The following is a 72,089-nucleotide window of genomic DNA, read 5'->3' as shown; positions in this document are numbered from 1 at the left end:
CAATGCTAAAGGCTGCGGAGGTAGAAATCAAGAAGGAGCATCTAGTGTTGATGGTTAACAAGACCACTAGTTTCAAAAAAAGGGGCAAATGGAAGAAGTAGAACTTTAAGAAGAATAGAAAGCAAGTTGCTACTCAAGGGAAGAATCCCAAGTCTGGACCTAAGCATGAAACTGAGTGCTTCTACTGCAAAGGGACTAATAACTGGAAGCGGAACTGCCCCAAGTATTTGGCAGATAAGAAGGATGGCAAAGTGAAAGGTATATTTGATATACATGTTATTTATGTGTACCTTACTAATGCTCGTAGTAGCGCCTGGGTATTTGATATTGGTTCTATTGCTCATATTTGCAACTCGAAACAGGGGCTACGGATTAAACGAAGATTGGTTAAGGACGAGGTGACGATGTGCGTTGGAAATGGTTCCAAGGTTGATGTAATTTCTGTCGGCACGCTACCTCTACATCTACCTTCGGGATTAGTTTTAGACCTGAGTAATTGTTATTTTGTGCCAGCGTTGAGCATGAACATTATATCTGGATCTTTTTTGATGCGAGACGGTTATTCATTTAAATCAGAGAATAATGGTTGTTCTATTTATATGAGTAATATCTTTCATGGTCATGCACCCTTAATGAGTGGTCAATTTTTGTTGAATCTCGATCGTAGTGATACACATATTCATAATATTGAAGCCAAAAGATGCAAAGTTAATAATGATAGTGCAACTTATTTGTGGCACTGATGTTTAGGTCATATTGGTGTAAAGTGCATGAAGAAACTCCATGCAAATGGGCTTTTGGAATCACTTGATGCTTGCGAACCATGCCTCATGGGCAAGATGACTAAAAGCATAATTGGTTTGATGCCAAAAGTTGGCATGCCAAATTTTGGCAAGTGCCAAATATTGGCTAGAGATTGGTTGCTTGCCAATTTTCATTGTCAATCTCACAAAAGGTTGCCAAATGTTGGCAACTTCTGATTTTGCCAAATGTTGGATTGCCAAATATTGGCATCGCCAAATTTTCGTAGCAAACCAATTATTCTCTAAGACTCCGTTCTCCGGAACAATGGAGTGAGCAACTGGCTTATTGGAAATAATATATACTGATGTATGCGGTCCGATGAGTGTTGAGGCTCGCGGTGGGTATCATTATTTTCTGACTTTCACATATGATTTGAGCAGATATGGGTATATCTACTTAATGAAACATAAGTCTGAAACGTTTGAAAAGTTCAAAGAATTTTAGAGTGAAGTGGAAAATCATTGTAACAAGAAAATAAAGTTTCTACGATCTGACCATGGAGGTGAATATTTGAGTTATGAGTGGTCTTCATTTGAAACAATATGGAATAGTTTTGCAACTCATGCCACCTAACACCACAGCGTAATGGTGTGTCCGAGCGTCATAATCGTACTTTATTAGATATGGTGCAATCTATGATGTCTCTTACCGATTTACCACTATCATTTTGGGGTTATGCTTTAGAGATGGTTGCATTCATGTTAAATAGGGCACCATCTAAATCCGTTGAGACGACACCGTATGAACTGTGGTTTGGCAAGAAACCTAAGCTATCGTTTCTTAAAGTTTGGGGTTGCGATGCTTATGTGAAAAGGTTTCATCCTGATAAGCTCAAACCCAAATCGGAGAAATGTGTCTTCATAGGATACCCAAAGGAGACTGTAGAGAATAGAGCATAAATGGATCTTCAAGAAGAAGACTGACGCTGATGGTAATGTTACCGTCTACAAAGCTCGACTTGTTGCAAAAGGTTTTCGATAAGTTCAAGGAGTTGTTATGATGAGACTTCCTCACCCGTAGCGATGCTTAAGTCTGTCTGGATCATGTTAGCAATTGATGCATTTTATGATCATGATATCTGGCAAATGGACGTCAAAACTGCATTCCTTAATGGATTTCTTAAAGAAGAGTTGTATATGATGCAACCAGAAGGTTTTGTCGATCCTATAGGTGCTAACAAAGTGTGCAAGCTCTAGCTATCTATTTATGGACTGGTGCAAGCATCTCAGAGTTGGAATATACACTTTGATGAGGTGATCAAAGCATATGGTTTTATACAGACTTTTGGAGAAGCCTGTATTTACCAGAAAGTTAGTAGGAGCTCTATAGCATTTCTAATATTATATGTGGATGGCATATTGTTGATTGAAAATGATATAGAATTTCTGGATAGCATAAAAGGATACTTGAATAAGAGTTTTTCAATGAAAGACCTCGGTGAAGTTGCTTATATATTGGGCATCAAGATCTATAGAGATAGATCAAGGCGCTTAATTGGACTTTCACAAAGCACATACCTTGATAAGATTTTGAAGAAGTTCAAAATGGATTAGTCAAAGAAAGGGTTCTTGCCTGTGTTACAAGGTGTGAAGTTGAGTCAGACTCAATGCCCGACAACTACAGAAGATAGAGAGAAAATGAAAGTCATTCCCTATGCCTCAGCCATAGGTTCTATCATGTATGTTATGCTGTGTACCAAACCTGGTGTGTGCCTTGCTATAAGGTTAGTAGGGAGGTACCAAAGTAATCCAGGAGTGGATCACTGGACAGCGGTCAAGAACATCCTGAAATACCTGAAAAGGACTAAGGATATGTTTCTCGTTTATGGAGGTGACAAATAGCTCATCGTAAATGGTTACGTCGATGCTAGCTTTGACACAGATCTAGATGACTCTAATTCATAGACCGGATACGTATTTATATTGAATGGTGGAGCTGTCAGTTGGTGCAGTTCCAAGAAAAGCGTCGTGGCAGGATCTACGTGTGAAGCAGAGTACATAGCTGCTTCGGAAGCAGCAAATGAAGGAGTCTGGATGAAGGAGTTCATATCCGATCTAGGTGTAATACCTAGTGCATCAGGTCCAATGAAAATCTTTTGTGACTATACTTGAGCAATTGCCTTGGTGAAGGAATCCAGATTTCACAAAAGAACCAAGCACATCAAGAGACCCTTCAACTCCATCCGTTGACTAAGCCTCTTCCATGAGCAAAACATGATCAGCACCAAGACTCCATGGGTGTTAGAATCATTACTATGTAATCTAGATATTGACTCTAGTGCAAGCGGGAGACTGAAGGAAATATACCCTGGAGGCAATAATAAAGTTGTTACTTATATTCCCTTATATCATGATAAATGTTTATTATTCATGCTAGAATTGTATTAACCGAAAACTTGATACATGTGTGGATACATAGACAAAACATCGTGTCCCTAGTAAGCCTTGCTACCTCTTGAGTATGCGTTGGTTTTCCCTTAAAGAGGAAAGGGTGATGCAGCAAAGCAGCGTAAGTATTTCCCTCAGTTTTTGAGAACTAAGGTATCAATCCAGTAGGAGACTACACGCGGGTCACCTCGTACCTACACAAATAAATAAGAACCTTGCAACCAACGCGATAAAGGGGTTGTTAATCCCTTCACGGCCACTTGCAAAAGTGAGATCTGATAGAGATAATAAATATTTTTGGTATTTTTATGATATAGATTGAAAGTAAATATTGCAAAGTAAAATAGATTGGAAAATTATATGATGAAAGATAGACCCGGGGGGCATAGGTTTCACTAGCTAGTGGCTTTTATCAAGATAGCATAAGTATTACGGTGGGTGAACAAATTACTGTCGAGAAATTGATAGAAAAGTGCATAGTTATGAGAATGTCTAGGCATGATCATGTATATAGGCATCACGTCCGCGACAAGTAGACCGAAATGATTCTGCATCTACTACTATTACTCCACACATCGACCGACTCCTGCCTGCATCTAGAGTATTAAGTTCATGAGAACAGAGTAACGCATTAAACAAGATGACATGATGTAGAGGGATAAACTCAAGCAATATGATATAAACCCCATCTTTTTATCCTCGATGGCAACAATACAATATGTGCCTTGCTGCCCCTACTATCACTGCGAAAGGACACCGCAAGATTGAACCCAAAGCTAAGAACTTCTCCCATTGCAAGAAAGATCAATCTAGTAGGCCAAACCAAACTGGTAATTCGAAGAGACTTGCAAAGATAACAAATCATACATAAAAGATTTCAGAGAAGAATCAAATATTGTTCATAGATAATCTTGATCATAAACCCACAATTCATCAGATCTCGACAAACACACCACAAAAAAGAATTACATCGAATAGATCTCCAAGAAGATCGAGGAGAACTTTGTATTGAGATCCAAAGAGAGAGAGAAGAAGCCATCTAGCTAATAACTATGGACCCAAAGGTCTGTGGTAAACTACTCACACATCATCGGAGAGGCTATGGTGTTGATGTAGAAGCCCTCCGTGATCGGTTCCCCCTCCGGCGGAGCTCCGGAAAAGGCCTCAAGATGGGATCTCTTGGGTACAGAAGGTTGCAGTAGTGGAAATAGGGTTTCGTGGTGCTCCTGGATGTTTTCGGGGTATATGGGTATATATAGGAGGAAGAAGTAGGTCGGTGTAGCTGTGAGAGGACCACGAGGGTGGGGGGCACGCCTAGGGGGGCAGGCGCGCCTCCCTGCCTCGTGGCCTCCTCGCTTGTTGCTTGACGTCCACTCCAAGTCCCCTGGATCATGTTTGTTCCAAAAATAACTCTCCTGAAGGTTTCATTCCGTTTGGATTCCGTTTGATATTCCTTTTCTATGAAACACTGGAATAGGAAAAAAACAGCAATTTGGACTGGGCCTTGGGTTAGTAGGTTAGTCCCAAAAATAATATAAAAGTGTATAATAAAGCCCATTAAACATCCAAAACATATAATATAGTTGCATGGAACAATCAAAAATTATAGATACGTTGGAGAAGTATCAAGCCTCTACTAGACTAGCTCGTCGATCAAAGATGGTTAACTTTCCTAACAATAGACATGTGTTGTCATTTGATTAATGGGATCACATCATTAGGAGAATGGTGTGATGGACAGGACCCATCTGTTAGCTTAGCATAATGATCATTAAGTTTTATTGCTACTGCTTTCTTCATGACTTGTACATATTCCTTTGACTATGAGATTATGCAACTCCCAGATACAGGAGGAATACCTTGTGTGCTATTAAATGTCACAACATAACTAGGTGATTATTGATAACCCACAAGTATAGGGGATCAATTGTATCCTCTTTTGATAAGTAAGAGTGTCGAAACCAACGAGGAGCTAAAGGTAGAACAAATATTCCCTCAAGTTTTATCGACCACTGATACAACTCTACGCACGCTTGACGTTCGCTTTACCTAGAACAAGTATAAAACTAGAAGTACTTTGTAGGTGTTGTTGGATAGGTTTGCAAGAATAAAAAGAGCACGTAAATAAAACTAGGGGCTGTTTTAAGTAAAGAAGCAATAAAGTTAGTATAGTGAGTGTGGAAAAGTGGTGGTAGGAGTTGCGAAATTGTCCCTAAGCAATTGACTACTTTACTAGACTTGGAATTCTATGCACTTATGTGAGAGAGGTCACTGCTAGCATGTCATCCCTGACTTGGAATTCTATGCCCTTATGATTGGAACTATTAGCAAGCATCCACAACTACTAATGTTCATTAAGGTAAAACCCAACCATAGCATTAAGATATATTGGTCCCCCTTCAATCCCGTACGCATCAATTTATATGCTAGGTTGAAGCTTCTGTCACTCTTGCCCTCCAATACATAGTCCAATCAACATACAACTAACCCTATGGTGTAATCCACGCACGCGCTCATATGATGGGCACCAAAGGACATCAACATAACCACAAGCAAATTAAATCAATCATAGCAATTCACCAATTACCGATAGGACAACGAAAATCTACTCAGGCATCATAGGATGGCAACACATCATTGGATAATAATATGAAGCATAAAACACCATGTTCAAGTAGAGGGTACAGCGGGTTGCGGGAGAGTGGCCCGTTGTAGATAGATGGGGGAAGGTGATGAAGATGTTGTTGAAGATGACGGAGGTGTTGGTGTAGATCGACGTCACACGATGATGGCCCCGGCGGCGTTCCGGCGCCACCGGGAGAGAGAGGGAGAGGGCCCCCCTCCTTCTTCTTCTTCCTTGACCTTCCCCCTAGATGGGAGAAGGGTTTATCCCCTGGTCCATGGCTTCCATGGCGGCGGAGGGGCGAGAGCCCCTCCGAGATTGGATCTGTCTCTCTGTTTCTACATTCCAGATTCTGGCCTTTCACCGTTTCTTATATTCCCGGAGATCCGTAACTCCGATTGGGCTGAAATTTTAACATGATTTCTATCCAGATATTGGCTTTCTTGCGGCGAAATAAGGGCACCAACAGCCTTACGGTGTGGCCACGAGGGTCAGGGGCGGGCCCCCTACCTCCTGGCCCCCTCGGGCATCGTCTCACGTTGATTCTTCTTCCCAAAAATCAAATATATTCCAAAAAAATCTCTGTCAGTTTTTATCCCGTTTGGGCTCCGTTTGATATGGATTTTCTGTGAAACAAAAAACATGCAACAAACAGGAACTGGCACTGGGCACTGGATCAATATGTTAGTCCCCAAAAATAGTATAGAAAGTTGCCAAAAGTATGTAAAAGTTGTAGAATATTGGCATGGAACAATCAAAAATTATAGATACGACGGAGACGTATCAATTATAAAGAAGCCCTACAGGTATCTTCGAAGGTGTTTGTTGGGTTGGCATAGATCGAGATTAGGATTTGTCACTCCGAGTATCGGAGAGGTATCTCTGGGCCCTCTCGGTAATGCACATCATAATAAGCCTTGCAAGCAATGTGACTAATGAGTTAGTTGCGGGATGATGCATTACGTAACGAGTAAAGAGACTTGTCGGTAATGAGATTGAACTAGGTATGGAGATACCAACGATCGAATCTCGGGCAAGTAACATACTGATGACAAAGGAAATAATGTATGTTGTCATAATTGTCTGATCGATAAAGATCTTCATAGAATATGTGGGAGCCAATATGAGCATCCAGGTTTCGCTAATGGTTATTGACCGGAGAGGTGTCTCGGCCATGTATACATAGTTTTCGAACCCGTAGGGTCCGCACGCTTAACGTTCGATGACGATTTGTATTATATGAGTTATGTGATTTGGTGACTGAATATTGTTCGGAGTCCCGGACGATATCACGGACATGACGAGGAGTATCGAAATGGTCGAGAGGTAAAGATTCATGTATAGGACGATAGTATTTGGACATCGGAAGTGTTCCGGGGGTACTGGGTATGTATCGGGTCACAGGAAGGGGTTCCGGGCTACCCCCGGCAAACTATATGGGCCTATTGGACCAAGAGGGGAAATGCAGCAGCCAGCATGGGCTGCTGCACCCCCTTTGCTGGCCAAATAGGAAGGGGAAGGTAAAGGGGGAAGAGAGAAGGAAGGGGAGGCAATTCGGCCTCCCCCTTCCTTCCCTCCTCTCCCATTTCCTTCATTCTCCCGAAAACATGGTAAGGGGGGCGAATTGGACAAGGCCCCCAAGTAGGATTCCTCCTACTTGGGGCGCCCCATGGCTGTCCCCCTCCCCCTCCCACCTATATATATGTGGGGAGGGGGCGCCTACAACACACAACAAACATTGTTAGCCGTGTGCGGCGCCCCCCTCCACAGTTTACGCCTCCGGTCATATTCACGTAGTGCTTAGGCGAAGCCCTGCGCGGATCACTTCACCATCACCGTCACCACGCCGTCGTGTTGACGAAACTCTCCCTCGACACTTTGCTGGATCAAGAGTTCGAGGGACGTCATTGAGCTGAACATGTGCAGAACTCGGAGGTGACGTATGTTCGGTGCCTGATCAGTCGGAACGAGAAGAAGTTCGACTACATCAACCACGTTGTCAAATGCTTCCGCTTTCAGCCTACGAGGGTACGTGGACACACTCTCCCCCTCTCGTTGCTATATCTCCTAGATAGATCTTGCGTGAGCATAGGAAAGTTTTTGAAATTGCATGCTACGTTTCCCAACACACGCTTCATCGGAAGAGCAATAGAGTTGATGTAGAAGCCCTCCGTGACCAAATCCCCCTCCAGCGGGATGCCGGAAAAGGCCCCTAGATGGGATCTAATGGGTACAGAATGTTGCGGTGGTGGAAAAGTGTTTTCGTGGATACTTCTGGTGGTTTGGCATATATGTGAATATATAGGCGAAAGAATTTGCTCAGGGGAGTCACGAGGGGCCAATAAGGCAGGGGCGCGCCCTCCACCCTTGTGGCCTCCTCGTGGCTCTTCTGACTTGCACTACAAGCCTCCTGGGTGTCTTCTGGTCCAAGAAAAATCATCGCGAAGGTTTTATTCCGTTTGGACGGATCCGTTTGGTATTCCATTTCTGCGAAACTCTAAAAGAAGGGGAAATAGAAACTGGCACTTGGCTCTAGGTTAATAGGTTAGTCCCAAAAATAATATAAAGTAGCATATTAATGCATAAAACATCCAAAACATATAATATAATAGCATGGAACAATCAAAAATTATAGATACGTAGGGGACGTATTAGTCCTTTCCCCCCTCTCCCCCTATCCCCCACTCCTCTATCGCTGCCGTTGATCGCCCTGCCCGAGCACGCCCTCGACACCGGCCGTCACCCGAGCCCGCCCTCGACCTCACCACCGCCGCCCTTGACCTCATCACCGCCGCCCGAGCTCAAGCCTGCCCTCGCCGCCGACCGTAAGCCTCTCCCTGTGCTCTCCCCTACCCTCCTCTCTCTCTCTCTCTGTCGCTCTCTCTCTCTCTCTCTGCTAGGGCAAATTTCATATGTCGCTGTTGTGATGATGTTCATATGACCCCTAGGTGTTCATATGAACCCTAGATTTGTTTAGGACAGTTGGAATTTTTTTAGGAAAAAATTAGCAATTTTTTTAGGAAATTAGCTAGGGCAATTTTTTATGAAAATGCCTAAATAGTAATTCCATTTAGTTTTAAATTAACAGAGTGTCGAACCCCTCAAGTTCTATCGACCACCGATACAACTCTACGCACGCTTAACGTTCACTTTATCTAGAACAAGTATGAAACTAGAAGTACTTTGTAGGTGTTTTTGGATAGGTTTGCGAGATAAGAAAGAGCACATGAATGAAAAGTAGGGGCTGTTTAGATGAAGACACAACTAAATTAGTTTTAGTAAAGAGATTTTTGTTACGAGAAAGTTATTTGTCCCTAGGCAAACGATAACTAGACCGGTAATCATTATTGCAATTTTATTGTAGCGACCCGACCCGAATGGATCAAGTCTCTGTGCTTAAGTGTCATCCCTGGATCGGTATGCTGACACACACAGTACTCGAAGGATTTATAACAGAGGTAAATCACATGTATAAAGTAACGTAAATACTATTACCTCAATCCAAATAGCGGAAGCAACAAGGTTGTGGATTCCCATCAACACCAACGGCAAAGTTGAGTGTAGAAACGTAACCCTAACGTATCACTTACTCGTCGTAAGAAACCTGCAACATGAGACGTTGCAGCCCGAAACGGGTCAGTACATTGAATGTACTGGCAAATTCACACCATAGAGAATGATGAACAATGGCTATCACTACATGCATATTTGGTTGGTGGAAAAGCTGTATGGTTATAAGGTTTTTGCGTAAAGCCAATTTTTCCCTACTGCAAAGGAATAAATTTTATTTAACTATCATGGTGGTTGTTGAACATTGAGAATGGTTGACAGCATTCTCAACCCCAATTAAGTAACATCATTAAACCAACAATATTCATTTAAAGTAACGTGATGAGATCAACAGAATAATCCAAGAACTAGATACTCAAGATGTCCATAACCGGGGACACAGCTAATCATGATTAGTTTATACACTCTGCAGAGGTTTGCGCACTTTTCCCCACATGACTCGATCGCCTCCATTTGTTTTCTCGCACTACATGGTGTTTGAGAAACGGATGACCGAGACACAGTCTTTCAGAAGCGCTAGCACCTTACATGTGGGGTAGACCGTACCACCTACAACCCCTACATCTGCTAGTCCACCCCGTAAGAGTTTGCACAACTTAGTCAACTATGCCAGAGCCCATAGTAGCATGTGGCTGCACACGGAAGTTTCTAGCATGAATTATCTTATGATCCCTTTGAGCCTGGGTGGCGGTCCAAAATAAAACAGGCAAGTCCTGATAGACATCAGGTGCCTCAATCCACCCAGATGTGTGTTTAAGTTGCCACCTTAGATAAACCATTAAAATTAACAAACTCACATCTGTCATGGATATCACTCACCCAATCCACGTCTACTAGCATAGCATGGCATAATAAGCAAACGTAGAAGTAAATCCCAAGGGTTTCATAATAAATAGGTAATAGGTACTACCTCATCTACTTCCCATCCCACAATTTAATTAGATCCTAATCATGCAATGTGAGAGGATTGATCTAATGCAATAAAAACTGGGTATGAAAGAGGATATGATCAAAGTGTGAACTTGCCTGCAATATTGATGAAGATGATTCGCACTCAAAACTCTTGATAGCTCTACTTGTCACACTCCGGTCAATCTATCGTAAGCAAGCAATAGTAACCACACATAAGCAATCACTCAAAAGATCGGGAAGAACGAAGAAAGACGATTCAGAAACATCAAAACCAAGCAAATAACTCTTGCAACATAAAACAATTTCTAACAGTACCAAAATTATGTGAATTTGGCCTTATTAGAATTTTTAGGTCAAGAGCTTCGATTTGCAAAAAGAATCAACTCAAACGGAGCTACGAAACTCAAGTTATGATCAAACGAAGTTTGAATTCAAATCTGAGCTAATTCAAATTTTAAACTTTTCAAAAACATGTGTGAGTTAGATTAATGGATAGAGGGGTTCATAACGAAGACGTGGGCGTTGGTTTCGTTGGATTTGGACTAACGAGTAAAAAGTAGTGATAGATTGAAGTATAGGGACTAATCTGTGAATAAAGTATTCACAAACGGGTCCCTGGCCGAAAACTGAAATAAAAGAAAAGGCTAAATAGCGAACGTTCACTGCGGAAGCCTATAAGACGAAAACCGTTCGCTACTGAACCCTAAATAGCGAACGCCCGCTGGATAACCAACCGATCGATTTTTTTTATTTTTTTTTAACATTTTCGTTCCAAAAGAATAAAAGCAAAAGAACTAAAAATATTATATAGGCATATAATATATCAAAAATTTCAGAAAAAGATTTTCTACGACATGAACATTTTTATAACTTCAAATAAAATCCACACAAATTCAGATGAATCAAAGAGTGCCACTGGTCTATTAAAATCCAACAAAAAATCATTTTTAAAATACCAAAATGATTCCAAATTATTTTTTTTCCAATTTTCTATTGTAGGGAATCATGTTACCCTAATTTCCATATATTTTATTTTTAGAGAAAAATAATTTGAATAAAAGTCAAATAAATCCAAATTGGAAATTAATTCCAAAAGGACTTGAAATCGATCCTTTGAAACTCCCAACTCATATTTCATATAATTTGAAGAAGTCATTTTATCTTCGCTCGTGAAAATCATTGAGTTGCATAAAGTTCCAGAATCGGAAATATTATCAAATGAAATTCAAATATTTTCAACACCCCTTGTCATTTAAATAAATGGAAGAAGTCATGTCATCTTCTCTCCGGGGTTTTGTGTTTGAAAAGAATTTGAATTCATGGAGATCAGAAAGCAAAAATGAAAGTTTGGGAAAGTCCTTTTATTCCCTCTCATTTAACTTTCAAAAAGTTTCGAATTCACTCACTTTCAGACAATCAATCAAACAATCAGTCAAATCTATCTATTTATTATAACATTCCAAAATTTAGAATTTGGGATGTTACATTTATTTGAGGGAGAGGCATAAGCTAACATACTTTCTCTTCTTGGATCATATGCACTTATGATTGGAACTCTAGCAAGCATCCTCAACTACTAAAGATCATTAAGGTAAAACCCAACCATAGCATTAAAGCATCAAGTCCTCTTTAACCCATACACAAACAACCTACTTACTCGGGTCTGTGCTTCTATCACTCACGCCACCCACCATAAGCAAATCATGAGCATATTGCAAACCCTACAGCGGGGATCCCTCATGCTTGCGCGACACGGAGAGCACCATAGGACAGCACCAATAATAAAACATGCAACTCAAACCAATCACGATCACCAATTAATCCATAGGACAAAACGGATCTACTCCAACATCATAGGATAGCCATACATCATTGTGAAATAATATATAGCATTGAGCACCATGTTTAATGTCGTGGAATTGTCACGGCAGATGTCCTAGCGAAAGGACTTAGTCGTGGAGCCATCGCAACTAGGAAGCAAGAAGGGGTTAATCGGGACAAAGGACACGGGGTTTATACTGGTTCGGCCCCTTACGGTGAAGGTAAAAGCCTACGATCCAGTTTTGAGTGGGATTGCTTATGTCTCGATAACCAGGGCTTGACCTAGCTCTCGATTTGATGTTACTTGTCCTAAGCCGCCACCAGGTCGTCCCCTTATATACACTGGTTGACACCCTGCGGCCTACAGAGTCCCGGTCGGCTCATACAACGTGTCCGGCTCGGTGACGTATCTTACATGCCTTACATTACAAGTCTATTCATACATGGCGGTTTATACTTACGGGCCTTAAGCCGCCTCTCGGCTTGGGCCTATTATAAGCCTAACTGTGAACGATCATCTTGTATACTCTTGGGCTTTATTTAGGTAAACCGCCATTGTGGTTGACCCGGCCCCTCCTGGGCGGGTCATATCTGGTAGTCATATCCCCAATATTAGGCCCCAGGTTGATTTGAACTTTGTTCATGTCAATCTCCAACACTTAGAAAAAATCCATCTACCACTGTTGTGAAAGTCTTGTAACCCTCCATGACATCATCTCCAGAAATTTTGGAAACCCACTACGACGTCAACTTAACAGATCTTTATCTTAAATTCCTTCCGAAAATTGAGGCGTCCAATTAGCTGGATAATCATCATTTTGGCCTCCTCGTCTTTCGCGCCTTCCTATCGCCCCTTTCCTTATAAATAGGATCGGAAAGCCATCTTACATTTTTCTCCTTCTTCTTTCTCTCGCGACCCTACTGCTGCTCGAGCTCTGCCGCCGCCGCAGCGCACTTCGTCTTCCTCGACCCCGGCCGCTGCATCAACCTGAGCTTGTCCAGAGAACGGCAGCGACCCTCCGTAGTAGATCTACATCCGTAAGTCTTTGTTTTTCCGCACCTTAGATCCACATTAGAGTTTGCGAGTTCTTCTGTGTTCACGGTTCCTCATGGATTCTTCGTAGCTTCTCCATCGCATCCTCTTTTGATCTAAAAGAAGTATGAAACTCATGCGGTAGCTGTTTCGCATCCATCTCAGATGCTAGTAGATCGCCTTTTCTTGTACAAAGGCCTCTTTAGAACTTATGAACTCCTCTGTACTGATTTTTTTAGGCCTAGAATATTTTCCTTTTCTGAGCATCCGTTGATCCAAAATAATGATTGCAATCTGTGAAACCTGTTTTTGTGACACTTAGTTAACGTCTGTGTTTTGATTGATCCTCCTAGCCCTGGTGGCTCATACCACCGGCTTTTAATTATGATGCTCAATAGATAACCTCAACCACACATGGCGGCTCAAATAACCTAACTGCTCATGGCGGCTTAAAGAATCTGACATAATTAGCCATATACCATTAGCCCTTATTTAAGCCGCCATTACACATCTGTATTGCAATCATTAACCTGTGATTCCACCAATTAACTTGAACCGGCAATTTACTTCCTTTTTAGCTTGTTTTTTCGCCATGCCGCCGAAGACGATGAAAGTTTGCAACTGGGTCCCTTCCACAGTTACTAAGGACAATCAGAATGATTTTGTCACCATTGGGTATTTACCGGAGAAGAGTGTCATGTCCTACTGTGCCCCTGACCTAGCCAAAGAAAAGCCTCAGCCAAAAGATGGTGAAATTATCGTCTTTACTGATCATATGAACCGGGGCTTTTCACCGCCCGGCTCAAAATTCTTCAGAGAGGTCCTGCATTTTTTCAAGCTTCATCCACAAGACATTGGACCCAATTCCATATCAAACATCTGCAACTTCCAAGTTCTCTGCGAGGTTTATCTTCAAGAAGAACCTACTGTTGAACTCTTCAGAGAGTATTTCTATTTGAACCGCCAGAATGAATACACCAACAGCCCCAGCTTGGAACTTGGTGGAATTTCGATTCAGCGCAGACGGGATGTTGTCTTTCCTTTAGTAGTCTTGCCAAGCCATCCCAAGGACTGGAACCAAACTTGGTTTTATTGCAAAGACACGTCGCCAGCTGATGAAAAACCAATGCCGGGTTATCGCGCTGAGCGTCTTGACGCTAAGTATTCACTCCCTGATAAGCTTTCTGCCGCTGAATGTAAGAAACTCATCCCAACCATCAAAAGGGTTCAAGCCTTGCTAGGAAACGGCTTAACTGGGGTTGACTTGATCCGCTGTTGGATCACATGGCGGATCATCCCTCTGAGCCGCCGATCTGACTTGATGTACAACTACACCGGAAGAGCAGACAATCCGTTATGCCATAGCTCTCTTCGTCTGACTGAAGAAGCCATCGTTGAAATGTCAACCACCCTCGTAAACAGCAAATATGAAGACTGTAGTAAAGTAGGATTGAATCTGTTCTGCAAACTTAACCCTGCACCAGAGGTAAATCCCCTTGACTCATTTTTCTTCAGTAGTTAAGTTTTTGCATGAGTTTCAACATGTTATTTTCCTACAGGCTAAATCTGGGTTTTGGAAGGCCAAATATGATCATGAGGCTGCCAAAAAAGCTAGGGCCGCCGCAATAACCACCAAGTAGACAACCAAAAAATCTAAGAAGAAAACAACTACTTATGACATGTTCAAGTTGGATGACGTCTCTGAGTCGGAGGTAGCCCTTGAATCTCTTGGCCTGGTTTTTAACAACTTTATTGACACTGACTATTACCAGGATGATACGGGGGCCAGCAAGGCAGCGGAAGAAGAGGTAAGTATTATTTCCTCTGAGTCAGAACCTTTGACAAGGCAGAAACCTCGGCGGGTAACCCATAAAGTAAGGTTTTCACACCCCTTGGATTATTTAGATCCTCATTTTCTTTTGAAAAAGCAGCAACATGAGAGCCGCCGTCAGACCCGGACCAGTGGACATGATGAGTTACCCTCCGGCTTACCAAAAACTCCTCGAGAACGCCAGAATGAGGTTCTTTAACCTATTAACCTTGATGAATGAGTCATTTTTACAAATCACTCAACCATAATTCCATTCTTTGCAGGAGATTGCTCGTTCCTCCTCTGGTGATTCCTCCCAAACTCAGCTGCCGGCTTTTAAGACCGCCCCCGGGTAAAGATAATTATCCTTTTTTGCACCTCTATGCATGTATAGTTTATACTGATTCTTTAAATTCTTCTTAGTGGTCAAGCAAACCCCAAGAAAACCAAGGTGACCAAACCGGCTGAAGACCCGAAAGTCGCTGAACTGGCGCAGCCGACTCTTGCCTCAGAACAAACTAAAGCACCAGAAGATCCTCCTCTCAATGCTCAACCTGAAATGCATGAGCTGTTTGTTGACGAAACCACTATTGATCCATCAAGTATTGAACCGTCAATCTCAACTAACCCACCGGAGATTCATGTTGATGATGTTGTAATTACTGGCACCGGATTTACTGAGCCGGGGAATCCAACGATACTAGCAAGACATTCATCCAAACAAGAAGCCATGGAAAGACAAAAAGTAAGGTTTGACGTCTCCCACTATGCTCATTTGAGTACTAGTGATGTATTATCCGGCTATGTCAGTCAAGTGCATTCCAGCCGTGACCTGGAGATTGAAATAGTTAAGCAACTTCACCAGAAGTATGAGGTATGTCCTCCAGTTTTATATATACATCCTTCCAGCCCCTAAGTCTTCTGATTATGAGACACTGGAATAATTTGTAGACTTGAAATATTTACAAGCTTCTGTCCTAGACTCCCTTCAAGTCCGGCTATACACCGGATTCAAATGATAGCATAACCATGCGTTGGTAGTCCCCAAGGGCCGGTTTAATCAGTAGGAATAAGCGGGTCCTATTAATTATTGTATAAAGGAACAGAACTTGACTGTATAACCTTCATGAGTTAGCTGGGATTGTTTAATAGCACACTCGGTTTATCTTTAGAAAGAAAACACGCAATGTGCATTAGCCCCCAAGTGCCAAGTGTTGTTGCTTGCAAAGCACTTGGGACTTTAGAAAGAGCCGATTCGTCTAGAAGATTGTGTTGATAGACATTAGCCCCCAAGTGTCAAGTGGTTTTGCTTGCAAAGCACTTGGGACTTCTGAAAAAATCTAATTTCTTTGACAATAAGTTTGCGCTGACAGACATTAGCCCCCAAGTACCAAGTGTTATTGCTTGCAAAAGCACTTGGGACTTACCTTTATAATCCGCCATGAAACTAACAACATTATTCTGTGTACAGGCTGTAACCGCAGAACTGGAATCCCAATTGACTGAGGCCAAGACCCGGTTGTCGACTCAGGAGATTGAAACAAAGAAAATTGAATCCAAACTCCAGTTGAGCATGTCTGAAGTAGAGAAACTGAAGACCGGTTTTAATTCAGAGAAAAATTCTTGGGCTGATGAGAAGACTGCCCTGACACAGCGTGCTGAAACTGCTAAGGCGGCTCTCAAGGAAGTTACCGTTGAAATCACTGGTTTAAAGAACCGTGTCACTCAGATGGTCTCTACAATTTTCGGTGAGTCGCCTTATTATTTACTTAAAGTCTATTTTTGTCACCATAATATGAGCCGCCTGCTTAACCTATTGGAAATACCTCACAGGTCCCCGGAGCAGCAACCTGAGTCAAAATAGCTTGATAAAGCTCAAGGCAGTTTACACCCTTGTGGAGCAACTGTATACTGGAGCTCAACGGGCTCTTGCCATTATCTCCCCAACTAACCAAGGACCAAATTTATTGAGTGATGTCTTGAGGAAGCTATCCGTCTTACCCGCTAGGTTTCAAGAAGTCAGGCGCTCCTGTGCGAGAGCCGAAGCCGTAACGGCCTTAAGCCGCTCCAAGGCGTGGGTGCCGGAGCTAGACCCAACGGACGTAGCCAAGGGGTATCCCAGTTTTAAGGAAGATGGGAGTCCCTTCGACCAGGAAGACTTTGTTGCTTGTGTAAAAGAGATTCGTCCTCTTGCCACCATCATTGCCGAAGAAACCAACCTTACCAAGTGTCAGCCGGGTTTTGATGCTGAGAATAAAAAGATGGCGACTCCTTCGTATAAAGTGATGGATCTAATCCCGCAGGTTCGCCAGCACACCTTTGCCCCGGAAATTGACCCATCTGGTCTAATTGATGATGAGGCTGAGTTCGTCGCTCTTCACGGCTTTGATTGGTCCAAGCCCAATTTCCAAATGGTGCAAGAGGATGAACCGGCAAGGGATGAGTCATAACCATCCAAATAACCTGGCCAGGATTGATGAACCGGCTTTAGTTTATCATCTGCTTATGAGAAAAAACAGTATTATCCTTTTGGGCTCCAAGCGCCTTGTAATAGGCTAGCTTAAAACTTCATGTTTTGCTTATGCCATCGTGCACATTGTGCTGCGTACAACACCTTTATCCGTCATGTCAACATATGCCTTACATCCTTTATAATATCAGTAGTGTTTGAATCTGTTCCTGTATGTAAAACATGAAAACTGTCCTGGCGGTTTATCGTCGGACGGGTCAAAAACGCCCAGTACACAACCATGGAAACTAACATAACTGTATAATCAAGGCTGGATGTAAGGATAATTAAGGCTGGAAAGCCTCTGATTGAAGAAAACACAGATAAGCCTGTTATGAATTTTAACGACAATATCATACCGGTGATCTTGAATCTGGACTGTCGGCTTTATGTGACCCGAACAGTAAGGGTGATAACCCAATCTTTAGAAGCCAATACTTACATATGTATGATGATTGTCATACACTAGCGATTCATCGTCAAAAAAACCAAGCCTGTTTAAATTGAAACCATACTTATACTTAGATTTAGACAACGAAACCGAAAAAAAGATTGTTTTTCAAACAATGTAAGTCAAACACCAAGAAAAATTTGGAGGCTTCTGATTCGAATACGATCAGTGAACCGGACCAAAGGGGTTAAGCTAGGATTCGAATACGATCATGTAGCCCCCAGTGGCTTTGGCGTTGCGCCGATCAAGAGGGTACCGACAGCTATGTTCTCTTTGGTTCGAATACGACCTACGACCTATGTTTGAACAGGAAGCCCCCAAATGACCTTGAGAGGTTTTTAACGACCCTGATTAGAATACAATCCAAGTCGGACCCAAAAGGGGTTAAGCTATGATTCGAATACAATCAAGAAGCCCCCTAGTGAGTTTGGCATTGCGCCGATCAAGAGGGTACCGACAGCTATGTTCTCTTTGGTTCGAATACGACCTATGTTTGAATAGGAAGCCCCCTAGTGATCATAAGGTTTAACAGCTAGATTCGAATATGATCATGAGCCGGACCAAAGGGTTAAGCTAGATTTGAACACAGTCAGCCCCTAATTGGTCATTTTGAAAGTATAATGATAAAGGCATGTGATTATTGAGAAATGAAAAAGGACAGAGGTCCTGCTTTATTACTTATCATAATATATACAACGTCAAAGTATGTACACTATGAGAGCCGATGGCTCAAGTATAGTAAGGCTGAAGATGAGCGATATTCCACGGCCGGCGAGTCTCTTCCTCCGACTTACGTGAGTCTTTGTGCTCTTGAACATCGATGAGGTAGTATGACCCATTGTTCAAGTTCCTGCTGACCACAAAGGGTCCTTCCCAAGATGGGGATAATTTTTGTGCATCAGTTTGGTCCTGGATGAGCTGGAGCACCAAGTCACCTTCCTGAAAGGTTCTGGACTTAACCCGACGGCTATGATAACGACGCAGGTCCTGTTGGTAAATCGTCGAGCGGGTTGCTGCTAAGTCACGCTCTTCATCTAATAGGTCAAGTGCATCCTGATGACTTGTTCGTTATCAGCTTCAACGTAAGCCGCCACGCGAGGTGAGTCATGAAGGATGTCACTAGGCAGGACTGCCTCTGCTCCATAAACCATGAAGAAAGGCGTATAACCCGTAGACCTGTTAGGGGTAGTATTGATGCTCCATATCACATAGGGTAACTCCTCCACCCAACAACCCGGCGTCCGTTGCAAAGGAACCATAAGCCGGGGCCTGATGCCTTTCAAGATTTCCTGATTGGCTCTTTTAGCTTGCCCATTGGATTGGGGGTGAGCTACTGATGAAACATCAAGCCGGATATGCTCACGTTGACAGAACTCCTCCATGGCACCCTTAGACAGATTAGTACCATTGTCTGTTATAATGATGTGCGGAAAACCAAAGCGAAAGATCGCCTTTTTCATGAATTGAACCGTCGTGGCTGCATCACACTTACTGACTGGCTCTGCCTCAACCCACTTTGTGAATTTGTCAACCGCCACCAAGAGATGGGTCTTTTTATCTTTGGACCTTTTGAAAGGCCCAACCATGTCAAGTCCCCAGACTACAAACGGCCAAGTAATTGGAATCATCCTCAATTCTTGAGCCGGTACGTGAACCCGTCGTGAGAATTTCTGACAACCGTCACATATACTGACCAGGTCTTCCGCGTCACCATGAGCCGTCAGCCAATAAAATCCATGACGAAAAACCTTGGCCACAAGGGATTTTGAACCGGCATGATGGCCGCAATCTCCTTCATGAATCTCACGAAGAATTTTTTTGACCCTCCTCGGGAGAGACACAATGTTGAAACGCCCCACTGACACTACGATGATGTAACTCCCCATTGGCAATCGTCATTGACTTAGGCCACCGGGTTATCTGCCTAGCTAAGGTTTCGTCCTCAGGCAACTCGCCCCGGGTCATGCAAGCCAAATATGGCACTATCCAATCTGGGATGACGTGAAGAGCCGCCACCAATTGTGCTTTCAGGTCAGGAACAGCCAAGTCTTCCTCTGTAGGCAACTTGACAGAAGGGTTATGCAGAACATCCAAAAAGGTGTTAGGTGGCACCGGCTTACGCTGAGACCCCAGCCGGCTTAAAGCATCGGCTGCCTCGTTCTTTCTGCGATCAATGTGTTCCACCTGGTAACCCTTGAAGTGTCCAGCAATGGCATCAACTTCACGACGAACGGAGTAATGAAAGCCGTCTTCTCCTAGTCCTTAACTGCCATCTTGATCTGATGATAACCAGAGTAAGCATCCAAAAAGCTCACACGCTCACAACCCACTGTAGCATCAATGATTTGATCAATACGAGGGAGAGCGAAAGGATCAAGCGGGCAAGCTTTGTTTAAATCTGTGTAATCTACACACATACGCCAGGTGCCATTCTTTTTAAGTACAAGCACCGGGTTAGCCAACCACTCTGGGTGAAAAACTTCAACAATGAACCCGGCTGCCAAGAGCCGGGCCACCTCCTCACCAATAGCCTTACGCCTCTCCTCATTAACCCGCCGAAGAAACTGCCTGACCGGCTTAAATTTGGGATCAATATTAAGAGTGTGCTCAGCGAGTTCTCTCGGTACACCCGGCATGTTAGAAGGTTTCCATGCAAAGATGTCCCGGTTCTCATGGATGAACTCGATGAGTGCGCTTTCCTATTTGGGATCCAGATTGGCACTGATACTGAACTACTTAGATGAGTCGCCTGGAACAAAATCAACAAGCTTGGTGTCATCGGTCGACTTAAACTTCATCACCGGCTCGTGTTCCGTGGTTGGTTTCTTCAAAGACGTCATGTCCGCCGGGTCAACATTGTCCTTATAGAACTTCAACTCATCTGTTGCACACACAGATTCAGCGTAAGAAGCATCGCCTTCCTCACATTCCAAGGCTATCTTCCGACTCCCATGTACTATGATAGTGCCCTTATAACCCGGCATATTGAGCTGCAAGTAAACATAACACGGTCGCGCCATGAACTTGGCATAAGCTGGCCGTCCAAATAGGGCATGATATGGGCTCTTAATCTGGACCACTTCAAAGGTTAACTTCTCAGCCCTAGAACCATGCTCATCTCCAAAGGCTACCTCCAGTTCAATCTTACCCACTTGGTATGCCGATTTACCAGGCACCACTCCATGGAAAATGGTGTTGGATGTCTTAAGATTCTTATCAGTCAACCCCATACGACAGAAAGTCTCATAATAAAGGATGTTGATGCTACTGCCTCCGTCCATGAGCACTTTAGTGAATTTATATCCACCGACCTGAGGAGCCACCACTAAGGCCAAGTGACCCGGATTGTCAACCTGGGGAGGGTGATCCTCCCTACTCCACAAAATAGGCTGCTCAGACCATCTCAGATAACGAGGAACTGCTGGTTCAACAGCGTTCACAGCCCTCTTATGAAGTTTCTGGTCCCTTTTGCATAAACTGGTGGTAAACACATGATACTGCCCACTATTCAGCTGCTTTGGGTTACTCTGATACCCGGATTGTTGCTGCTGCTGACCTCCTTGGCCATATTGCTAATTATAACCACCTTGGTTACCTTGAGGGCCCTAAGAGTTGGAATTTGAACCGCCACCCGGGCCATGAAAACCGCCGCCGCCTGAACCGCCGCCGGGTCCATGATTGTCGTCGAACATGTTAGAATTCTTGAAAGCCCTCATGATCGTACAATATTTTCATAGGTGAGTGGCTGGCTTCTCCCGAGTACCATGCCTTGGACAGGGCTCATTTAGCAACTGCTCAAGGGTGGGACCTGACCCGCCAGACCGAGGAGGTGACCTCCCCTTACGTCGTTGATTGTTGCCCTGCACATTAGCCACAAACTCCGAGCTACCATCAGCCTTACGCTTATTATTGCCTCCTTGATTTGTCGGGTCATGCTAAAGACCCTTAGCATTGTTGTTCTTCTTTCCCTTCCCTGTCTTCTCTTCATCAGACGCGGGATCCTTGGTACTATCAGAGTCAGCGTATTTGACTAGAGCCGCCATCAGCTGGCCCATGTCATTACAATCGTGCTTGAGCCGCCCCAGCTTCTGTTTCAGAGGTTCAAAATGGAAATTTTTCTCCAACATTAAGACCGCAGAGCGGGCATCCATTTTATCAAATGAATGTATTATGGCCTTCACCCGGCGCAACCAATGGGTCGTGGACTCACCTTCCTATTGCTTGCAATTAGGTCCACAATCGACATGGGCTGCTTGCATGTGTCTTTGAAGTTCTGAATAAACCGGGCCTTTAACTCGGCCCAGGAACCAATGGAATTAGGTGGCAGTCCCTTTAACCAAGTGCGGGCCGTTCCATCCAGCATCATAGTGAAGTACTTGGCCATTGCCGCGTCACTGACCTCCAGTAATTCCATGGCCATCTCATAACTTTCAATCCATGCCCCGGGCTGTAAGTCGGCCGTGTAACTAGGCACCTTCCGAGGCCCCTTAAAATCCTTGGGCAAACGCTCATTACGCAGTGCTGGTACTAAGAAAGGGACACCTCCCGTTCTCGTGGTCGCACCTGCCTCAATAGAAGTCGTCGGATAAACCGAAAAAGACTGGTAAGCCGCCCGCTGAGCCACCTGCTCAATCTCCTGCTGAGCCGCCTGCTCAGCCTCTTGGCGTATCATGTCCTGATCAACCAAGCTAGGGGCCCCATCACGCGCCGGGTCATGCCCACGCGGCTGGTCACGGCGCCGGGCATTGCTTGAAACGGCTGATGAATCTATGTGCCTGATATAACTCGGGCTCCGACTTGGGCGAGGGGTCCAATGAATTATGTCCCGACTATAAGAATAAGCCTCCTGTTGCGCCAGAGCCGTCTGAAGAAGTTCTCTGACCTTTTGAGTTTCAATCGCTGTTGGAGAGTCACCATCCGTTGGGAGAGCCACCAATCGCGCCGCCGCAGCGATCATGTTCTCCAAAGGGTTAGAGTAATGACCCGGTGGTGTTGGTACATAATGAGGTGTAGCAGTATTCACACGAGGGGGTTCCATTGCTCGTGGCTGAACCGGCGCCCCAGCCCCGAGCGTTGTGACCCGATTCACCTCTGGCGGGTTACTGGGTCCTGTGCCGGGTGTGTGGAAGAGATTTCTGGGATCGTAAGTCAGATGCAGACGTGACTGAGTCTTTTGGTGTCTTCTCCTCATGACCTCGTTTGACGCGTTCAAATCCATCGTGAGCTGAAAAGCCTCTGATTGAAGCTGCTGAGCTCGAGCATCCAAAACCGCCCGCTCTGCAGCCATCCTAACGTCCTCCGCTGCTAGGTTTTCATTGGCTTGTACTACCTCCTCACGTAACTGTGCCACTTCTGCATCGTGCTGAGCCTGATCCGCCGGGTCAACCACGGCAGTCAACAGGGTTGTCAGCCTATCCATGAGATCTATCAGCACCTGAGCAGGCGGGCGCACAGGGCCTCCTGCCCCGGCTGCCGCTGACCCGGAGGTTATCGCTGTCGCAGCCGTAGAATTTTGACCGGGTTGCATGCCAGCCATGAAGATCCCTACTCTGCTCGGCGGCTCAAAGGGGTCCAGAATACTGTTGCCATCGGAACAGCCCCCAAGCCCGCTGTCTTATAGTTGATACAACAAATCCGTCTCTCCCATGGACGACTCACCGTCAGAATAGATGGCCGTCTCACCGCCAGACACGGATCCTTCAGGAAATTCCCCTTCATGGATGCATCCCACGAAGGCATGCTTCATGGTGGGCAGAGCCCGGGCGGGTCTCGCACGCTGAGCCGTCTCAACGATGTCGGTGCAGATGTCCGGTGTCGGTGTCAAAACCGGCGGATCTCGGGTAGGAGGTCCCGAACTGTGCGTCTAGGCCGGATGGTAACAGGAGGCAGGGGACACGAAGTTTTACCCAGGTTCAGGCCCTCTTGATGGAGGTAAAACCCTACGTCCTGCTTGATTAATATTGATGATATGGGTAGTACAAGAGTAGATCTACCACGAGATCAGAGAGGCTAAACCCTAGAAGGTAGCCTATGGTATGATTGTATGTTATGATTGTTGTCCTACGGACTAAAACCCTTCGGTTTATATAGACACCGGAGAGGGTTAGGGTTACACAAGGTCGGTTACAAAGGAGGAGATATCCATATACGTATTGCCTAGCTTGCCTTCCACGCCAAGTAGAGTCCCATCCGGACACGAGACGAAGTCTTCAATCTTGTATCTTCATAGTCTAACAGTCCGGCCAATGGAGATAGTCCGGCTGTCCGGAGACCCCCTAATCCAGGACTCCCTCAGTAGCCCCTGAACCAGGCTTCAATGACGATGAGTCCGGCGTGCAGTATTGTCTTCGGCATTGCAAGGCGGGTTCCTTCTCCGAATACATCACGGAATAATTTGAATACGAAAATAGTGTCTGAACCTGCAAAATAAGTTCCACATTCCACCGCAGGGAGAATAATATTTTCGCAGATCTAATTTGCTGGCTTGTTTTGGCAGCATGACGTTGCATCATGGCCCGGTGATTATTCGAACCGTTTCTTTTAACCAGCCCTGCACATAACGCGAGGCAGTTTTTCGACACGTCTTGTCAAAGCAGAGATCGTGTCCCCTTATTATGGGATTCTCATCAATACGGGCGTGGGTAACCCAACCGCGCCATCAATTGCGGCGCTTGGGGGATAAGCGAGTTTTACCAGGAAAGTGAGGATGCTTAGTTTCGTCCACCCATATAAAGGGATAAGGATTTACCTTTCTATCCACGCCTCCTTCCTCCTTTGCTCATCCGTTCCCGCACACTCGAGCTCCAACGCCCAAGTCCGCACTTCCCACCTCGACCATCTCCAACCATGTCCGGAGCGGGAGGCAAGTGGATGGTCTCCTCTATCATGGAGGGAGACATCAAGAAACTAAGGAGAGTCGGATACCTGCCCGACGACATCGCGCACCGGCTCCCAGATGAGGGGCAGCTCATCCCCACCCCCAGGCCCCATGAGAGGGTAGTACTCCTCCCCAATTTCCTCCATGGACTGGGATTCCCTCTCCATCCATTCGTCCGGGTGCTCATGTTCTATTACGGCCTGGATTTCCACGATCTGGCCCCGAACTTCGTCCTCAACATCTCGGTGTTTATCGTCGTGTGCGAGGCCTTCCTCCGCATCAACCCCCACTTCGGCTTATGGCTGAAGACCTTCAATGTCAAGCCGAAGGTGGTGGGCGGCCGCCAGGCGGAGTGCGGAGGCGCCATGGTGGGCAAGATGCCCAACATAACATGGCTCGAGGGCTCCTTTGTAGAAACCATAAAGGGGTGGCAATCGGGGTGGTTCTATTTCACCGAGCCGCGCGACCCCGCATGGGTAGAGGCCCCCGAGTTTTGATCTAGCATCCGCATGCGGCTCACCTCCTGGAAAGAGAAGGTCATGTCCTGGGGTAGTTCGAAAGAGCTGACCGGACTCCAAACATGTATTCAAAACATGGTGGACAAGAAGCTCAAGCTTGTCAACATAGTCCAGGTTATGCTCATCCGCCGGATACTCCCGTGCCAACAACGGGAGTTCACCTTGTGGGAGTTCAATCCGGCGCAGCACCGAACTCTGAACAGGCTCTTCGACACGACTCATGAAGACGCCTGGAGGGTGCTGTTCAAAAGTGCCGAGGTCCCTCCCCCTATTACTGAGGATCGCGGATTCAGCGCGAAGCGCCAAGCCAGTGCGGTAAGCTGCTTTACCCTTCATAGGATACTTATTTTCTATATAGATTGACTATATGCGGGATCTAAACTCCCGTACCTTTGACAGGACTGGCAGAAGATGGCCGGACAGATCGACTGTCCGGCTCCTTTGCACGAAGGCCCCGTAGACGCTCTTCTGGCGAAGATGTTGACTCCGGCCCCTTATAAGGTGCCGGAGAAGACCAAGAAGTCCAAGGGAGCTCGAAAGAGTTCCCGACGCCAGGCGTCGTCGGACTCACCATCCGATGACTCTGCGGTGCACTCTTCCCCCGAAGACGAGGAAGAAGAAGAAGAAGATGCTCCCCCACCGACTGGGGGAGACAGAAAAAGGAAGGCCGCCCCAACTGGGGAGGTCGGAGGGTCCAAGAAGGGAAAGACTCTCCTTCCGGACAGTTCCACCGCCGCCGACGAAGGCGAAGGCGAGTGGTTGCCCAGGGTCAAGCCCCCGGGGAGATCGTAAGTATTCGGATACCAAAGTAACCCATAGGATTCCTTTGTCGCACTGCTTTCCCTGATCGCCGAACATAATTATGCAGGCCGCCACGAGCCAATATTGAGGTATCATCGGACGGCTCCCTGGGCTCGTCGGACATGGATAGCGATCCAGTCCCGACCGCCACCTCCCCTCATCCTGCCGATGACACCGAGGTGTTGTCTCAAGAGGCACCGGATCGAGGGGAGACAGTCCTGGAGGCGCCTCAAGGCGACCTTCCGGACTCCGGGAGCCGAGGGGACGGGGCCCCCGAGAGCTCCGAGTTCGGTCCTCAGCCGAACACCGCGCCGGACCCTCCAGCGGTTCCGGGCTCGGGCAGGCGGCCTCCTTCTAAGAGGGGCAAAACGCCTGTGCCGGTGACCTCTGTCCATCCAGAGGCGCCGGACAACTTGCTGGAAGCGCTTCGCAGCGCTTCCATCGACGAGGAGCACCGCACCGTCATGAATGCGGTGATCCAGAAGGTTCAGTCCGCCAAGAGCGGATTGACTGAAGCCTGTGCCAGCCTTCTAACAGGCTTTGAGGTAAGTGTGTTTAAAATGTAGTAGAAATATTACCGCATAGACAGTAGCCCCTGATGCTTTGTTCGGTGTTCACAAAGAAAAGCCGAACAGAGGATCAAATAATATCACAGGAGTCTAATATAAGTATGTCAATATGCATATGCAGGCTTCGTTGCTGGCGTCCGCCGCACTAAATGCGGAGGTCGCCGTACTGAAGCAGGACCTTGAGGGCTCCAAGAAAGAGCTCGACCTTGCCAAGAGGCAGCTCAAGGAGAACAAGGGTAAGTAATACCCCGTCTATGGATATGTATATATAAAAAAGGACTCGATTGCAAGATGACAGGATCATTGTATGTTTGCCAGGGGCCACGATTGAGGTGGCGACCCTGAAGCAAGCGCTGACCAAGGCCGAAGATACAGCAGCCAAGGAGCGCACCGAGCGAGAGAAGCACGAGGCTTGGGTGGGCGAGGTGCAGCAAGAGCTCCAGGCTCTTGTGACAAAGCACGAGGCGTTGGAGCTTGACTCGAAGACGCGAGAGTCTGAGCTTGCCGCGGCCCTTGAGAGCGCAAAGAGCGCCAAGGCCGAGGCCCAGAAGGCCCTCCAGGAGATCGACGCAATGAAGAAGATAGCGGCGGGTAAGGCTTTCTATATGCAAAGCAAGCATGTAAAAGTAAATTACCAATTACTTATCCGGATTCGGAGCTCTTCAGGAGCATTCGAAGATTTGCCCCGCAGTGTGTCTGATGCCGCACAATTTTACCAGGCCGAGGACGGAAGCTCGACGGAGAGGCTGTTCTGGTCTCAGTATGCTGAGGCCGAACATCCGGTGCCGATGAGCGACCAGCTGAAGCAGATGGTCGAGCTACATAAGGCGGCCGATCAGGCCATGAAGGGCTTTATAGTCCGGCTGTGGCCTGGCGACACCCTTCCGAACAGCTTCTTCGGCCTGGTGAGGCGGCTTGTGGATGCCTGCCCACGGCTGGAGGTCGTCAAGCGGTCCGTCTACATTGAAGGTGCACGCCGGGCTTTCACCCATGTGAAATTGCAGTGGGTCAAGCTAGATGCCGTGAAGCTGATCAAGGAGGGGCCGCCTGAGGGCAAGGAGCACCGCCACCCCGAGATGTACTACGAGGGTGTTCTGCCGAGTGCCCGTCTTATCAAGGAGGGGCCGCCGGACGGACGTGGTCATGAGGAGTTCATGAGATTGCTGGTAATTTTTAATTTACCCCCTAATTTTAGCTTCTGATCAATTCGACTGCACGTTTAGTCATATTTGTAAAAGAGATCATTGTTCCTTTTGTAGAAAGAGCGGCACAGGATTGCGGCCGAAAGCGACTCGCGTCTGAGGCGTTGGCGAGGCCCAAGAGGGACACCACGTTCAACCGGGCCTTGAACATATTGAAAGGACTCCCGGTGGACACTCGGGCATCGTATGGACGTGTGCACAGCGTCGGAGACGGCGCCACATGGAAGAAGTACTACCGTGAGACCACCAAGGAGAGAAAGGAAAGAGGGAGGTTAAATGAAGAAGACATCGACAAGAAGGTTGAGATTGCGGTTGATAAGAAATCAGCTGAGACAGTCAAAGCAATGGTAGCTGCCGCAAGAGAGGAAATGGCAGCTTCGTATGGTGTGTTGATTAAGGCTATCATCAATTGGAGCAAGCAAAATCCAAATAAAGAGGCAGCAGACTTTCCCCTTTCCAACTTCTTGAGGAGCAGCTTGTTTACCGTTGCACCAGAACCTACTCACGCAACTGCACCTGCTCATAGCAGCCCGTCCTCCGTCTCTGGCGTGCTCAGCATGGCTTCGTCTTTGGATGAGCTTGACGCCCTCACGGTACCTGTCACACCGGCCCTCTTCAATATATGTATAATCTCATGTTTCCGTCGCCTTTCGGATGACTCACATCGCAGACATGTCTTTGCAGGCTGACGTAACCCCGTGCACCATAATGTACACCATCATCGGCTAGAAGGTGGACGTGGGAAAGGCGACGATAGTAAAGGCGAAGGAACAATTGTTCCACAGCTGGCCGATCCCCCTGACATCTTCAAGGTTTCCATGGCCAGTGTCAAACCGGGCCACAAGAATTTGGCTCTTCCGGTAACACTAGGGGGAGATGACGATAGACCCCGCGGCGGCCTGGCGATTGCAAGAGTTGGGTCTTGTTGTGGTCAAAGAGTCTGCTTCGTCTAGAGGCGGTCGGGAGCACACCCACGACCAAGCAGCCTCAGCAAGGTATGAACACAAACACCCCACCTACCCAATTAACGTCGCCTATCGTGCCGGGTGAGGAAGAGGCTCCATTAGTGGCTGGTGACGTCACCGCCGTCGAAGAAGCAATGCATGATGCCATCGACGAGGATGACGATGACCCTCTACAGTATCTTAATACCGGCGCCTATGACGACGGAGGATTGATGGCTCAGCAGTATGAGTACTCAGGGTTTGAGCGTGATGAGTTGGTGCCTGAATTGCCGGAGGATGAACGTATTATAGGCTCACTTCCAGTAGCAAAGAAGCATAGGAACAGACCGAGGAAAGGCAAAGTTGCTTCTATGATCTAGCCACCTCCGCAGCCTCAGGTTCAAGACCGTATACCTATCATAGGTGCGGCAAAATGCCATATCCCCGGTGATCCGATCCTACCTAAGGCAGCGGTAGAGGCCATATACGGTGATCTACGGAGACTTCATGATGATGTGCTGCGGAGAGAGAAAAGCCTGATCGCCTCGAAAAATCCAGGATGCCCCCTCTACATGGTTAACATTTCCCAGCAAAGGTTGTACATTGACACGTTCCCCGCGGAAAAGTTCTTCCTTTGATTCGATTACATCTTCGACATGTTTCACTTGAAAAAACTAGATTTTACGTTTGTCTGCCTTGTTGCCTTGTACAAGAACTACATTATCAGGATTGAGCAGATACCTTATATCTGTGTCGATGACCCGTACTTCATGCACGAGGGCTTCTTGGCAGTCTGCCCAAAGCACCGTGAATATGCGAGTAACTACATCACAGATTTCATTGTTGGCAATAAGGACAAGGAGACGATTCTCGTGCCTTATCATCCCATGTAAGTCATCCACGAATATCCTTCCTTCGATTTCAATCATTCATTTGCACGCGTGGAGGCTAATTTGAGGTGTACTTATTTTGCGCGGTGACGGGCGCGCCGTCCTCGTCATCTTTTGCCCCCGATTCTCCCACGCTCTTTACTTGGACTCATCGAAGAACATGAAGAAAAAGGATTACACCCACATTAAGTCTGTTCTCGACAGTGTTATCTTTAGCTACAGCCTAAGGGGTGGAGAGATCATGCTCAAGAAGACAAGGAACCGCGCGCCCACCTTCGGCCATCAGACCGACTTTTGCTGCATCCAGCAACCGAGTGGTACTCTCAGTGATGGACTCTATGTCCTCCACCACATGCTGGAGTACAGACGGGATCAACGGAACCTTTGCATGTCACCTGGATCCAGCGATGCCCATATTTTGCAATGGGCAAAGAACCTAGGAGATACCCCGGATCATCGACTCCGAGCTGAGTTCTATCACATCCAGCATGAACTTGCGCAAATCATCATGAAGGAGGTCCTCGAAAAAACAGGGATGTTCTACGAAGAAGGGCCAATGTCGCGGGAAGACGTCCGAACACGCGTAGCCACTCAGCGTCTCGACTTGAAGCCTTTCACTGCGCTCGGGCACTATCTCCCTGATTTGGATGGATGGCATGACATGTTGGAGTGATTGACGGTATATGACAATGTGTCCATTTAGTCCATACTTTCTCTATGACGAAATTTTGAGTTATGCACGACGAAAATTTATTTGTGATGTAATTAAACCGTCCTCCTCAACTAGCGAAGATCACTCTAGTTAGGGCATTTTGAGTACGATGAACTTTGTTATTTATGCTTATGATATGTTGCTTCTATTTTTGCCAACTTTGTCTCTTTCTGTTGCTCAACTATATATGTTGCATACTATCGACTCATGTGAAGATGCAGGTACATAGATCATCGATGGCGAAGAAGTGCTACGCCAGGAATATACGACGAGTGGCCGGAGTGTTAGGCCCAGGTGTACCGATTTCCGAGCGACAGCCAGAGAGGGTTCGATAGCAGAGTCGAAGCGGAAAATAGTTAGTTTAGGTTCACGCTAGTGCGAGAGTGGGATACGAACCGGCGCCTCAAGAAGTACTACATTATGTATGATGAGACATGTCATGTAACTTGTATAGCTATACCGTGATTATGATGTGACAACATGATTTGTGTTGGATGATAGGATGAGACTACTATGTGTATGATATGATGATCATATTGCATGTTTATGATATGATTAGAATACTATATAAAAACTGTAAAAAAAACATTGCAAATACGTAGCAAAAAAAGATATGTGAAAATATAGTAGTAGCGCTCTTTAGTGCTAGACAGAAAAACGCTGATGTTAAGGCACTTAGCAGTAGCGCTGGTTGAGAAAGCGCTACTACTAAGTAGGTATAGTAGTAGCTCGCGTGAAAACAGGTGAGGGCTTTTGGAGGCCGAGCTCCACGGAGCTCGTTTTCAAAATACAAATTTCCACAAGGTGAAAAAATTTGAAATTGTTTTTATACACTTTCACACATGTGTATTGCGTCTGTGCAAAAATTCAAAACCAAATACTTTCACACGTGGAGTACAGAAAGAAGACAAAAACATATTTCTAAAATGGGCCAATATTTTTTGTTGTTGGGCCGGATTTTTGTTTTTTTTACAGCCTACAAATCACAACAAATTCAAATAATTTTCTTACACGTTTGTGCGGAAATCTATTAAGTTACTGTGGAAGTTTTTTTTTATTTTTCTGAAACTTCGAAATATAAATTTTGATTTTTTCAAAATACCGAGCTCCCTGGAGCTCGGCCTCCGTTGGCATTTTCCGGCGTGAAAACGCGCTACTGCTAGACGTTAGCTGTAGCGCCGTATTAGTAGCGCGGTATCCCGCGCTACCGATAGCCCTTAAACATGCCCTACTGCTAGGCTTTTCCCTAGTAGTGGCTCTGAACCCCAAAAATGCTCTCAATTTTCTCCACAACATTCCTCACGGCTCTCTCTTCCATTCCTCCATACTCTGTATTTCCTGTGAATCAATCTCTGCATATTCAACCTTCCATTTCACAATTGTATCTCTCTCTCGACTTTACTCCTTTGCTCCCGCGATCGATTCCCTCGCGCAGAGCCCGCCGTCCCCGGCAGCCGAGCACTTTTGTCGAGAGGATCGTAGAAGATGCGCAGTATTGACTCCCTTTCATGCATGAGCCCTCACGTAATCACCCCATCCCCCTCACGGATCTTCCAGTTACCTCACATAATCACCTGTCTTTCTCTTCGGATCTACTATCTCCTTCACATAATCACACCCCCCTCTGATTTGCGCGGGGGGGGGGGGGGGGGGGGGTGGCAAAGCCTGCCCATCCCTAATAAATATCAAACGCTTCCTAATCGGTCATGTCTGAAACTGATCGTTGCAGCAACCGCGTGCGCGTTAATCACACCCCCCCCCCACTCTCTCTCTCTCTCTCTATGTCTCGCATGCTACCATGAACTAGCTTCTCTTTAGACGGAAAGAATTTGATAGTGAAATCAAAGGTCTGAGCACCATCGCCCCTGTTTATTAATGGCGGGCACTGTGTGGCAATAGAAGCAGACGAGGCACATTTAGGGCTGGAAAGGGCGATCATTACCTGGTCAACGTTGTCTCTCGCGGCTCCATCTCGTTCTGCCCAACGCCACCACTGCTCCTCACCTCCACAATCTGGATCCCATGGAAAACAGAGGCTCATTTGGTCAGATCTAACTCAAGACGGAGGGGAACAGGTCTAGGGTGCCGAATACACTCATCACATACGCCGTCGTAGCCGTGAACGAAAGCTCCGCCACTGAGAATGAAGAAGGGAGCAACAACCAGAAGCGGGGGAGCAGCACACGTTCAGTCAAGCGGGGAATCGCTAACCTTGATGCACTGCCAAGTGGTACCCACCACCAGATGCACTGGTCAGTTTGACCCTCTGTTTTTAACTTAACTGCACTCCTCGTTGACGACCGTTCCCGTGTTTTAACCACTTGGTAGCATAGGGACTATTATTGCCATGTAAGATATCGCAGACGAGCTATTTCTGTCAACTACGTTGCATCCTTCCCAATTCACGTCAAAAACATCGCATAGGAGCTATTGACCCAGATTTGAGGGTGGAGTGGTATGACTTGTTGTACTAGAATTCATCCAAGGCGAGTTAATCAGGCCATTTCTTCGGATATTTGTGACCAAAGCAACGAATGTAGAGTTCCAAGCAGTGGTTGACTCGTTGACGTACCATTAGTTCCAAGCACGTATTTATATCTTCACATATATTCTTGAACTGAAAATGACATGGTTTTATTTGCTCCCCTTTCCTTGCGGTACATTTACATCATTGGCTCTTGTGCCGGAGAAACCCAATTTACGTTGTATTTTACATTACTACTTCCTCCGTCTCATAATATAAAATGTTTTTTTACGCTAGTGTAGTGTCAAAAAAAGTCTAATATTATGAAACGGAGGGAGTAGTTTTTATACACTATTCCTTGTATTTTCTTAGAGAGCTGACTAGTCTGGCACAAATTTTGTATACACATTCTTTTTTTAACACAGTATAGACGTACACGCTCATACATACGCACATGCATGAATGCACGTACGCACACTCTACCTCTATGTGCATCTCCAAGAGACTAAGTTGGCACATCATTTTAAGATTGACGTCACCACAGACGCCTTTGTAGGCGACAGGAACATCTCCTTTCATTGAACGCATATCACCGGAAGGTCTGGAATAAATCCAAAAAATGCGAGCACCAATGTCAAATCGACGACTTGAAACCTGATGGCCTAGCGATACCACTGTTCTCCTCACTATACAACTACATGTTGGTTCACATATACATGTTCTAATATAGTGCTATGTTCATTAATCACTAGGCTAAGTGTGGTTAGGCGCAAACCAGAACGTTAAATTGGATTTGTGAATGGAGTTCGTGGACCTTTGATATCCTATGGGGAGCTAACAAAAATATGTAATGAAAAGATTTTTTATGGAAGTAACGATCTTGAGACGGGCATGCTTGGTGTAGGTGACGGCGTACGTGGCGGACAACACTATGGAAGAATGCCTTTAAGAAACCTAGGTTCACTAGTAGAAAACAGAGCACTAAAAGCCCCCCCCCCCCCTGTTTTAGTACCGGTTCGGCACGAACCGGCGCTAAAGTGCCACCATGTGGCATGAGCTCGCGCCCTGGTATGGGGGACCTTTAGTACCGCCGGTACTAAAGGTTTCTTTTTTAAAAAAAAATTGAAAATTTTGGAAAAAAAATTTGATTATTTTTTTTCGATTTTTAATTTTTCTGAATTATTTGGTGATTTAGTCTCTAATCACCTCTCTTAACTGCTCAAGTGTGGATCACTCATTCCAAATCATTTAACTTCCTGACCGGTCACCCATCCCTCTCACTACTTCAGCCCGAGCACGCTTAACTTTCGGGTTCTATTCTCCTTCGTTTCCAAGTCTGCACTTGTTGTTTTCCTGACAATAGTAAGATGTCAATCCTATTAACCCTCAGGAGTTTAGCTTGAGCATGAAGTCACACATTTCATTGTTTGAGTTTGAAACTATTATTCTAAAAAACAGTAATTATTTAGTAACACTAATATTTCTTGAATAAGTTTGACCATAGTTTGACCAGATTTGACCAAAATTCAAAAAATTGAAATAATTATTTAGTAACACTAATATTCTTGAATAATTATGTAGTAACATTAATACTTCTTGAATAAGTAGTTTGACTAGATTTAACTAAATTTTTTTAAAAAACTGAAATTTGACCATATCTTTTTTCCCTTTTGGAATTTGAGGATTCTAAAAAATTGCAAACAGGCCGTAGGCCGTCTCCATCGGATGCGGATTTTCGTGCTGAATTTTTTGATATATTATACGTTTTTTTCCCGACATCGTATGCAAAAGTTATAGCCGTTTTACATTTTCTCTACACTTTTTGCAAAACATGTCTAAATTTAAGTTTTCAAATTTTCCTAACTAGTAGATGTAGTAATATAACAACCTCTCGAAGGATTTTATTTTTTGAAGTTTTTATCATTTTCTTTTGATTTTTTCAAAACTGAAATGGCAATACACGGGGGGGGGGGGGGGGGGGGGGGGGTAGAGTTTGAAAATTGCCCTATAATGCCGGTTTGTGTCTTCAACCGGGACTATAGGTTAAGACTCTTTAGTGCCGGTTGGTGACACAAACCGGTACTATAGGTTAGACCTTTAGTACCGGTTTGTGTCACAAACCGTCACTAAAAGGGCTCGTGGGGCCCTGGCCTGACGCCAGCCTGCCACCACCCCTTTAGTACCGGTTCGTGACATGAACCGGTACTAAAGATTCATTACGAACCGGCACTAATGCATAGCCATTCGAACCGGCACTAATGGTCACATTAGTGCCGGCTCAAATACAAACCGGGGCTAAAGGGGTGAACATTTGACCCTTTTTCTACTAGTGGTTCTCCTATGGTTCAGACCACTCTGCCACGCCAACCACTAGATCACTGGATTCATTACCCCTCGATGTTCTACCACGGCAACATTTCACATACTCTTCACCCTTCTCCCCCCCTCCTAGAAATATCTCATCCTCTCCTCCGCCCGCATAGCTTTGTTCATTCTCCGGCGATGATTTTCCGGAGATTCTGGTGGTGGAGGAGACCAACGAGTGACACTCATATTGTACTAGCCAACATGGCTTGCCACTCACTCAGGTGTAGTTTTAGAGAGCCAACAAACCTCTCCCCTTGCTCAAGGAAAGGCACTAGCATTCCAAAAGGCTGTAAACAAAAGAAAGTCAACACTGTATGACAAAAGGAAGACACCATTAACCAACCAACCAGGTAAAGAGTTTACAAATTGCATTGGGCGGGGAAGCCCATATAGACTTGACAGAGACATAGACACCTGACGAATTTTTTTTAAGAGTTGCTAGACTAGAGTTACTACGCAAGATTCCTCATTTTATTTTATAACCACCCGAAAGCCTGACACATGCATGTTGAACATTGTTTGCATCTTCAGAGATAAATACACCCCATCTTGGGAGGGATCGCATGGGGTGCTTTTTTTTCCAATTGCTACTATTTAGGACCATAGGCTGCGATCTGCTGCTCCAGCTGCATCAAAAGAAGAATAGAATAATGATTACGACATGCCTAAAGCGCATAATGTTTGTCAAGTCACAAGGATTCACAAATCAGCCATCTTACAAGGTGGTCGGTATTTTATCCCATACATCTAGCAAGTGTAAATTATAAAACAAAGACATTTCAGAGACCTCAGAAACCAAACAGTATATCTAGATAAGTTTCAACACCAACAGGAATGAGAACAAGATTACTCTTTTTTATCTTAGAAGCGAGCAATCAACATAATATAGTAGTGTGAAGTTGCAAGTCAAAAACAAAGATAGGCACATAAGGTGCTTACATGCATCATGGTCTGGAACTTGTTGCGCACATCATAGAACTCATTCCTCAAAAGAGTCAGCACAAAGAGGCATCTGAAATAATGAAAACATACCACACTCTTAAATTTTGAAGAGATTAAGAAAAATGAACTAAAAGTGTTCGAAAACTGTAACCATCTATTTGAAAGAAAGAAAGAAAGAAAAACTCAATCCATCTTAGAATCTAGTTGTCCTATAAAGAGAAGTCTAGAGTCAACAAGTTAATATACAATCATCAGAGATTGGCTTATTCAGATAATGAACCAAATTCTACGAATCATTTGTTATATGAAGTGAACAAGCATGTTAGTTCTTAAGAATATTTGATTGGTATGAGCTTAATATAGTACTTAAAAGACAAAATCAGCCGGCAGGTTTTACATGCAGAATTTGAACAATACTGTGAGTGTAGAACAATTATTGTGTAACATATCTTCTATATCTAAATAGTTAGCCACTGCTAATATATTTCCCTCAACATGCAGGATTGTCACCACGCCATGTAACATGCATGGAGAAAAGGTCCAGCTCAACATGCAACCATGCATAGAAAAATTTCCACCTCAACATGCAAATACACAAGAGAATTTCCATCATGCTATGCTATTGATAATTAATAAAAAAATTACAAATATACAATGATCAATCATAACAAATTATATGTATTTTCAGTTTTAGTTTCCATATTACTACTCCAAATATTCACATTCTATACATCCAACATCATCACTAATATATTGCAAATCATTCATCAACAGCGTGTGGAGTATCATCTAGTATAAATACGAATTGAGTACTGACCCTTTGGGTTTTTCCTTATAGAACTGACGGAAGTGCGTGCAGGAGACGCTCAGTTTCTTAGCACCAATGCTGATACATGCCAAAGTGAGCAAGATCAGGAAACTAGAAAAAAGAAATCTCAAACTTAATGCCATGGCATGTTGATACAAATAAGCATACTTGCGATGTCATGATAATATTCTTGAGGAGCCATTTCCTATCATCATCGGTTGTCGCAATAAAATAAATTGTTCTATAAACCATAAATAAAAACACTAATGGCATTACATGCAATAGCAGATCAGTAGTTCCAGAAATGTTTACGAAACGACAAAGTTTTCCTCTTTTTAAAAAAAAAATTGACAAAGTTTTCCTTGTTGAACTATAGGGTTGCCATTGGCAGGAATACCAACAATTATGTTACACAAAACACAACTAGACTCGGGTAAGTAGTTATGTGTATACGACAACCGCAATCGATACCGCACCGACGACACATTAGAATAGAAATAACAAACTAGAAAATGTATCATTGACGTTACGCAGAATAGCAGATCATTAAAACCAGGAACGCTCGCAAGACGACAAAGTATTCCTCGTCAAGCCATAAGACACACTGTCGTTGGCATGGATACCGGTACTTCCGTTACACAAAACACAGCTAAACTCAGCGCTTCTACTTATGCATATACGGCAACAGCAAACGACACCACGCCGACACATCCAGACAGAACGCGCGCGGAGAAACCAAAAAAGGAAAAAACTACCATATTTCCTCACTGAGCCATAACATTCCCATTGCCATGAATACCAATCAGTGCTTCCATTACTCGAAAGGCATGAATACCGGTATTTCCGTTACTCGAAACACAACTAATTAATCAATCTCAATCGCTAGAAACATGTGAAGTGTACGACAAACACATCTGAATCGCACGACATCGACTCGGTGTAGCTAGCGGAGCAACAAGCAGAGAGTGAGACTTAAAAATGGGCGGCACGGATATATTGGAAAAGGAAGGGGTTTTGTATCATCAATCATCAACAACCTGATGCAGCTCCCCTTGAGCTGACGCACCAGGGCGTCCGCCTTGTCGACGTCCACCACGGGCTGCTTCCTGCAGCGAATCAGTCAGTACTCAGTAGCCGAGACGAGGTAATGACGAAATCATATATAGGGAGAGAGACGGCGGCACGGACATGAGGCCGGCGAGCTCGGCGAGGATCCTGTCGGCCTCGCGGATGAAGAGGTTGACGGCCTCGGCGACGAAGCCCGGGGGCGCGCCGCCGTCCTCCTCCATGGCCCGCAGCTGTTTGAACTGCCCGTCCAGCGTGCCCTAGAACAGATCGGTCATGGATCACGCCGAAGGCAAAAAAAAAAAAAGGTCAAGCCACCGGTTCTCGCTCACCGACTGGCTATAGCTAGATGGGAGTGGGAGGGTAGGGACTCACCGATGCGTACATCACGTCCAGAAGCGTGTTGTGCTTTGCCCGGAGCGAGACGAGCGGCATGGCGAGGCGAGGCGAGGAGGTCCGGCGATCCGGAGAGGGAAGGGAGCACGAGGAGAGGAGGAGGAGGAGGAGTGTTGGGGGGAGATGGATGGAGCCCTCTTAGTCTTAGTAGTAGTCCATGGGTGGGCTCACGAGGTTGTCTCGCGGCAGGCACGGCGTGGTTTGGCAGCGAGCGGCGGGTTTACTCCACTGCCTCGTCCGGGCGTGGCGCCATTGATGCGCTCCGAGACGGCGTGCGCCGCATGCATGCATGCAGTTGGATCCTGGGTGGCGACCGACGGCGTCTTTCCAAGATAAAACAAAACGGCGGCGACCTTCTCTGTCTGTGTGTCCACCTGTTCACCGCCAACGAGTGAGTGGTGGCTTACTCGGAGATTGCCTCATCGTATGGGCTCCTCCTCCCGCTCTGGCAACGAACAGGCGCTCACCCATGCCCCACGACGAACTAGCAATGAACTCCGGTGTCTAACGATGGTGCGGTGCCGGTTGTGTATGATGGTATCTCCGGCAAGCGACGGTTCTCCCCTGCGGAGGCGCGGCAACGTTCCAACGGTGGCGGAGGCCTCACGGCGGCCAGCAACACACAACACAGTGATAACAGCCAGCAGCAGCAGTTTCAGAGAAACGGCAAGCCTTCCACCTTGTGCAAAGGGGGAAACGGCACCGGCATTTCCAAAGACGTTCAAGGGACCCCAACAACATACAACAACAAGGTAAGAGTTTACACGCAGCCTGGGGGCGGACACGACACAAACAAGCATAGCGTTGACACGTGCGGACACGACACAAACAAGCATAGCGTTGACACGTACATTGACACAGGGCAAGCAAGTTGCGTTTCAAAGGGTCACGAGTCCGGAGCTCCGACGTGGGAATCGGTCGGTCCGGTTCCGCACACACGCCTTCCAGAGCCCCCGACACCCGTTACACTGCCTACAAGCATAAGAGATACATACACGGGGGTCACACGGAGCTAAGCTCCTTTTGCTTCAGTGACTGCTACTCTACTTGGGACTGCAGGCCTCGATCTGCTGCTCCAGCTGCATCAAAACAAGAATCAGTGAGCAGTGATCAAGACAATACCAATCTGTCGATTATGATACTGACGAGAAGTTCAAAGCCAAAAGCCAACATAGGCACATAAGGAGCTACCTGCATCATGGTCTGGAACTTGTTGCGCACATCACAGAACTCACTCCTAACAAGAGCCAACGCCATGAGGCACCTGAAATAATGTGAACATAACCCACCGTCAAATTCTGGAGAGGTTAAGAGAACTGAACTGAAATGGTTCACAAAATGTAACCACTCTGTTTGGGAACAAAAAGAACTCAAGCCATCTCAGAATATAGTCATGCTACAAAGAGAAGTCTAGAACAAACAAGTTAGAAGAGAATCGCCAAAGAGGCGTATTCAGATAATGAACCAAGTTCTATCAATCACATGATTGCAGATGAAGTGAACAGGCAGGTCCGTTCTTAATAATATTTATTGGTATGAGCTAAATATACTGCCATACAAGACAAAATAAGCTGGCAGGTTTACATCAAAAAAATTGAACAACACATAGAGTGGAGAATAATTACTGTGCATCATACATAATAAGGTACTGAGTACTGACCCTTCTTTGCTTTTTGCCTCATAGAACTGGCGGAAGTGCATGCAGGCGAGCTTCACTTTCTGAGCACCAACACTGAAAAATTTCAAACAAGCGCCAATCAGGAAATTAGAAATTTCTAAACTTATTTAACTCTGCACATGATGATACCTGATACACATAAGAAAATGCCAAAAAAATTGCTCAGAGCCAGGCAAGTCAACAAATAAATGTTCACAAAACGATGAAGTTTTCCTTCCATAAACAATCGGCAGGAAAACTGATAATTCCATTACACGAGATTTACTAAACTTGGCTCTTCTATATATGGACATAGGGCAGGGCAAACGCCATGGCGTAGACATCCAGCACCGACACATCCGAATAGAAACAACATCGATGCCACAGACAGATCAGCAAACAGCCATTTAAGTTATGTAGAATAGCAGATCATCAATACCAGAAATTTTCCAAAACGACAATTTTTCCCTTGCCAAGCTACAGTAATGCCATTGGCTGAATAGCGGATTCAATGGTACAAGAAATGTTCGCAAAACGACACGAATGCCATGCCCACTGCACCGATACACTTGAATAGAAACAACACCAATGACGTTGACAGACCCAAAAAAAAATCCATCGGTGTTACGTAGGATAGCAGAACATTAACACCAGAACTGTTTGCAAACCGACCAAAGTTTTCCTCGCTGGCCCATAAAATTGCCATTAGCAGGACCACAGGAGTACAGTTCCATTGCACGAAACACAGCTAAACTCAGCTCTCCTACTTATGGCTATACGACAGCGGCAAACAACAGAAACCGCACGCCCATGATGTACACACACTGCACCGACATATCCGAATAGAACAACATCGATGCCGTCAACAGATCAGAAAAAACACCACTGGTCACGCTGAACAGCAGATGATCAACACCAGAAATGTTTGCAAAACGACAGTATTTCCTCGCCGAGCCAGGATATTGACATTGGCAGAAATACCGACAAATCCTTTGCAATAACTGCGACTAAACTCAGCTCTTCTACTTATGGCTACACGACAGCGCAAACGACACAAGCAGCATGCCCAACTGCACCGACACACCTGAATAGAAACAACGTCGATGCCGTTGACAGACCCAAAAAAACCACCATTGGTGTTATGTAGAATAGCAGATCATTAACACCAGAACTGTTTGCAAACCGACAAAAGTTTCCCTTGCCGGCCCATAAAGTTGCCATTGGCAGGAGTAGACAACTCCATTGCACGAAACACAGCTAAACTCAGCTCTCCTACTTATGGCTATACAACAGCGGCAAACGTCAGAAACTGCATGCCCATGACGTACACACACCTGCACCAACATATCCGATAGAACAACACAGATGCTGTCGACAGACCAGAAAAAACCACCACTGGGTTAGGCAGAACAGCAGATGATCAACACCAGAAACGTTCGCAAAATAATAGATATTTCCTTGCCAGGCCAGGATATTGCCATTGGCAGCAATACCAACAAATCCTTTGTACCAATTGCGGCTAAACTCAGCTCTTCTACTTATGGCTACACGACAGTGCAAACGGCACAGCAGCATGCACCCACAAATCATTTGCACCAATTGCGACTAAACTCAGTTCTTCTATTTATGGCTACACGGCAGCACAAACGACACAGCTGCATGCACCGACAAATCCTTTGTACCAATTGTGAATAAACTAAGCTCTTCTATTTATGGCTACACGACAGCGCAAACAACACAACGGCATGCACCGACACACCTGAATAGAAACAACATCCCAAATTCCGTTACAGGGAACCCAACTAAACTCAGATCCTCTACATATGGCTATACAGCAGCCGGAAACGACACAAGCAGCATGCCCGTGACGCACACACTGCACCAACACACCCGAATAGAAACAACATCAATGCAGTGGACAAACCAGAAAAACAGCCATCGGCGTTCCGCAGAATACCGGATCATCGTTACCGGAAAATGTTTGCAAGACAACAGATATTTTTCCTCGCCGAGCCAGGATATTGCCATCGGCGGTAATACCAACAATTCCGTTGCGCAAAGAAATAAACTAAACTCAGCTCCTCTAATTACGGCTAAACGACACACTGTGCGCCGACACATCTGAATAGCACAAGATCGACACAGCGGGGAACAAGCATATATACAGTTAAAAATGAGCAGGGTATATTGGGGGCCAAGGCTTGTCATCATCACCTCGAGCTGCTCCCCTTGAGCTGGTGCACGTGGGCGTCCACCTTGTCGAAATCCACCACGGGCTGGTCCCTGAACAGGCAAAGCAGACAGGATCAGAGGCGGCTCCACGGCCGAGACGGTACAAGCAGAGAGAGATGGGGCGGGGCACGGACAGCAGGCTCCCGATGTCGGCGATGATCCGGTCGGCGTCGTCGATGAAGAGGGTGGCGACCTCGGCGACGAAGCCCGACGCGCTGCCCCCCTCCTCCTGCAGCAACTGCAGCTGCCGGAACTGCTCGTCCACCATACCCTAGGGAACAGATCGGCCACGCCGGAGGCAACAGGTCAGGTCAGATCGAAGCGCCGACGACGACGGCAACCCCCTACCACGAGCGCGCGACGACCAGATGGAAGGGGAGGGTGCGGAGGGGGCTCACCGTGGCGAACATGTTCTCGAGGAGCGCCTCGAGCTGAACCCTGAGCGCGGCGGCCGCCATGTTCAGGGGCTCCGATCCGGAGGCGCTGGAGTCCGCGGGGGCGCAGAGCACGCGCGCGGGGGCGGACGCCGGCGGAATTCGCGGCGGCGGCGGCGGCGGCGGCGGAGTGGACGGGGACAGGACTGTGGGGATGAGCAGGGGGGGATGGATACGGACCCGACCCGCTATATACTCGCGTTGATTCTAAGCTGTGCCGGCCGCTCCTTTTGATTTTCCAGTTTTGGAAAAGTTTTTGCAGCTCTTTGCTTAATTAAACTACTAGTAGGGCTTTTCCTCTCTTTTTTTTGTGGTTTTTTTTACCTTTTTGGAAAAGAAAATATTTGGAATCTTTCTTTGGGGTCATTACAGATGGTAAATGATGTTCTCCTCGATTATTAAAAGGATGAGGGGCTGGGCGTGGGGGTATTTTTTTCTGAGACGTCTGAAACGGACACTCAGGCGTCACCATATAGGATCCAACCACAGCCGGTTAGATCTTGGGTTTTCAACCCGGAGGGCACGCCTGAGCAGAATCCGGAGCAAAGCCTTCAACAACAAGAACTTGGTGTGTAAAAATCGTCCGCCAAGTAAAACATTGCACGCCTAGGGTTTTCATGAAGGAGGGAGGATATGGCGTGTAATTATTTCATTTCTATGTTTGTGTGTTGGTTCAATGGGGACGAGAGAAAGGAGAAGCTACGGCGCGACAAGAGCAAAGGAAAGAGCTCGGCTGTGGCACGTGGTCTAGAGGGAGGGATGGGTGGATTAGGGGGACAACACCATGCCTCGCCCAACCACAAATTGTTGTAATAAAAAGCGGGCACGTCAAGTAACTGGTGGAGTTGGCGGCCGAACAGGAGGGCGGGCATGGGGAGGGGGAAGAGAGCATTGGTGGAGAGGGGAGGGGAGACTCGGTGGAGCGATGGGGTAAGGAAGAATAAGAAGTGGTTGCACGATAAGCTTAGACCACCACAATCATGCGAGCCCTTGGCAAAATGAAAGCTAGACATTTTCAACTTGAAAAAAGCGGCAGTTCCAACAATTTAGCACTTGCACATGTGTTCCGAGGCCTCATGTAAGCAGTGGCGGAGCCAGGATCAAGTATAGGGGGGCCGAGTACATATATTGATCTAATCTCGTTGGTAATTACTCGTCGTTGTTATTAAAATTGTCGATCGTTGGGGGGCCAGGCCCCTGCTCGTCCCCCCTAACTCCGCCCCTGCATGTAAGTGATCCGGGTAAATGCAATTGCCTTCTTTAAGTGAGAAATGCGCAACAAATATCTTTTGTACTTCCTTCGTTTCTAAATATAAGATCTTTTAGAGATTTTAATACGAATTATATATAAATGTATATAGACATATTTTAAAGTGTAGATTTATACTTTGTATGTAGTTTATATTGAAATCCCTAAAATGGCTTATAGTTGGGAACGGGGAGAGTATTTGCCAAATCATTTGTCAAATCGGCGACACATTGCAGGGTGAGGGCAATGTTATCGCCATATTGAAAAGTACACAGAACATCATTGTATGAAAACCTTCTTAAATAACCTTTTAAGATTCACCGCCCGAAAAACGTACCGATGAAATAGTTCCTTTTTTCATTCATGACAGGTAATTTTTTTTTTTGAGAATTTTTTTTATTCATATCACGAATCAGTACAAAGAAGTTGCCCCTTATAAGCACACTGAAACGCAAACACAAAGGACCATGAACACCTAGAGTACCCTAAGACAACCATAACACAAGAAGATCTCCGAAGCCCTGTGTCATCATCCCTGAATCTTGAGAGAAGACCCCTGCAGCAGAAGGATCTGCAACTAGTCACAAGCAGGTCATCATCTTCGACCATGGTACAATTGCCGCCACGCTGCTTCCTCTTTTCTTGACACAAGCGCTGAGAGGGCATGTACATCAATCCAACACACCTGCAACAGCCGTCGCCATCTTTGGCTTTGAGTACCGCGAAAAGTGTCCCTTCCAAAGGGAAGAGAACTCGAGTCATCCGACCGGTCCAGCACCGTGGCCGGGCCATCCGCCCGGACAAAGCAGGATCTCCCACCAGCATCAGCACAGAGGAAGGAGAAGAACAGCAGCAGCAAATAATACCAACAAGGAAGAAGAAGGGTCTTCGTCTCCCTGAATCCCTCGGCCAGTGCCGATGGACCTCCAGCCACCAAAGCCCGCGACCTCGACGAGACCCGGGGATCCCCAACTCCGCTGGCTCCTAGACGAAGGCAAAGGCCTCGCCTGACCGCGAACGGAGCCCGGAGAAACTTATTCCGACGCGACACCACCGCAACGGCCTCGGCAGCGTCTCCCTCAACCCTAACCCTACCACACGCCCACCTAGCGAACAGACCCGAGGTTCCCCCTCCCTCCCGCCGCCGGAGCGGCCGCCGGAGCGAGAGGGAACCGGAGGCGTCACCGGCGACGCGCAAGGGCCTCATCGCCTCCTGATCGCCTCGTGCGATCTGATCCTACTTTTCTGGCTTGATTGGTTCTCGCTCCCCCCCCCCCCCCCCCCCCCCCTCCCCTGACAGGTAACTTTAGAAACACCATGTTTGCTTTAGTACTTCTTTTACATGCACATTTTGAACACAGAACAATGGTCAAATTTCGCAGTATTTTAGACCATATATGCCTTATTGTCCAGATCCTCATATATTCCCAAACAGAGGAGCAACTAATAACAATTTGCACGGCAAGCATCGCCATAATCCATCAACACGATGATTCCATCAATTTTATACTACTACAATTAAAATATAATATCATGCCATGATCAGATCGGTCTCCAAGGCCGGGATATGCTCCCTGTTGGCCAGGGAGATCTGTCCAGCACCACATTCACCCTTGCTTTCGGTGGAGCACATGATCCTCCTTGTCTCTCTGTCTCTCTGTCTATCTGTCTCCATGCCTCTGAATTCTGAAACTTTTCTCTCCATGATTGTCACTCTCATTTGTTAAGGTGGTATGTATATATCATCGTGGGAGCACATGCTGGGGGATCGAGACTTGATCCCTGGCCATGTGAAAATCACTAGGCTCTGTACTCGTCGCCGCAGTCGCCGATGACCTCCATCAGGTTCCTGCCCCGCTGCGACGCCTCGGTGATGCTGCCCATGTCCTCCTCGTCCAGCAGCAGCGACAGGATGGCGTTGGTGTCCCTGATGTGCTCCGAGAGACCCAGCCTCACGCCCACCATCGACCCCGCCACCGATGTCTGTCCCCAAGAACAACCACAGTGTTAGCAGTCATGAGTTATGGAGAATGTCATGAGCAAACAGAGATGAGATGATAGACCTCGAGGCCTGTATGGTGAAGATATTCCTTTTCCAGAGGGAGAAAAATATGAGGAGGATGGAGGATTACCTGATTCAGGATGTATCTTACGGCGACGGTCGAGATGGGGACGCCGTGTTTCAGCGACACCTTCTTCAATGTCTGGAGCAGGGCCTGGAACAGGCTCCAGCCACCTCAAGCGTCGATCATCTGTCGTAGTATCAACAATGAGAACAGCAAGAGAAGACTGGAAGGTGGGCAACAGGTTCAACCGAAAGGACTACAAACTGCTCACCCTCTTATACTTCTGCAGGGACGGGGTATTCAGAGGAGGTCCGGCGAAAGGGATGTTGATGTTGGTGTCGAGGAACTTCTCGGACAATAGGCCACCCATCACTGTGCCATACCTGCATCCAGGAACAATCTTCCGAACTTCAAACTAGGTTCTACTGAAGAAAAGAAGAAGAAAAGGGGATGGAGGGGAGGGAGCAGACGTGATAAGCTTGACTCCGGTAAGCTCGCAAAGCTCTGCCATCTTTTTCTGCGGGCGCATGTCCACAATAGAATGTTGAACCTGGCAATTTTACATCATCTTTCGTTATTTTGTCTGAGGACCATATGATAATGAACACTAATAAGGGAAAATACACCATACATGAGGTAAGTAAGCAATCATATAAATACCTGGTTGCTGACAATTGGTATTCCATTTTCTAGGATTATCTGCAGCCTCTCTGTATCGAAGTTCGTCAGAGCTACAGTCTTTATCTTACCTTCAGAATTTTCAGAACAAAAAGGGGCATTATGTAAGAATTCGTTCACACTGAAAAACCACACGATTGTATATGATGAGTGCACAAGTGAACTATTATTATCTAGTAGTACAGGTTTAAAATATTACCTTCCTCCTTGAGGTCTGTGATGTGCTTCAGTGCATCTAGATATCCGGGATTTGCGTAGTCCCACCTGTTTTGTGATGAAGGGTCAGAAGAATTAGCAGCTGTAACAGTAGTTATACGATGCAATTGTTCCCAGCACCCGCCCCCCAAAAAAACTCAACGGGGTCAAAAGCTTTGAAGAAAAGAACACTTCTCAAGTTTGGGAGTTTACTGAACTACTGACTGAAGTCATTTAAACTGGTTTCCCACAACACATATACAACACTACAGCACAGCTTTTCTGAATAAGTGTTTCCAGATGATAATTAACTGTGCCAAAATACTGAAACTGAGTTATAAACTTGACAGGATGTTCACTGTTGATTATCAACAGGGATCCATTTCCAAATTCCATCAAAGGTCATGGGTCATAGCCCCCGTTTAAAAGGTCAGCGAAACTTTTCTACAGTAGAAACGAAACCCAGGTACTTAGTGCTCTGAATGCAGTACTACCAAAAATACTAAAACAGAAGTATATAGGCAGGTGAAGGTAACCATGCAACAACAATACTCACACCATCAGCCACCTCTCTCAGCATAATATGGATCTTGTAGAGGCAGTGGAGCTCAGGGGCACAGCCAGGATTTCGGCATAGGGGACAGAGGCAAGCACATTTGATAAAAAAAATACATATTGTGATTGTGTAAGAGTATCCAGCTTGGATGCTATCAAAGTATCGTTATATTTGGATCAGTTAAATATTCTCTATGATTGTAAAAATGCACCATTCATATATCAACTTGTCATCGATGCACACTTAAAAATGACAGGAGATCAACAAACAATTTACGTTTATACCCTCTTAAAAATGATCGCAAAGAAACGTCACAACTTAAGAAACAAGCGGTTGAAGTGATCACAAAGAAATGTCACAACTTAAGAAACAAGTTTTTTGCAATGCATGAGCAGCACATATTATTGGATTACAACAGATTGTCAACAAATCATGGAACTCAACTCCAGGGACCTTCAAGAACGAAACTGGCAGATTAACAGCAGTAGGAGAATAACAACTCTGATTCCCACATAATGAAACACCAAGAGAAGCATGACCATATACATCAGTGCTATATAAACATCATCGATTCCGACAGGAGGACGATTGACTGTGCTCGTCCTGGTCATGCTTGCTTCCCGCGCTGCTTGACACTTTGCGTGAACAGGACGATTGTCCGTCGTCTGGGCTGTACTATTGGTTGCTGGCCGAGTTGTAGAGCCCCGTTGACCACTGTTGACGGAAGAGGGCGGTACTCTTCGTTGCTGGACAGGGGGCGGCCACGATGTAGAGCCCTGTTGACCACTTCTTGGTTGCTGGACAAGGGGTGGCCGCGGTGCAAAGGCTTGCTGGCCACTGTTGACCGAAGAGGGCGGTACTCTTGGTTGCTGGACAGGGGGCGGCTGCGGTGCAGATCCCATTTGGCCATTGTTGAGGGAAGAGGGCAGTACTCTTGGTTGCTGGACAGGGGGCGGCCGCGGTGCATATCCCTGTTGGCCACTGTTGACGGAAGAGGGAGGTACTCTTGGTTGCTGGACAGGGGGCGGCCGCGATGCAAAGCCCTGTTGGCCACTGTTGACGGAAGAAGGTGCTACTCTTGGTTGTTGGACAGGGGGCGGCTGCGGTGCAGATCCCATTTGGCCACTGTTGACGAAAGAGGGTGGTACTCTTGGTTGCTGGACAAGGGGCGGCCGCGGTGCATAACCCTGTTGGCCACTATTGACGGAAGAGGGCGGTACTCTTGGTTGCTGGACAGGGGGCGGCCGCGGTGCAAAGCCCTGTTGGCCACTGTTGACGGAAGAAGGCGGTATTCTTGGTTGCTGGACAGGGGGCGGCCGCGGTGCAAAGCCCTGTTGGCCACTGTTGACGGAAGAAGGCGGTACTCTTGGTTGCTGGACAGGGGGCGGCCGCGGTGCAAAGCCCTGTTGGCCACTGTTGACGGAAGAAGGCGGTACTCTTGGTTGCTGGACAGGGGGCGGCCGCGGTGCAAAGCCCTGTTGGCCACTGTTGACGGAAGAAGGCGGTACTCTTGGTTGCTGGACAGGGGGCGGCCGCGGTGCAAAGCCCTGTTGGCCACTGTTGACGGAAGAAGGCGGTACTTTTGCTTGATGGACAGGGGACGGCCACGGTGCAGAGCCCTGTTGGCCACTGTTGACTGAAGAGGACGGTACTCTTGGTTGCTGGATAGGGGGCGGCCACGGTGCAGAGCCCTGTTGGCCACTGTTGATGGAAGAGGGCGGTACTCTTGGTTGCTGGACAGGGGGCTCACCCGCGGCTGTTGACTCTTGGTTACCGTCTATCACAATGCTGAGGTGAGGGAAGTCTTGTTTGAGACGGTCAACATCTGACTTTAGTTCCGTGTAGCAGGTGCAGCTGGTAAGGTACAGGCTGGTCAGGTTTGTCATCTGCCACAGCCAGGCAGGCAGCTTCTTCCCAGGGTACCTCGTGATATGCAGCTCACGGAGATTGGCATGAGGTTGGAGGCCTCCAAGAACAAGAAGGCAACCATTACCTTTACCTTTACATGGATCATCTGCATCGTTCTCCCAATCAAGCTTGAGGACTTGGAGAGATGCTTTTATTGCAAGTCGAGCCTCCTGCGCTTCTTTCTTGGTTTGGACGGCTTGAACGCCCTTTATGCTCAGGGTCCTGCTAATAGAGTTCATCTTCCCAAGCTCCAACATGGTATGTCCATTTTTATGGTTTTTATTGTGGACATGAAATTCGAGCGACCCTTGCAGTTTCTCTAACTTTCCAATGCCACCAATCTTGGCGATGCCCTCCGTGTCCATCTCCATGTCCATATCAGCCGCTGGCGACCGAGGCTTGCTGACGTACACTGTCTCAAGGAGTAGTAGCTTGGTGATCTTATTGCCATCAGCACGAGGCTGCTCCACGGTGTTAGGAAAACCTAGGTATCGCAGATGTTTGAGCTCACCGACACTATCAGGCAGCCGAGTTATGTGGGTATCCGTCAAATCCAGTACCTTGACGCGCTTGAACTTTCTGAGTGTTCTGTTTGCCTCACAAATGTCACTCCAAGGCGAGGAAGGAGCTTCCTTGTCTGTGAAGACAACCAGTGTCCGCACCGCTGTGAATTCATGGCCAGATTTCTTTGCTCTCTCTGGTTTGAGCTTAGCTAGGCAGCTGGTAGTCACAGATAAGTGGCGAACTGTTGCAGGGACGATTATGTCTGTTGAAGATGAACCATTGTCAATGATCATACATTCAGTGCGAGAGACCCGGCGTAGCATAGAATGGATGTGCACATGGATCACATAGCGGCCGTCCCTGACTTGTTTGAATAAGGACCGATCCACGAGATGGTCAAAGTATCCTTCCGCGACTTGCACTTCCGTGTCGTCAATAATACCGTGAGCTAGCCACATCTTGGTTAACTTTTCAGGGTGGAACTTCCAGTCAAATGGGAAGATGCTGCAGAATGCCAGGCAGCTCTGTAGCAAAGGTGGTAGATGACGGAAGGTGAATAGATGATCTTCATATAGGCGTTGGATGTGGTGGCTGTTTTCGAGTTGACCTAAGATGCTGTGCTTCATATTGGCCTTCTGAGTCTCACTGTTGGCTGTCTTGAGCTTATCAACAATACTAATAGCTCCTCGTGGGGATCCCTTCACCTTGCCAGCAATCCGTTCCGCTAGATATTGGGGAAGTACAACTTTACGCTCTTGAGGAAATTTTGCAATGTACTTTTCGAGCAGCTGACTCATTATCTCTTCACTGATCCCATCCAGGAAGACTGTTGGATTTGCATTTACTGTCGTGGAACAAACCTTGTCTCGAGTGGTCATTACAACTTTACAATTTTTCAGCCCCTCGAACATGGCCAGCACACTCCTCCATGCCTCATCTCTTAGACTCCGGGTGATCCCGGATCCATGGTCCTCGTGCTGCCATACATCATCAAGCATGACCAGACAACTCCTTTGGGGCCGTCCTTGGGGTTGTAGCAGACCTTCAAGCATGGACTCAAGGACAGCAACGTTGGGGTCGTGTGGAACCGTCAGGCTTAAGGAGCCATTACTGTTGGCCGACTTGCATAACTGTGTCAAAAGATCAAGTTGACCTGATTTGTTGCCGACGTGTGCCCATATGCGCACATCAAACTTGGACTGATTAGCATGGTAGAGCTGGCGAGCAAGGTGAGTCTTCCCCATCCCTCCATGGCCTATGATGGCTATAACCTTATTCTGCTCGACTTGAAGCAGATCCATGAGATCGCCATGTTGCTGGTGGTACCCGAAGAAGAAATCATCCCGAGTTGACTGGCCCGTTTCTCTAGCTTCACGGAAGATGGCAGAATCTTGAATAACGTTGCCTTTATCCTGTAGGAAGCCCTGCGCGCTATCGCCAGCTGAGTCCAACTTCTGGAGCACAGACTTGAGCAGACAAGTAAAGTGTAGTGCAAACTTGGAAGAAATGCCCTTGGGCTTCCTCTTAAGACTCTCGTACTCGAACAAGTCCAGAATCTCATCCGCTTCATCAATGGCACCCTTGAGCCCCCACAGAATCTCCTCCCCTTCTCCCTTGTTGATGAAATGTAGCTGGGCTTCATGAACAGTCTTCTTGATGACCTTAAGTTGCCGGGCCAGGTTTTCCAGATTACTACTGACCTCCTTGAACGATTCTTTCGTCTCCTTTGCGTATTCATATGCTGCGTTGATAGACTTGGTGATGACGGGCGTGACGAACCACCCTACCAGGGAGACGACAAGAGCAGCAAATTCCATCATGGTTGCCTCTGGACTGGACTGGACTGGACACTGGACTGGTAAGAAGAAAAAGGGAGATTATTACATGTCATATGCCATGTGAGGGAGCAGCAGCTAAAAATAGCTAGCAGAGGAGAAATGTATGTAGTATATTACAAACCTGATAGTTCTGTACTCGATCGATCGATCGGCTGCAAATTCGATCAAAAAGGCACCAAGCCACCAAACCGCAACAGCTTCTGCTACCATCCCATTCCCATGCATGGTTTTGTAAAATCATCCGTGGATTAGCAGAGCTTACTTGGTTAATCGATTGACGTACACTAATACAAGAACTCATCTAGCTAGCGGCCTCAATCAAGAAAAGAAAACTCACCTGCGAATTCGATTCAACAATCTGGCTCCAGATCTAGCTCTAGGTTGGTTGGTTGCTAAATCCTGGTTCACAGTCACATCACACCATATGGAAGAGACCTCTTCATCTTGGCATGCAGTCTAGTCTCTGGTGAGAGAGAGAGAGAGATCGATGGAGATCCGATATCCTATCAAAGGAAGGAAGGGAGGAAGGAAGGGGAGCTGGAAGGAATATGAGCCGTAAGTCAACCAACGGAAGGCATACGATTTTAGGAGGAGAGGGGAGCACAGGAAGGTTGACTTACGGCTCTCATGAACAGATACGTCCCGAGCTTAGTGTGTAACGGGGGCTAAGAGAGAGCAGTCGCGAGATGAGCACACCACTTTTTCTTTATTTGCCCCTACATCGCCTAGTCTGCTCTGCTCTTTCTCTTTCATACCCCCCTCCCTTCTAAATATAAACATTTTAGAATATACGTATATATGTAGACATATTTTAGAATGTAGGTTCACTCATTTGCTCTGTATGTAGTTCATATATATTGAAATCTCTCAACGGTCTTATATTTAGGAATGGAGGGAGTATAATATTTTTTTCAAACATAGTATAGATGCATAAGCACATAAACTCACTCCTATAAACACACGCGCACACACTCTATCTCTATGAGCACCGCCGAGAGATTGAGTCAACACATCATATTAAGATTGAAGAAGACACCACAGACGCCTTTGTATTGGACGGAAAGTCTCCTCCACTGAACACACATCACGGGAAGGCCTGAATAAATCCCGGAAAATGAGAGCATCAGTGTCAAGTTTAGGACTTGAACCATAGTGGACTGAGGATACCACCATCTTCTTAACCATCCAATCACATGTTGATTCTCTTTTTCATATACTCCCTCTGTTTCTTTTTAGTCTGCATATAAGGTTTGGTCAAAGTCAAGCTTTGTAAACTTTGACTAACTTTATATTAAAAAATATCAACATTCACAATATGAAATAAATATTATGAGATGCACAATGAAATGTATTTTCATATTATATAGTTCTAGTATTGTAGATGTTCATATTTTTTGATATAAATTTGGTCAAACTTTGTGTAGTTTGACTTTGACCAAATCTTATATGCGGAGTAAAAAGAAACGGAGGAAGTATTATCTTTGCATAAGGAAAACACCGTATACATCCATAACATGGATAGCCGTCTCCCAAAATAACATAAACAACCCTGATGAATGGTTCTGCATCTTTTGTGATTACCGTGTTGATGCAATGCCCTCATTTATTGTTATGACTCACGCTTCATGAACAGGTACCATTTTTTTCTCTCAGGTGCAGCCTTGCTCGGGACGAGACTAAGCTTGCGGATGTTGATGAGTGAATTTTTGCATCATGTTTTATCAAGTGTTTTGCATGAGTAGATGTATGAATTTCGAGGCCATGGAGCAGTATGACAAATGTTGATCACTAGATGTCTTTTTTGTGGCTAGTCGTGTTTACCTAGTACATCCTTTAACCCAAGCATTTTAATCTGGTACCATTAATTTTCTAAGAACTTGCGGAAACTCTTGTAGTAACAAAGTACTACTACCTGACATGGTACCAATTAATTAATATCATAATGATAATAATACATGGACTAAGCCGCCGGCGATTAGTTTATGTCAACCTAACTCTGACCCACTCTATCGTCTTCATCGAGACAAAATAATAGCATTGCGTGTTGAGATGGACTTCGTATACATACAGTCAACGACTACCACTTGTCTTCAAAATGGTATATAAGTCGTACAACAACCTGCTGCATTTCCTGGGATATTATTGAAATTGAAGTCACAATATGATAAGCATATAAGTTAATCTTGTTGCGAACCAATTTGTGGTTGGATGGTTAAGAGGACAGTGTCTCCAACCCACCAAGGTTCAAGTGCTACACTTGCATTGATGCTCGCATTATTTCTGGATTTATTTCAGACTTTCGACGATGTCGATTTAGTCTCTCGAAGGTGCTCATAGGGGCAGGATGTGTGCGTGTCATTCATAGGGGTGAATGTATACTCGTGTATGTGAGCGACTTTGATAATACTGTGTTAAAAAAGCTAATCCTGTCATGCTAAGGAGGGGATGTATTTTCCTAGCCTGGTGAAGGCAAACCAACTTTTTTGGGTTTCTATTTCTGTGCCCTCGATTTCTTAGTAGTGCTTAGTTTTGCCCGGCATTTAACTTGAGTTAATTGCACAAAACTACCACATTTGTGGCTAGGTTTACAGAAACCACCAAGTCGCTAATCTATTGCAAAAATCATCGTGTTCCGACTAATCTTTCTGCAGAAAGCACTGATCGAAGGATTTAGGCCGTTTAATCACTTTCTGACAAGTAGGGCCCGTTTGTGAGAAGCTGACTGGGCAAAACATTGGCATACACCGATCAAAGAGAAAAAAGACAGTCCAACCCAGCGCGGGGGTGGCGTTCCTCCTCCCTCCAAACCTGCAAGCCGCCACCTTGAAGCCTACTCTGCCTAGCGCCTGCAGCAAGCTGACGCTGGCAACCAGCAGGCCCCCCGCGCCGCCGTCCCTTGCCTCCACTTCTTCTCCTTGCTTCTCTCTTGTTCTCTGCACAAAGCCGCCATGGACGGATGGATCTCCACCGCCCCGCCCAGCTTGCCTGCACCCCCACCTATGGCCACCTTCGCTCGCCGTTGTCCCGCTCCCGTCCATAATCGGTGTCCTGGTCAGCGTGGACAACAACGCCCAGAGCGCGAGCCCGCGACCGCCTCTGTTCGCCGCCTGCAAGGCGCCTCCTGTGGCGGCCTTGAACGCCTCCGCGACGGCCCCGGGCAGAAGACGACGAGTGAGGCGCCCTCCCTCCTCCCGCACATCATCGATGATGGAGTCCATCGAGGGCGCGTGTGTCGCACCTGCTACTGTGTAGCGGTGGACTAGCAAGGAGAAGGAGAGAAGTCATGAGTGTGTTGGGTTGAGCCCACGGGTTCTTACTTGGGCCGCCTCACTAGTGCAGAACCGGGCAATAGCACCGGTTCGTAAGGCCCTTTAGTGCCGGTTCGGTAACCGGCACTAAAATGTGGGCACTAAAGCCCCCCCCTCTTTTAGTACCGGTTCAGCATGAACCCACTAGTAGAAAACAGGGCTATGGTCCAGGCCGGCTCAGCCCATTAGTCCCGGTTCAGTGTAGAACCGGGACCAATGTGGGCATTGGTCCTGGTTCGTGAGCCCAGGGGGCCGGCCGGGCCACGTGGGCCATTGGTCCCGGTTCGTCTGGACCTTTTGGTCCCAGTTGGTGGGACGAACCGGGACCAATGGGCCTCGCTCCTGGCCCACCACCATTGGTCACGGTTGGTGGCTTGAACCGGGACCAAAGGCTCCCCTTTAGTCCCGGTTCATGCCACCAACCGGGACCAATGAGGTGCCTATATATACCCCCTCGCGCAAGAGCAGAGCACAATGCTCTGTTTTTTCTGGCCGAGGGGGAGAGGGCTTTGTGGTGCTCTAGCTCACCTCCTATGCACATGAGGTGTTCGATGGAATGCCCGAGCCACACTACTTAAGCTTTCTCCTCTCGAAGCTCGACCTCCAAGCTCCATTTTCCTCGAGATTTGTCTAGATTTAGCGGTCCGTCACGCCCCGTCCCCGTCTTCACCGCCGTCGATCACCCGCGCCGATCTCATCACCGACACCACCGTGGTGAGCCTCTTGTTCTTATCTTCTTTCTGAAAGGAAAAATATTCTTACTTGTATGTTTAGATAGATACTTGTATCATTTTCTTACATTTATTATTGCATCTTATATAGTGCGATGGTTTTGGTATCCGCCCCCGTCGGCCCTCGTCCTGTCTATGATTCGGATTTGGTATGTATATTATATTTATAACTATTGGTTCATTTATTTTTTATGAAAATTATGCCGACCAACGTGACATAGATTTTATTTATCTAGGATGTATGTGAATCGGAAATGCCAACCGACCCTATTGTCGAGAGGTTAAATTTAGTTGAAGAAGAAAACAATTTGTTGAAGGAAAAAATAAAAAAAATTGAGGAGGAGAAGATGATATTGGAGTTGCATGTTGCGGATGTCGTCGATGATCACAAGATCAAGATGGATGCAATGCGCTTGAAGATTAGAAAGATTAGAAAATATGCCATTCATACCGAGGCTTGGTATCATTATGCCGTTGGATCAATTGTTACCTTGGTTGCGATTATGATCGCATTTGTTTTCGCATTGAAATGTTTTACATAGTTTCAATGTATGGTTTAATTAATTAGATGCTCTGGAGAGCTATATGTTGTTAGATGAGAACTATGTATGCACTTTGGTTTTAATGTGATGATGAACTTCTATTAATTTGGACACTTAATTATATATAATGCACGCAGATGAACCGGCAATGGATGTACGGTGACAGACACACCCGCGAGTACATTAAGGGCGTGCATGAGTTTCTCGATGCGGCTGAGGCAAACAAGCAGAATGGTTTTATGTGTTGTCCATGCACTGAATGTGGGAATACGAGGTCTTACTCTAACCGGAAAATCCTTCACTCCCACCTGCTTTACAAGGGTTTCATGCCACACTATAATGTTTGGATGAGGCACGGAGAAATAGGGGTTATGATGGAAGACGGCGAAGAAGAAGAGTACGATGACAACTATGTGCCCCCTGAATACGGTGATGCTGCAACGGGGGGGGGGGGCTGGTGAAGATCAAGAGGAACCAGACGATGTGCCCAATGATGCTGCCACGGGTGAAGCTGCTGAAGATCAAGAGGAACCAGACGATGTGACCGATGATGATGATCTCCGCCGGGTCATTGTCGATGCAAGGACGCAATGCATTAGTCAAAAGGAGAAGCTGAAGTTCGATCGCATGTTAGAGGATCACAAAAAAGGGTTATACCCCAATTGCGAAGATGGCAACACAAAGCTCGGTACCGTACTGGAATTGCTGCAGTGGAAGGCAGAGAATGCTGTGGCTGACAAAGGATTTGAGAAGCTACTGAAAATATTGAAGAAGAAGCTTCCAAAGGATAACGAATTGTCCGACAGTACATACGCAGCAAAGAAGGTCGTATGCCCTCTAGGATTGGAGGTGGAGAAGATACATGCATGCCCTAATGACTGCATCCTCTACCGCGGTGCATACAAGGATCTGAACGCATACCCGGTATGCGGTGCATTGCGGTATAAGATCAGACGAGATGACCCTGGTGATGTTGATGGCGAGCCCCTCAGGAAGAGGGTTCCTGCGAAGGTGATGTGGTATGCTCCTATAATACCACGGTTGAAACGTCTGTTCAGAAACGAAGAGCATGCCAAGTTGATGCGATGGCACAGTGAGAACCGAAAGAAAGATGGGAAGTTGAGAGCACCCGCTGACGGGTCGCAGTGGAGAAAAATCAAGAGAAAGTACTGGGATGAGTTTGCAAAGGACCCAAGGAATGTATGGTTTGCTTTAAGCGCGGATGGCATTAATCCTTTCGGGGAGCAGAGCAGCAATCACAGCACCTGGCCCGTGACTCTATGTATGTATAACCTTCCTCCTTGGATGTGCATGAAGCGGAAGTTCATTATGATGCCAGTTCTCATCCAAGGCCCTAAGCAACCCGGCAACGAAATTGATGTGTACCTAAGGCCATTAGTTGAAGAACTTTTACAGCTGTGGAATGGAAACGGTGTACGTACGTGGGATGAGCACAGACAGGAGGAATTTAACCTTAAGGCGTTGCTGTTCGTGACCATCAACGATTGGCCCGCTCTCAGTAACCTTTCAGGACAGACAAACAAAGGATACCACGCATGGACGCACTGTTTAGATGACACTGAAAGTATATACCTGGACAAATGCAGGAAGAATGTGTACCTGGGCCATCGTCGATTTCTTCCGACCAACCATCAATGTCGAAAGAAAGGCAAGCATTTCAAAGGCGAGGCAGATCACCGGAAGAAGCCCGCCATGCGCACCGGTGATCACGTGCTTGCTATGGTCAATGATTTACACTACGTAATCTTTGGAAAGGGTCCCGGTGGACTAGCTGTTCCGAATGACGCTGAGGGACACGCAACCATGTGGAAGAAGAAATCTATATTTTGGGACCTACCCTACTGGAAAGACCTAGAGGTCCGTTCCTCAATCGACGTGATGCACGTGACGAAGAACCTTTGCGTGAACCTGCTAGGCTTCTTGGGCGTGTATGGGAATACAAAAGATACACCTGAGGCACGAGAGGACCTGCAACGTTTGCACGAAAAAGACGGCATGCCTCCGAAGCAGTATAAAGGTCCTGCCAGCTACGCTCTTACGAAAGAAGAGAAAGAAATCTTCTTTGAATGCCTGCTCAGTATGAAGGTCACGACTGGCTTCTCGTTGAATATAAAGGGAATAATAAATATGCCAGAGAAAAAGTTTCAGAACCTAAAGTCTCATGACTGCCACGTGATTATGACGCAACTGCTTCCGGTTGCATTGAGGGGGCTTCTACCAAAAAACGTCCGATTAGCCATTGTGAAGCTATGTGCATTCCTCAATGCAATCTCTCAGAAGGTGATCGATCCAGAAATCGTACCAAGGCTAAGGAGTGATGTGGCGCAATGTCTTGTCAGTTTCGAGCTGGTGTTCCCACCATCCTTCTTCAATATCATGACGCACGTCCTAGTTCATCTAGTCGACGAGATTGTCATCCTGGGGCCCGTATTTCTACACAATATGTTCCCCTTTGAGAGGTTCATGGGAGTCCTAAAGAAATATGTCCGTAACCGCGCTAGGCCAGAAGGAAGCATCTCCATGGGCCATCAAATAGAGGATGTTATCGGGTTTTGTGTTGACTTCATTCCTGGCCTTAACAAGATAGGTCTCCCTAAATCGCGGTATGAGGGGACACTGACTGGAAAAGGCACTCTTGGAAGAGACTCAATAATATGCAGGGACGGATATTCTTGGTCTCAAGCACACTACACAGTTCTACAGAACTCTACCTTGGTGACCCCGTATGTCGATGAACACAAGAACAGTCTGCGCTCCAAACACCCGAAGCAGTGCGACGACTGGATTACATGTGAACACATCACGACTTTCAGCAGTTGGTTGGAAACACGTCTCAGAGGTGACAACACTGTTTGTGATGAGTTGTACTTGTTGTCCAGGGGACCATCTTTGACTGTATTGACTTACAAAGGATACGAGATAAATGGGAATACATTTTACACGATTGCCCAAGATCAAAAGAGCACCAACCAAAACAGCGGTGTCCGCTTTGATGCAGCAAGCGAGAGCGGAAAGGACACATATTATGGTTACATAGTGGACATATGGGAACTTGACTACGGACCTGATTTTAAGGTCGCTTTGTTTAAGTGCAAATGGGTCAATCTGTTAGGCGGCGGGGTACAGGTAGACCCACAGTACGGAATGACAACAGTGGATCTAAAAAATCTTGGGTACACTGACGAACCGTTCGTCCTAGCCAATGATGTGGCACAGGTTATCTATGTGAAGGACATGTCTACCAAACCGAGAAAAAGAAAAGATAAGGAAGCGAATACATCATACGATGAGCCAAAGCGCCACATAGTTCTTTCAGGAAAAAAGGACATCCTGGGAGTGGACGGCAAGACAGACATGTCTGAAGATTATGAAAAGTTTCATGAAATTCCTCCCTTCAATGTCAAGGCTGACCCAAGCATCCTGATAAACAATGAAGATTATCCATGGTTACGGCGCAATAAGCAAATGACACAAGCGAAGAAAAAGTGAAGACTTTCTCCCGCAACTATTATGATGATACCATGCCAAATTTGTAACAGACGAACATGCTACCATTGTCCGTTTTGTACATGCACATGCTATGTGGGTGAAATTATGATACCATCCCAACTTTCAACTTTTTCAGAGTTCATTTGAAATGCTTTCATGTCTTATGGTTTGAAACTTTGATACTTCGAAAGTGATTGTCCATTTTGTACACGAAGTGCATCAAGTTTTTGTCGTAACCCTCTCTACTTTTTGGAACATGCTACGTGGGTGAAATGATGATACCATGCCAACTTTCAATCTTTTCAGAGTTCATTTTGAAATGCTTTCCAATTTCAGAGTCATTTAGCTCAAAGAATGAATTAATAGCAAACAGAATAAACTACAAAACTTTTATGAAAATAAAAACAATCAATTAAAATATTATGTTATGATCAACTAAAATAAAACTATAATATTCTTCAATAGCAAAAAGAATATAATTTTTGTGACCTAAAATCAAACTATAAGTATTTAATTGTAAGTATAAATAAAAAATAAATAGCAAAGAAGAAAAAATTTCTAATTTTATAGTAAAGTTATTCATAAACTAGTGATTCACACAAATTTTTTAAAATTCAAATTTAAACTATTTAAAATTTAAAACTAATGGCACTAACAGAAAGTTTATAATTTTTGTGACCTAAAAGCAAAAAGAAATCACTAAAAAACTGTAAGTATTTAGTTGTAAGTAGAAATAAAAAATAAATAGAAAAAAATTCTATTTTTATAGTGAAGTTATTCATAAACTAGTGATTCACACAAATTTTTAAAAATTCAAGTTTAAACTATTTAAAATTTAAAACTAATGGCACTAACAGAAAGTTTATAATTTTTGTGACCTAAAAGCAAAAAGAAATCACTAAAAAACTGTAAGTATTTAGTTTTAAGTAGAAATAAAAAATAAAAAACCAAAAAATATAGAAATAAAAAAGAAAAAACCAAAAAAATGCCTCCTACTAGGCCTCCACGGCCTGAATACGACTAGAAACCCTACATGGGCCAGGATTCAGGCCCGCAGAAGGCCCAATAGGCCCATAGGCAGTAGCAAGTTTAGGCCCGAAAGCCTGCATTAGAGAGGAGCTCGAATGGGTAGGAACACCAGCGCTTATAAACTAGTGTCGGCGCCCTTCAGCTAGCGATGTGGGACTAAACTTTTGGGCGCTGGCAGCACAAGGGCATTGGTCCCGGTTGGTGGCACCAACCGGGACTAAAGGGGGCATTGGTCATGGTTCGTGGCACCAACCGTGACCATTGCACCCCTTTAGTCCCGGTTGGTGCCACCAACCGGGACCAAAGGCCGCCGCTTCCCGCCCTTTGGGCTGCCGAAAATTGGCCTTTGGTCCCGGTTGGTGGCACCAACCGGGACTAAAGGGGTGCATTAGTCCCGGGTCGTAGCACCAACCGGGACCAATGCTTTTGGTATATAAGCTGGACTTGTGAAAATTTTACAACTTCACCGTCAGTTCGTGCCCGACGCCCCAGCGCTGTTCCTCGTCGCCGTCGCCATCATCGCCCCTGCCTCCGACGCCGTCGCCGCGCCGCCCCTGCCCCCGACACCGTCGCCGTGCCGCCCTACCTCCGACGCCGTCGCCGCGCCGCCCCTGCCTCCGGTGCCGTCGTCGCGCCGCCCCTGCCGCCGACCACGTCGTCGCCGCGCCGGCCCCTGCCCCGCGCCCTAGCCCCTTCCCGCGGCCCGCCCCCGCCCGCCGACGCCGTCGCCATCATCGCCCCTGCCTCCCCCGCCATCGCCATCGCCAGAGCCCCCACTGTGAGCCGCCACGCCCATCCGGCTCAAAGCATGTTTTTATTAGATTAATTTCTTATTAGATTTATTACATTAATGTTTTTGTTCACAACATGTTTTTGTTCATATATGTATTTTTTTGTTCATTTGTGTATTAATGTTTTTGTTGCATATATGTAATTTTTTTCAATGTATATATGTATGTGGTAGCTATATATGCATGATGAGGGGGTGGGGGTCGATATACCCCCTCCCCGATAATTTCAACATGAGCGGAGAGGTCGATATAGCCCCTCCCCGACAACATGAGAGAGGGACGAGGGGTCGAGAGAACTAAATAAGATGATGATGTTTATGATGTTTTTTTCCTGTTGATGATATGATGATGTTTTTTTCTGTTGATGGTATGATGATGTTTTTTTTTCTGTTGATGATATATATGATGATGTTTTTTTTCATATATGCATTTTTTCATATATATATATGATGATGTTAGTGGAGAGGAAAAAGTAAAATAAGGAAAAGGAAAATAAGTAGAGAAAGAAGGAGAAGAAGAAGGAGAAGACGAGGAGAGGAAGAAAAGGAAGAGGAGAAGAAGAAAGGAATAGAGGAGAAGAAGAGAAAATTAGAATATATATTCTATTTTCTCTTTTCTCCTCTATTCCTTTCTTCTTCTCTTCTTTTTTTCTTCTTTTTTTTCTTCGACACATGGGGGGGGGGTCGAGAATGTCGGACATTCATGAGAGAGGCGAGGAAGAAGGGGAAGAAGAGGGAGAAGAAGAGGAGAGGAAGAAGAGGAAGTCTTCTCCTCTATTCTTTCTTTTCTTCTTTTTTCTTCTTCTTCTTCCTCTTTATTTTATCGGGAACGAGGGTCGTCGAGAGGTCGAGGAGCGGTAGAGGAGAAACCCTAAATAGAAAGTATCGTCGGTGTGAGATACATGTACCGTCGGTGTCGGACACTACACCCACATCCCACAAGTGGCGCGGGCTTCGACGCCCACGTCACTTGTGGGACGTGGATGTAGTGTCCGACACCGAAGGCCACATGTATCTCACACCCACGATACTTGCTAGCTATTTAGGGTTTCCTCTACCGAAAAGAAGAGGAGAAATAAATAAGAAGAAGAAAAAAGAAGAAAAAGAAGAGGAGAAGAAGAAAGGAATAGTGGAGAAGAAGAGAAAATAGAATATATTCTTCTTCTTCTTCTTCTTATTCTTATTAGCCGGAAGTAGAGAGAGGTTTCCTAGTGTCAAAGTATTGAAGAAATCCATGCCTTCATCATTAGCCGGAAGTAACCAGGGCATGTTGGTACGAAGTTCTGCAAAGTTGTTCTGGAATGGAGTCCCGGATAGAATAATCCGCCTTTTGGTACGAATTCAGCAAAGGCCTTCCAAATAGCGATATTCAGAAGGCTCTTGCTGAACTTTGTATCAAAAAGCGAATTATCCTATCTGGGACTCCGTTCCAGAACAACTTTGAAGAGCTTCGTACCATCATGCACATGTTACTTTCGCCTAATGATGAAGACATGGTTTTGTTGAATCCCTTAACACTAGGCAACCTCCCGACCCCTCGGCGATCCTATCGAACATGAGAGGAAGAAGAAAAAAAAGAGGAGAAGAAAGAATAGAGGAGATCTTCTCCTCTAATCTTTCTTCTCCTCTTATTTTTCTTCTTCTTCCTCTTTTTTTTATCGGGAACGAGGGTCGTCGAGGGACATAGATGTAGTGTCGTCGTTGTCGATATATACCCCCTCCCGATAGCTTACTATGATTAGGTAGCTAGTTCTACGTTTGGCACTAATATATCCATCTGTCATGTTTGAATAATAATTGCCATGTTGTTTGTAGAAACTATGGACACCGCCCTAGACGAAGCAACAAAAGAAGCGTTGTTGAGGGACATAATCGCAGAAGGAAGTGATGCCATCTCATTGTTTCTCAACGAAACCGATGGTCTGGAAGGAGAGGGTGAACAAGCTGGCTACGGTGACCTAATGCCGGTGCAAGAAGAAGAACATGAGGGCGGCTCCGGTGACCCAATGTCGGTGCAAGAAGGAGACCATGATGACGGCTCCGGTGACCGAACCGAGTCCGGCCAGGTATATATATTAGTTAAGCCTATGCTGACTAGCTGATTGATGCATTCATTGTTTTGGTATGTACACATATTAATTAAGTCTTTGTTCTTTTTTCTAGCCCTCCGAATCGAGCACAACTTCGGTAAAGAGACGAGGCCCGAAGAAAAAGTTGAGCTCGGATGAAAAGTTTGAGATCATAGCAATCGCGCCCGACGGCCAACCTATTGAACCCCTCCAGACAAAGAGCGCATTTGTTGCTCAGTGCGGGGTTCTGGTTAGGGACAAGATCCCGATAAGCATCCAGCAATGGTTTAAGCCGGCTACAGAAGACCCTGAGGTGTCTTATGTCAATGATATGCAGAAAAATGATCTTTGGACTGAGCTGAAGTCAAATTTCACCCTACCGCCTGAGGATAATCTAGAGAACCCAGTTAAAGAGAAATTAATCAAGTCTTTTGCTCTGAAGAGGATGGCAGAACTATTCAGGAGGTGGAAGAAAGAGCTGAATAAGTTTGTCGAAAATAATGAGACACCAGAATTCAAGGGCAGATATGAGAAGATCAGAGATCACTGGCCCGCATTTGTGGCCCACAAGACATCAGAAAAGAGTAAGAAGATGTCGGCGACAAACAAGCAAAATGCTGCGAAGAAGAAGCTTCACCATCGCACGGGGTCAGGTGGCTACCTCGTAGCCCGGCCTAAGTGGTCCAAGACTGAGAATGATCTGGTTCATAAAGGGATCGAACCAGAGACAATTAACTGGCCAGACCGTTGCCGGACTTGGTTCTTCGGGGCTGGCGGAACACTGGACCCTGTAACAGGGAAGTGCATTTGGACGAACGATCAAATGGACATACCAGTCAGTAAGCTTAAGCAGTATATTGAAGCAGCGCAGGAAGGGACGTTCTTTCCAGACAGAGAGAACGACGAGCTCACAATGGCCCTCGGGAATCCTGAGCACCCTGGACGGACACGAGGCACGCCAGGCTCCATTCCGTGGAAGGTTGGGTTTCCGGACGCAGGCGGTTACAAATCCCATGAGAGGAGGAAAAAAGTGCAGCAGACCCAAATACAGGCGCTGCAAGCAAGGGTAGACGCGATAGAGGAACGAGAAGCAAATCGCAGCAAACGTACTGCCGAAGCCTCCCCCGAAGCTACCCCGCCATCTCAGCGCAGAAGCAGCGTGGCTTCCACCGAGCTGCTTCAGCTGGAGCATGCCTTGACGGCTCCTGCCAGCTATCCCGTGGATGCTATAACGGAGTCTCAAAATTGCCACCTTATGACGCAATGGATGAATTTGAAGGTTAAGGCGGCTGTTGGCTCTGTTTATCCTACTGAACCCGGCGCAACTTTTCACTGCTGGCCAATTCTAGAAGGATATGCTAGGGTGATGGTGGATGAGATAACGGAGGGATTTGAGGACCTCCAGCTTGACCACCCTACCGGTGAAGGGGAGACTCGGCTGGGGTCTGCTCTGAAGACTCTATGCCTATGGCGGAAGGAGCTCATCAACCTTCCGAACTGGACGCCACCGCCTCCTCCTCCTCCTCCGGTGAGTCAGGGCACTCCGCCTCCACCGCCTCCTCCTCCGGCGAGTGACGATCAGGGCCCTCGGCCGGCTCCTTCTCCGGCGCGTGGCGGCACTCCGCCTCCTTCTCCGCCTGCGCCGACACGCCCGAGCAGCCAGCCTCCTCCTTCTCCGCCTTGTCAGCAAGGGCGGAAGAGACCTGCCGCCGCTCCAGCTGCTCCGGCGCGTCGTAGTCCTTCTCCTCCGCCGCTTAAGCAAGTAAAGAAGACAACCGCTCCGTCTGCTCGGTCGGCGTCTAGCAGTACAACCAGAGGCGGGAGGACATACAGATTCGGTCCTTCTCTGAAGACTCCAGAGAAGTTACCATATGAGAGGACCCTGGAGGAGAACGCCGAGATCGCGCGAGAAGAAGTGAGGAACTTCTTTGAAGGGGTGAAAGCAAAGAAACATCCACCTCCGGAGGAGAAGGTAGATCGGGTGAAAGTGAAGCGCACTCTGGCTACCCTGACAAAACCACCGAAGTCTGATCCGCCGAAAGGAAACTATGACCGCATTATTGGAAAGGAATTTGCCGAAGCGGAGCGGTCGGGAAGTACTGTCAGTGATCAAAGGCTGAAAGAACGACGAGCTGGGAAACAAATTGCCCAGCTCGGCGAACAAGCGAAGCAATCGTGCCCCCCGCTCAAGGTGCCTAGCCACAACGTCGATAATGATCCAGGGATGGTGCCCGGTTATAGTAATCTTGCAGATTACCTGCCCGACGAAGTACATTATGAACCCATGGAGGTGCAGATACAAAGATACGAGTACGGGAAGCCTCTTGTCGAAGATGAAAGATCTCTATCAACGATGATGCGAAGATTGCATGATTGGTACTTGAAAATCTGCAGAGACTCTGGGGGGAGGAGTACTTTGTATGTGAAAGTTAAAAAGGAGCATGACCTCGTTGGAATTGATCTGTTTCCTGTTCCATTTGAGGAGTTCTATCAGTTTTTCAATCAATTGGCCCTCGATAAAACAACGGTCGCCTGCTACTGTCTGTAAGTAGTACTACTTCTGTCATTAAGTTTCTCTATATAGCTTAGCTCTTTCATTGCATGTATTTATAATCATCCTCACTATATTATGCAGATTGAAGATCGCCGAATTGAAGAAAAGACAAGTCGGTGATATTGGGTTCATTAACACATATCTCATAGATGCAACTCAGGTTAAACTTCATGCCGCAGCTACCGAGGCCAGCTTGCTACGATCGTTCGTAATAAATCAAAACAAAGATATAATACTCTTTCCTTACAACTTCAGGTGAGTGTTACTGTCTTGTGCGTATTCGGTTTCCCTTATATATTAGTCAAGGTTATAGTAATGTAATTCATGAGTTATGCATGTGTGTGCAGTTTCCACTATATTCTCCTAGAGATTAAGCTTGAGCAAGGAGTAGTAACCGTCTTGGACTCTAAACGAAAAGATCCCAAGGAGTATGCGGACATGACTGAAATCCTCAAGAAGTAAGTTAAATCGATCATTATCCACCATATCAGCAACTTTGTTCATTTCCTGATATCAAGTAATTGTTATCTTTGTCCGGCAAGGTTTGGAGAAAATTCACCAAAACAGTTTCGGGACTGCCGAAGGAGCTGGAATTTAGACACCCGAAAGTAAGTACTATAGTAGCATGTTCCGCGCATCTCCTAGTGATTCAAGCGCTAGTTTCATCAATACCATTTGGCATTCTTGCTTATCAGTTTGATTGACCTCTATTTCTTGTAAAGTGGTTGTGGCAGGAACAAGGGAATGATTTCTGTGTATACTACATCTGCGAGTCCATCCGCCACACGACCTGTGAGCGGGGCGGGTACTCTAACGAACAATATGAAGTACGTAAATAACAACATTCACAATTTTATTTTATTACCATCATTTGTGTTGAGTTTCATTCATTTATATATATATATATATATGTATTGACCCCCTTCTTCAAATTAGATGTTTCGGAAGCGGGATGAACTCCTAGCACCAGCTCGCATGCGAGCAATTCAAGAGGAATTGGCGGCATTCTTTCTTGACCACGTGATCCCTGAAGACGGAGAATTCTATGTGGACCCTGAGTCCGTATGATTATATTTGTAAGAGATAATTATTGTATATATGTAGCCGGTAGTGTCAGATAGATATACGAGAACTTGTTGTTCGACCAATCTCTCAGAGAAGGAGAGGTGGTCGATATCACTTCTCTCTGTATATATGCAGATATGTTCATGACGATCTTCTGTTTCCTTCGTTTGCTTACTAGCTAGCTAGCGTGTCTAGTCCTCTCTATACGTATGTATAGTACGTAGCATCGACCAAGCACGGACATAACAGAGGACACTTCTCTCTATTAATTATAACTAGCTAACACAATATATGAAACACCTAAATTAACCCCCCAAAACCCCCAAACCCCCCCCTTTCAAAACAAAAAACAAAAACCCCAGCCACAGAAGTGCTGACGCGTGGATGCCTATTGGTCCCGGTTGGTGCCACCAACCGGGACCAAAGGGTCTCCTGACTGGGCTCTGCGCACTGCCCACGTGGAGGGCCTTTAGTCCCGGTTCTGGATTGAACCGGGACTAAAGGGGGGAGGTATTAGTACCGACACTTTAGTCCCGGTTCCGGAACCGGGACTAAAGGCCCTTACGAACCGGGACTATAGGCCCTTTTTCTACCAGTGACACGAGCCAGCTTCGGGGGCAGGGAGACCTTTAGTACCGGTTGGTGTCACCAACCGGTATTAAAATGTTGGGGGGGGGGTTGGGTTTATGATTTCTTTTTCATTTAATTTTGTGTTTTCCATTTAATTATTTTTCGTTTGCTGGTATTTTACGATACTACATATTGTACACGTTATGCATATATATAAATAGAATTTCTAGTAGAACCGATCATAATATATATATATATCATCGAATGTCTCACAACCACCATTAATTAATTCATACATATATACACACATGTATATATATACAATTTCTCCTAATTGGTGCCTTCGGAGCCAGTGGCATTAGCCTAGCTAATTGATGCCTTCAGAGCACGATAACAATTGGAGGTGGTTCATGGGGCGGTAGCGGGTAATAGTATTCTCCTTTGTGATCTATGACCTGGTCGAGCAAAAATCCCGCTATTTCCTCTTGAATTGCTTCTATGCGGTCCTGTGCTAGGAGCTTGTCCCGCACCTCTTTGAACTGTTAAGAAGGAGATCAATATGCATGTGTATTAGTTGTGTGACTAGATATCGATAATGGTGTAAAAATTGTGAATAGTGTTCTGACAATCGATATCGTACCCACTCCTGTCTTTGAGATTTGCTCCTTTTGGACGCCATCATGCGAATGTTCTCGCAAACATAGTATGCACATAGATCATTCCCCGGCGCCTGCTTCAGGGCCTTTACGAGAATGGAATTTGATCAGATAATAATTAATCAAGCATGATAATTAAAGAGATGGCAGCTAGCTAGTACTACTTAATTACTTACCTTGGATCGATACCATTTCAGATTTTGTTTCCATGGGCCTGGAGTGGCCCTGATGAACTTTGCCCAAGCCCTGCCCACCGACAAAGAAAATGAATAAATGGGTTATTAAATAGTTGTTATTAGGAAATGATGAACTAATTAAATAGGCCGAGATATAGTTAATAATGATTGAAATTACCTGTTGACTATCCCCTTCATGATGGTGTAGTCACTTGCTTTATTAAGTAGTGAGCCTAGTACTTCAACTGTTCCTTCATCAACTTTAATGATTAACAAGATCCAGTGAAATCTGCATGCACACACGTTTGCATGTCTTAATTAAGCGGGCATATGTAAGCAAAAACATGTAGCTATAGCTAGTAGGGAAAAACAGAATTTGTAGTACAAGACAGTGTGACTCACTGGAAGTTGTAAGGAAGTAGTATATCTTCATTGTATTTGAGTTCCTTGAAGAACTGTAGCATGCTTTCCTCTACACTTTTTTTGTGATATGGATCTATTTTCCATGTGTATTCATTAATGGTATTTGGGTCAACGAACCCAATGCCATAGCGTCCACCTTTTTTCATTTCATAAATCTTCATCCTGCATAATACCACAGAAAAGAATATAGTGAGGATAATTACAGGTAATGATTGATCAAAATGATCACTACATCTAGCTTGAGACTTAAATTACAGAAAGAAATCACTTACAGACAATAGCAACTGACGATAGATTTGTCGAGTGCGTCTTTATTGTATAGCTGAAATAGTTCTGAATACTCAACGGTCACAGCTTTCTCATGGTAGTAATGCTCCTTGTTGACATTTACCATGAGGGACTCTCGATTGGAAATCTTGGTAATGTCCATGTATCATTGATGCAATTCATACATTCTCGTTGGGAGCTTATTGACCTCCTCTGGCTCGACCAAAGGTTGGCCCCGAGCATATTTCCGTTTTATTTCCTCCTCTCTAGTCGGAGACATGGGCTCGATATCGAGGAGTTGTCCAACAGTGATCCCGATCGATTCAGCCTGGGCAATATGCTCCTCGGTTATTACCACATCGCCCACCCCGGGAACGTTAACGGTTTGCCCACAATAATATTGGGCGCGCCTACTCTCATGTGTTGTTGGCACAACAAGCGGGGGAATTGATTGCGCCGCCTGTTCTCCCAGCTGGGGAACGGTTTTACCACTCCTTTTGCCAGCTGATTTGCTCGAGCTCGAGCTCGTCTCTTTCTGTAGACGAGCCAGCCTCCCACCGCATAGCCACCTGGCCCTAGCTTATGGAACTTATCCTTTTTTGCAGCATTGGCCTTGTTTATTCTGGACCATTTCTTAGATAATTCCGAATCCTTGAATTTCACGAAATCGTCCCAATGAGCACTTTGCTTCTCTGGCGTTCCCTCGAATACTGGAGTCTTCCTTCCTCCCTTGACGTACTTGGCCCATTCACTCATCTTGTGGTTCTTGAATGCAACCGCCATCTTCCTAAGAGCAGCGTCCTTGACTTTCTCCACATCTGCATCTATGAAATGATCTGGTAGGGTGAAATGTGACATGAGCGTTTCCCAAAGCAAATGTTTTTGTCTGTCGTCGACAAAAGTAACTCCTGGACGTGGCTTTGCTGGCTCTCTCCATTCTTGAAGGGAGATTGGGAGTTGGTCCTTCACAAGAACTCCGCACTGACCAATGAACTTGTCTGCAATCTTCTTGGGCGCTAATGGTTCGCCATTAGGTCTGATTGCCTCGATATTGTACTTTACGCCCTCCTTCAACTTTTTGTTCGGGCCTCGTTTCGTCCTGTTGCCTGAAGATTTGCTCGATCCGGATGGCTGAAAGAAGAAAGATTGACTCGTTAATATATCTTCAAGTCATCTAAAACATGTGATGATCACCAGATGCATGCTTATATAAATATATATACCTCGCCGGTCTTTGTTGTTTCAAGATCAACATTTTCTTCGTCATGTTCATACTTCATGACTTCATCAATTCGGTCGTCGCGATCGAATATCATATCACCCTCCCTGGTGTTGTTTAGATATTCGGAGCCGTCATAATCTTCTTCATTCTGATCATCATCTGGCCCGCGAGGATTGCGTATGATATTGAACAGGGCCTCTTCTCCCTCTCTGCCGGTATTGTCCGCCATAGGTTTTGTTTAACTAATCCAAAAGAAATATATTCAAATTACAATGCATGGATGCAATCAATTAATGCGGGCCGGGCATCGTCGAGAACAAATACTAGCTATATGCCCGCAAAAAGTAACATTTTTTTAATGATTGGATTTTGATAACTAAAATTTCTAACATTTCTATATTACTAACATTCCTATAACATTTCTAACAATGCTATAAAACTAACATTTCTAATATTTCTATAACTAAAAAACAGAAAAAAATTTTATAACATTTCTATATATATAACTAACATTTGTATAACATTTTTAATATTTCTATAACTAAAAAAAGAAAATTTTCTAACTTTTTTATAACTATTTCTATAACTAAAAAACAGAAAAAATTTCTAACAATTCTAACTTTTTTATAACTATTTCTATAACTAAAAAATAGAAAAATTTCTAACAATTCTAACATTTCTAACAATGCTATATAACTAACTATTTCTATAACTAAAAAAAGAAAAATTTCTAACATTTTTATAACTATTTCTATAACTAAAAAACTAAAAAAATGTATGTGTGTGTGCTCACCGGTGAGGCGAGAGGCGACGGGGGGCGGCGACGGGGACGGCGACGGGCGCGGCGACGACGGGGATGGCGACGGCGGGGACAGGGACGGGGCGGCGACGACGGGGACGGGCCGGGGCGGCGACGACGGGGACGGGGCGGCGATGACGGGGACGGGGACGACGCGGGACGGGCCGGGATGGCGCGGCGGTGACGACGGGGACGACGAGGCGGCGACGACGGGGACGGGGCGGCGACGGGGGCGGCGACGAGGGATATGGAGACGGGGCGGCGGGCGACGGGGCAGAGGAGAAGAAGCAGATGAGAAACTGGAATTTTTGAAGTGTTTAGTTATATAGGATGGACCTTTAGTACCGGTTGGAGCCACCAACTGGTACTAAAGGCCTGTTTTGGCCAGGCCAAGGGGCGGGAATCGCACCCCTTTAGTACTGGGTGGTGGCTCCAACCGGTACTAAAGGCCCCCCCCCTTTAGTACCGGTTGGCGCCACCACCCGGTACTAAAGGGGGTGCGCTGGCAAGGTGCGGTGCGGCAAGTTTAGTCCCACCTTGCTAGCCGAGGGGCGTCCGCACTGGTTTATAACCCCCCGTGCGGTAG

At 46.0% G+C, this 72,089-nt stretch overlaps 3 protein-coding genes and 1 pseudogene across 4 annotated transcripts; all 4 read right to left on the bottom strand.

Annotated features, from left to right (window-relative positions):
- Positions 1-35,582: 35,582 nt before the first annotated feature.
- LOC125550180 (histidine-containing phosphotransfer protein 2-like) lies at positions 35,583-39,056 on the bottom strand. Its single transcript, XM_048713112.1, has 6 exons — positions 38,455-39,056; positions 38,203-38,339; positions 38,052-38,120; positions 37,024-37,092; positions 36,204-36,276; positions 35,583-35,890 (listed from the first exon to the last, which is right to left on the bottom strand). The coding sequence occupies exons 1-6, from the start codon at positions 38,512-38,514 to the stop codon at positions 35,855-35,857; spliced, it is 444 nt and encodes a 147-aa protein (XP_048569069.1). The 5' UTR covers positions 38,515-39,056; the 3' UTR covers positions 35,583-35,854.
- A 145-nt stretch (positions 39,057-39,201) lies between these two features.
- On the bottom strand, positions 39,202-42,994 carry LOC125550179 (histidine-containing phosphotransfer protein 2-like). Of its 2 annotated transcripts, XR_007301545.1 has the most exons (7): positions 42,763-42,994; positions 42,499-42,635; positions 42,347-42,415; positions 40,136-40,207; positions 39,667-39,739; positions 39,325-39,554; positions 39,202-39,288 (listed from the first exon to the last, which is right to left on the bottom strand). XR_007301545.1 is itself a non-coding variant. In XM_048713111.1 (6 exons), the coding sequence occupies exons 1-6, from the start codon at positions 42,820-42,822 to the stop codon at positions 39,519-39,521; spliced, it is 447 nt and encodes a 148-aa protein (XP_048569068.1). In that variant the 5' UTR covers positions 42,823-42,994; the 3' UTR covers positions 39,260-39,518. The 2 variants fall into 2 exon arrangements, 1 of the variants encoding a protein (XP_048569068.1); XM_048713111.1 differs by having other exon boundaries at positions 39,260-39,554.
- Positions 42,995-45,453: 2,459 nt separating this feature from the next.
- Positions 45,454-47,382, bottom strand: LOC125554482 (annotated as a pseudogene).
- Positions 47,383-47,860: 478 nt separating this feature from the next.
- On the bottom strand, positions 47,861-52,491 carry LOC125550175 (putative disease resistance protein RGA1). The gene is made up of 3 exons (XM_048713107.1): positions 52,130-52,491; positions 51,914-51,992; positions 47,861-51,809 (listed from the first exon to the last, which is right to left on the bottom strand). Exon 3 carries the CDS (start codon positions 51,772-51,774, stop codon positions 47,998-48,000), a length of 3,777 nt encoding a protein of 1,258 aa, XP_048569064.1. The 5' UTR covers positions 51,775-51,809; positions 51,914-51,992; positions 52,130-52,491; the 3' UTR covers positions 47,861-47,997.
- Between the last annotated feature and the right edge of the window lie 19,598 nt (positions 52,492-72,089).

The sequence above is a fragment of the Triticum urartu genome, chromosome 4 (genome assembly GCF_003073215.2).
Source record: "Triticum urartu cultivar G1812 chromosome 4, Tu2.1, whole genome shotgun sequence".
Taxonomy (NCBI): Eukaryota; Viridiplantae; Streptophyta; class Magnoliopsida; order Poales; family Poaceae; genus Triticum; species Triticum urartu.
Note: the sequence above shows the minus strand (reverse complement) of the source record. Positions and strands in the feature narration are given on the sequence as shown.

What these genes read in the sequence shown, in the direction of transcription:
- LOC125550179 (XM_048713111.1), bottom strand. Translation starts at nt 42,822, where the DNA reads ATGGCGGCCGCCGCGCTCAGGGTTCAGCTCGAGGCGCTCCTCGAGAAC. An exon ending in GAGGCAAAAAGCAAAGAAGG is followed by an intron (nt 39,740 to 40,135) that starts GTCAGTACTCAG and finishes ACATTATTTCAG; the next exon opens with GTGCCTCATGGCGTTGGCTC. An exon ending in AGTTCCAGACCATGATGCAG is followed by an intron (nt 39,555 to 39,666) that starts GTAGCTCCTTAT and finishes GTTTTGATGCAG; the next exon opens with CTGGAGCAGCAGATCGAGGC.
- LOC125550175 (XM_048713107.1), bottom strand. Translation starts at nt 51,774, where the DNA reads ATGATGGAATTTGCTGCTCTTGTCGTCTCCCTGGTAGGGTGGTTCGTC.
- LOC125550180 (XM_048713112.1), bottom strand. Translation starts at nt 38,514, where the DNA reads ATGCCGCTCGTCTCGCTCCGGGCAAAGCACAACACGCTTCTGGACGTG. An exon ending in TATAAGGAAAAACCCAAAGG is followed by an intron (nt 36,277 to 37,023) that starts GTCAGTACTCAA and finishes TCATTATTTCAG; the next exon opens with ATGCCTCTTTGTGCTGACTC. An exon ending in AGTTCCAGACCATGATGCAT is followed by an intron (nt 35,891 to 36,203) that starts GTAAGCACCTTA and finishes CTTTTGATGCAG; the next exon opens with CTGGAGCAGCAGATCGCAGC.